The 67,143-nt window shown below is 35.1% G+C and overlaps 3 protein-coding genes across 3 annotated transcripts; 1 reads left to right on the top strand and 2 right to left on the bottom strand.

The window, feature by feature from the left end:
* Positions 1-29,918: 29,918 nt before the first annotated feature.
* LOC123537813 (uncharacterized) lies at positions 29,919-37,517 on the bottom strand. Its single transcript, XM_045321650.2, has 2 exons — positions 37,372-37,517; positions 29,919-32,948 (listed from the first exon to the last, which is right to left on the bottom strand). Exon 2 carries the CDS (start codon positions 32,863-32,865, stop codon positions 31,879-31,881), a length of 987 nt encoding a protein of 328 aa, XP_045177585.2. The 5' UTR covers positions 32,866-32,948; positions 37,372-37,517; the 3' UTR covers positions 29,919-31,878.
* Positions 37,518-44,452: 6,935 nt separating this feature from the next.
* On the top strand, positions 44,453-51,950 carry LOC123538275 (transmembrane protein 45B-like). Its single transcript, XM_053529902.1, has 6 exons — positions 44,453-45,200; positions 46,107-46,215; positions 47,236-47,428; positions 50,057-50,128; positions 50,750-50,913; positions 51,760-51,950. Exons 1-6 carry the CDS (start codon positions 45,108-45,110, stop codon positions 51,948-51,950), a joined length of 822 nt encoding a protein of 273 aa, XP_053385877.1. The 5' UTR covers positions 44,453-45,107.
* Positions 51,951-53,784: 1,834 nt separating this feature from the next.
* LOC123539524 (cadherin EGF LAG seven-pass G-type receptor 1-like) lies at positions 53,785-59,500 on the bottom strand. The gene is made up of 9 exons (XM_053530450.1): positions 59,338-59,500; positions 58,625-58,898; positions 57,993-58,126; positions 57,464-57,541; positions 56,509-56,685; positions 55,679-55,946; positions 55,014-55,147; positions 54,725-54,802; positions 53,785-54,483 (listed from the first exon to the last, which is right to left on the bottom strand). Exons 1-9 carry the CDS (start codon positions 59,402-59,404, stop codon positions 54,176-54,178), a joined length of 1,518 nt encoding a protein of 505 aa, XP_053386425.1. The 5' UTR covers positions 59,405-59,500; the 3' UTR covers positions 53,785-54,175.
* Positions 59,501-67,143: the final 7,643 nt, after the last annotated feature.

Genomic DNA, 67,143 nt, shown 5'->3' with positions numbered 1-67,143 from the left:
TCGAAATTATGGACAAATGCACTTAATATCATTTTGCAAAAAATACAAATACACTGAAAATTTCAACACATATTTTAAATCTATTTATTTAAAAAAAATACCAAAAACAATACTATGAACATAATAAATATAACACAAAAGTCTAACATAAATAAAAAGAGTGCCAGAATGTCACAATATACGCCCGTCACAGCAAATTTCTTTACACTAGCACCTGTATTTGCAAATGGAATTTTAATTTTGGGGGTAGTGATTATTGTAATTCTTTTTTTTTTTCTAAATCAACATAAAAACATCTTACTAGGTAGAGATACCTTAAAATACACCTAAAATTTGAAAGTAGCATCTATGTGTACCACAGAAAAGTGGGTCTTGGTTTTTCCCTAGGGTCAATTAAAACAAGAGTGCCAGAATGTCACAATATACGCCGGTCACAGCAAATTTCTTTACTCTAGCACCTGAAATTGCAAAGGGAAATTAATTTTGTGGCTGTTTAGTAATCATTGTAAGTCATTTGTTTTTCTAAGTCCAAAAAAAACTCTTACCAGGTAGAGATACCTTAAAAAATACACCTAAAATTTGAAAGTAACATCTATGTTGTACCACAGAAAAGTGGTCTTGTTTTTTCCCTACAGTCAATTATAAAAAAGTTACAATATAAGTTATAGTAACAACTAAGGGAAGATAATCTTAAAAAAAAAAAAAAAAAAAAAAAAAAAAATCAAAAAAAAAAAATTGTCCACAAAAAATTCTTTTACCAGGTAGAGATTGGTTTAAATACCCCTCAAAATTTGGGATGTAGCATGCATGTTGTACTACAGAAAAGTGGTCTCGATTTTTCCTACGACTAGTAAGAAAAAGTCCAAATATAAGCAAATTTATAGTAACAACCAAGGGAAGTAATTCAAAAAGGGGGGAAACTGCGCATGACACTTCATCCATGATGGTGTAAAAATTGTGCAAAGTTACATCAAAATCCCTCCATGCATGAAGAAAAAAATGCTTTGGACAAAGTCATTCTTGTATCTGACCTTTGGCCTCTAAGTGGACCTTGACCTTTGACCTGGTTCTTGCGCATGACACTCCGCCTGTGGTTGTGAACATTTGTCCCAAGTTATAAACAAAATCCCCCATGCATGAAGAAGATATGCCCGGACAAAGTTTTCTTTCTTGAAACCTTGACCCTAAGGGGGACCATGACCTTAGACCTAGGGACCTGGTTCTTGCGCATGACACTCTGTCTTATGATGATGAACAATTGGGGCCAACTTTCATCAAAATCCCTCCATGCATGAAGAAGATATGCCCGGGAAACAAAGTCATTCCTGAATTTGACCTTTGACCTCTATGTGTGACCTTGACCTTAGACCTAGGGACCTGGTTTTTGCGCATGACACTCCGTCTCATAATGGTGAAGAACTATGCCAAGTTTCATAAAATCCTTCATGCATGTAGAAGATATGCTCCGGTAAAAAGTGGACTGGTACGAAAAACTTAACCAAGGTGACGCCGACGCCGTGGTGAGAAGGTAGCTCTACTTATTCTTCGAATATTTGAGCTAATAAAATCATAAATGAAGCTGCTATGTGCAGACAAGGTCAAAACAGCTAATTCTGGCCCTTTCGGGGGCCCAAAAACTCTGGAACCCATAATGGAAAATCTCACCAGTTCATGAAAGGAACCAAGATCTTATGGTGATACAAGTTGTGTGCCAGTTTGGTTAAAATCAAATCAAAAAATAAAGCTGCAATTGTTCAGACAAGGTCAAAAATAGCTAATTTGGCCCTTTCAGGGGCCATAACTCTGAAACCCATAACGGGATCTGGACAGTTCAAGAAAGGAACCAAGATCTTATGGTGAACAAGTTGTTGCAAGTTTGGGTTAAAATCATAAATGAACCACAATCGTGCAGACAAAAATTGTTGACGGACAGACGCACGGACTGATGACGGACGAAGGGTGATCACAAAAGCTCGACTTGTCACTATGGGACAGGTGAGCAAAACAAGAGCACCGCCTTGCGGGGCTAAACGCTCATCTGATTTTTTTTAGTGTAATAGAAAATATTGTCCTACCCATGATTTTCTAAGTCTAAAAAGGGCCATCATTCTTGCAAAAAGCAGGATAGATTTTATGTTTCTTGATGTACAGTGTCCACTTAATGAGAGAAAAACTGTTGCAAGTTTTAAAGCAATAGCTTTGATAGTTTATGAAAAAAAGTTGACTTAAACATAATACTCAACCAAGAAAATGATTTTCTAAGTCCAAAAGGGGCAATAATTATTGCAAAAGCAGGATGGAGTTATGTTGCTTGCTGAAACAAGGGTCAGCTTATGATGGTGAACAAGTGTTGCAAGTTTCAAAGCAATAGTTTTGATAGTTTAAGAGAAAAAGTGACCTAAACAAAAAACTTAACCAAGAAATCTGATATTTCTAAGTCCAAAAGGGGCCATAAATCTTGCAAAAAGCAGGACGGATTTTATGTTTCTTGCTGTACAGGTCAACTTATGATGGTGAACAAGTGTTGCAAGTTTTAAAAGCAATAGCTTTGATAGTTTAGGATAAAAGCTGACCTAAACAAAAAAACTTAACCAAGAAAACTGATTTTCTAAGTCCAAAGGCAATAAATCTTGCAAAAAGCAAGATGGAGTTATGTTTCTTGATGTACGGGTCAGCTTATGATGTGAACAAGTATTCCAAGTTTCAAAAGCAATAGCTTTGATAGTTTAGGAGAAAAGCTGATCTAAAACATAAAACTTAACCAGGCAACCCGCGCAGACCCGACGCCGACAACCGCTCAAGTGATGACAATAACTCATCATTTTTTTTCAAAAAATCAGATGAGCTAAAAAGGATCTGCCAAAGATAAACAAGAGCACCGCAATGCAGGGCAATATACACAAGAAACAAAGTCAATGCCCTTTTTGACCCCTAAGTGTGACCTTGACCAAAAAGCGAGCCATCTGAAGAAAAAGTCGTTTCAAGGTATTTCTATTTTCAGCCCCTAAAAGGGGCAAAGTGCCCCCATTTGAACAAACTTGAGGAAGGACCTTATAGTGATTCTACAGATCAGGTTTTATGAAAATCCATCGAACAGTTGATGAGAAATTGTTTTAAAAGGGACTTCTAGTTTAGCTCTCGCAGCCCCTAAAAGTTGGGCCCAAATGCCCCCATTTGAAAAAAAATTGGCAAGGACCCCTATAACGATTATGCTACAGATCAAGTTGATGAAAATCAATCAAGCAGTTTGTGATAAGAAGTCATTTAAACATATTTTTAATTTTAGCTCTAGCACCCCTAAAAGGGGCCAAGTGCTCCCACTCGAACAAACTTCATAGAGGACCATATAATGATGCTAAAGACTATGTTTGAATGAAGATCTATCCAGCGGTTCATGTTAAGAAGTCATTAAATTGTATTTTTTTTTTGATGAAGATCCCTTTGGCATTCATGAGTTGTTTTTAAAGGTTTTTCTATTTTTAGCTCTAAACGACCTCTAAAAGGTGCCAAAGCCCCCATTTGAAAAACTTGAAGAGGACCTCACCAGGATGCTACAGACCAAATTTGGTATTAGTTTTTACCGTAGTTCAGAGAAAGTTTCAGTAAAAATGTGGATGACGGACCCCCACATGGCCACCACCCTATACTAATAGCCACCCGAAAAAGCAACCAATGTCCTTACTTCCCATATTTAAAGAAGAAGCTAAAAAAAACAAACTAGCTCATAAAATTTAAAAAACAAAATATAAATTTATATTCAAAAATGATGTGGAGGGTGACAGAAATTTCTAAATACACAACATCAACACACTAGATGTAAAAAAATGTGGTTAGCATAATTATGATAAATTCTGTGAAATCCTTTAAATTTTTGTGCGAACTAATTTTTGGTGATTTGTGGTTGATTAAAAGCACAAAAAATTTAAATTTCCCATGAACAAAGAAAATTCCAGTTGTCAAACATGAAAATTTATTCATTAAATCCCCATGAAATAATCCTCTGGTTAAAACCACGAAAATCATGCCCACACAAAAGAGCTGATTTCGCAAATATTCCAATGTTTTTAGTTTTTTTCGGGTTTAACTTTCCCTTTTTTAACAATATTTCAGTTTTGACGTGGGCAATAAATTTAAAAAGTGCTTTTGGATTTTAAACTGTACCAGTACAAACCTTTCTTTGCAAGTAACCGCCAACTTCCCAACATGAATGGAGGAGGAATGATTACAGACACAATGTCTTTTATTAAATAGTCCCCCGGGGAACATTTGGCCACCTGGGGACGAACTCGCAACCCCGTCATCTGTAGTTCTGCCCTTTCCCCTACTGAGCTAAGCGAGTGGGTTCAAATATATAAAATATAATATATGAACATTTCTTTTAAATTACAAATAAATTTCAAAGATAAACATTTCATCAAACAAACATGCATTATATGCAAAAATCACATTAAAATAATATTGTTTAATATTTTTAAAAGTAAAAGCATAACTCTAAGAAACAACTAAAATGTCAAAGTTGCAAAACCACAAAAAATGAATGTCCAACTAAACAGATTTATCTATAAAGATCAAAGGACAGTCTGAATAAGGGAAAGGAATCCAGTCTCAATGTCCCTTTATTTATAAAGCAGGTTTGCAGCAGACTCCTGTTCTTGGTGTGTCTGTCTATATGTATATGTATGTTTTTGAGGCGAGATCCGCCATAACACATTCTTATCATACAGTACTGGTTGTACTAGAGTCAGTTTATAGGAAAGTTTAACACTAGATGCCCACGGGCAACATGTCAAGCCCGCCAGCTGTCAAAAGGACTAGGAGTTGCACAGACACCCTTCTCATTGAGGCAAACATTTATGCCAAATAAAAAAAAGATTGCAAAAAGTTACAAAATAAGTTATTCATAGTAACAACAAAGGGAAGTAAAAACTTTAAAAAAAAAACTAAGTCCACACAAAAATCCTTACCAGTAGAGATAGGTCTAAATAAACCTCAAAATATGGATGTAACATGCATAAATTGTACTACAGAATAGTGGTCTTGATTTTTCCCTACGACCGTAATAAAAAAGTTCAATATAAGCTATTTATAGTAACAACAAAGGGAAGTAATTCTAAGTTCTTGCACATGACACTCCATCTCATGATGGGAAGAACAATTGTGCCAAGTTACATCAAAATTCCTCTATGCATGAAAAAGAAATGCTCGGACCTTTGACCTCTAAGTTTGACCATGACCTTATAGTTAGACCTAGGGTCCTGGTTCTTGTGCATGACACTCTGTCAAATGTTGTGAACATTTGTGCCAAGTTACATCAAAATCCCTCCATGCATGAAGAAGAAAATTAATGCTCCGGACAGTCATTATTGAATTGACCTTTGAGATAGGAACCTGCAGTTTGCGCATGACACTCCGTCTCACTGAGGTTAACATTCATGCCAAATAAAACGAGATTGCTCCACGCAAAGTCAGTTATGGTCCGGACAAACAAATCCTGACAGACGGGCGCACGCACACACGCACATACACAGAACAGCCATTTGGACATCTATCTTTGCTTCCGCAAGCGGGCTCGACAAAATGAAGAATATAACAGTTTGCCAGTACATCTGACACAGGTACTGTTTATACATATTTGAGAACAGAAGTATCGCAGCTGAATTAACAACACTGGAGCCAGCATATGAAATGATGTTTTGGTGTCTTGTTGATGTGTTTAAGCCCGCATACATCTTTGCTTACAAAATTTTTAAAAACTGGAACAGTTGCAAATTTTGGACTTTCCTCAGATTCACCTAAACACCGAACCTGAAAGAAATAAAGCATAAAGTAAACATAAAAAGCTGAAAACACAAAGATTTTTAAATTGTGGGTTTTTGTTCTTAGCGATCTTCACGGCGATCCTCAAAAAAAGTGAGTGGGTGAGTGATTGAGTTGGGTTTTACGGCGAATTGACACAAAATGGCATATTCGTAGATTCTAATCTAAAATTTTCTCGTTTATTTTCAGAATGAAGATTCCCCATGTGGCCTAGGAATCATCAAGATAAACATTCTGACCAAGTTTCATGAAAATAGGGTCTTAAATGTGGCCTCCAGAGTGTTAACAAGCTTTTTTTTTGACTTGACCGGGTGACCTATTTTTTGATCCAACATTGACCCAGATTTGGGCTTGGCCTAGACTCATCCAGAAAAACATTCTGACCAAGTTTCAACAACGATAGGGTCTAATTGTGGCCTCTAGAGTTTTTAACAAGCTTCATTTGATTTGACTGGGTGACCTAGTTTTTGACCAAACATGACCCGATTCGAACTTGGCCCCAGAGGTCATCAAGATAAACATTCTGACCAAGTTTCACAAAGATAGGGGCATAAATTTTGGCCTCTAGAGACTATAGAGTGTTAACAATTTTTTCCTTCCATTGAAACCCGGTGACCTAGTTTTTGACCCAGATGACCCAATAATTGAACCGTCCAAGTTTTTTTAGGGTAACCCTTCTGACCAAGTTTTATTTAAAATTTGACCAAAACTGTGACCTCCAGAGTGTCACGGACGACGGATGACAGACACAGGGCGATCACAAAAGCTCACCTTGAGCACTTTGTGCTCTGGTGAGCTAAAAATCTGGAGGTGTTCAGCTACATTTGCCATTTTATAAGTCTCTGTGGTCAATTTATTTTCGAGAAGATTCTGCAAAAAGTGAATCAAACAATGCACAGTGCCTTGAACATTTATAGGCCTCTCCTCACCTCCTTGGCATAACTGAATTGAAACTACCTTGTCTGCCAAGTACTTTTTCCTGTACTTTGCTAAATTGAGCCCCATTACTGTTTAAGATAAATCTGCAATCTTAAGAGTAGCAGTCAACATTCAATTCTGTAGTTAAGGCAAAGTTAAAAATATGTTTGTTTGTTTTCTCCCTATCTACCCACTTAAAATTTTTTCTTTAAGTTTGCGATATGACAAGTGCCGCATATTTTTCAAGTACATGTAAGCAAAACAGTAAGTAAGAAAGTTAAATTGTTTCTATATTTGATTTCATCCTTTTAAACTACATATAAAGATTTGTCTTATTTTTTCAGAAGAAATATTCTGTAAGAAACGGTCATATATTATACTGGTAAATGTAAATCCCAACACCAAAAAAAAATATAAAAAAAATTGCCTACCTACCTACCCAACTTTAAAAAGTAGGGTTGGGAGACAGCAAACAATTTTAAATGTGGCCTAAGTATCTGAGTGACTTCAGGGCACTAATGCGGGTTACTGTCAGCTGAATGCTTGTCAGAAGTTTCAAAATGTCTAAATTAAAATAAAACTTTCACAAGACAGCATTTTTAATGTATTTTGAAGGTGTCAGAGACAAATTTTACCTTTATTCTAAGATTAGGACTCCATGGCTGGAAAACGGCAACTGCTAGGGAAGTATAATTTGCTAGTGTCTGCAGTATCTATTATCTGTTAATCAAACAGAAAAGCTTGTGATGTCATACCCGAAATAATAAAACAAAATCGTGGCAATTCTAGGAAAACCAGGTTTCAATTAAATCGTGCAAACAGGTTCTTTAAACAGAGGGCCAAGATGACCCTAGGTTGTCAAACCTGAGAAACACACCAAAACAGGTAAACATGTTGACCTAGTGAATTTCACAGAAACAAATATTCTGGCCAATTTTCATTAGGACTGGACCAAAAATGTGCTCTCCTGAGTATAAACAAGTATTTTCTTTGATATGACCTAGTGACCTACTTTTTGACCCAAGATAACCCATATTCAAACTTGACCTTGATGTGATCAAGGCAAACATTCTGACCAATTTCAAGGAGATCAATTTAAAAATACAGCCTCTAATGCATACACAAAGTTTTTCCTTGCTTTGACCTAGTGACCCACTTTCTGAACCCCCGATGACCCATTTTCGAAAATTCATCTAGATTTCAACAAGGCAAAACATTCTGACCAAATTTCCTGACGATAAAATAAAACTGAAAAATATTGCCTCCTTTGCAACATGAGGTTTTTCTTTGATTTGATCTAGTGACCTACTTTTTGACCCTAGATGACCCAAATTCAAACTGATCTAGGTTTCATCTAGGCCATCATTCTGACCATATTTCATGGAGATCAATTGAAAAATACAGCCTGTTTTCGCATTCTAATGTGTTCATTCATTTATTGCTGCCTTTGTTCAGTCAGGGGTGTATTCAAGTTATCGCAGTTTTTTAACCCATTTGAGTTATTGCTTATACTTTCATAACTTGTTTTTAGTTTTTTTTAGAACATTACAAAGCTCTCCTGTGCCAATTCCTCATTTTGAATGAGACAAATTAAAAATGCAATAATTTCCTGAATCATTGAACTTTTATCTTTCCAACTAAGCAGTAAATTTTTTTATGCAAGGCGAATAAGTTTTACGCAAAAGTTTTAAAGCTAAAAAAAATCTTAACCAACATCCCCTTATGCTTTTCAGGTCATGATCAGACTAAAAGAGAACTGGAATTAACCACAGTTTTGCTACTAATTTCACTTTAAAGGTCACTTTTTGAGACGCAAAAAGACTTTTTTTGAATAACTTACCTGAGTTAACTATATAAATACATTTTATAACTAATACCGGTTTTTAAATTGCTTGAATTAAGTTGAAAAAGTAAAATGAATAGGTTACATAACTTAAAACATTACTGACACCCCCAATTGTAGTTCTCAGATATTATGAGAACTACACGGAAAACATTATACCAAAAAAGGGTCTATAACTCAGTAAAATTCCTTTATAAAATACAACACCAGCTATTTACGTTGATCATGATCTCCTGACCCATACTACTTTAGCGGTTCTCGTATCGGGTGGGCCTCGTAAGCTCAAATTAATACTATAGAGCGTTGGCACGGTAAGCCGAAGGTCCGAGGGTTTGAACCCCCGTCGAGGCTGCACATTTTTTTCCCCAGACTGTTACATCTGGGGGCTCGTCCGGGAATTCTCACCCTTGGAGCCCATGCGGGCGAAACAGTTTGGCTGGGGTGTGCATCTGAATTCGGTTAACAGTCTGCGGCAGACAATAGCCAGGAGTGTCAATATCTTGAATAAAGGGAAAATGTGTAGCGGTTCTCGAAACGGGCGCCTCGAAGCTCATTAATAGAGCGTTGGCACGGTAAAGCCGAAGGGCCGTGGTTCGAATCCCGGTCGATGCTAACATTTTTCCTGAGACTGTTACACTAGAAACCTAAAATTTCCCCATACCCCAGTCTCAAACCCAGCACCATCTCAACTCTTTCTTCCCCACAAATTGCTATCCGCTAGTACTGGAATACTCTCCCCAAGTCACATCCAAGCTAAATCCCAGCTAAATATCTTTATCCTGTTTTTCTCATATTCTCGGGGCCTAAGGGGTTTTTTTATATTCCCAGTAACAATTTAACCCTTTCATAAACAGCATTGGGTGTTTTTTTTGTAGAAAATTTACTTGTCTTTCAGATGGAGTCATAAAATGTCACTGAAATTATCACATTTAATCATTTTACTCAGACTTTATCATAGACTCCCAGTGTAAAATCTCAGACTTTTAACTAAAATAAAGGTATTAAATCAATATAATATTTCATGAAACTTCAAAGTTTTGTTGTTTGTAGCATCATCTGGGGCATGTGCAGTGAAAAATCTTGATTTGATTTCAAAATTTGTGTGATATTTATTTATAAAGTCACTATATGTTCATTTGGAAAAAATACTTTGTTATACCCCCAAGTGGAAACGGCAGGTACTCTAAAATGCAGCTCCCCTGATTGGTCGGTTTTGAACCCCCAATAAACTGTTTATGTCATGATAAAGTTATGAATTCCTGTCCCAAGAACACAGGGAATTATTTGACAACTTGAAGGCAAAAACGAGAATATGAGAAACCCTGAGAATACAAGAAACAGGGATACACTGTGATTTAATATATTTTATGATAAATGCTTTCTTACCAAGCTGCCTCTAGGTAAACAAACCTTCCATCAACACCAGAGAAATCTGTATATTCTGCAGCCGTAGTTGGTTACACACTACACAAAAACCTCGCGTTTTGAATTGGATGTTTCATTAATTTTTACACGGTGGTGGGTGATCATCGCTACATTCTTAAATATTGTAGTATCTACCGACTATTAAAATGAAGGATAATAAAACTTTTTAAAAATTTGTATAAAGCTTACGGAATGTTTGTTATTATAAACGCCTACAACCGCTGATTAAACTTAAATAAGAAATGATGCATTAACCAAGCTGACACCCCTAATCTTAGCGTATTATGAAATGGACGCGTCGATTCAATTACACAAAGACTGGTCCACGACTACTGAGACTTGCGTTTATGATTCGAAGAGTGAAAACGGATACCAGTCGACTACATACCCCACGCGTTTGTTTATTCCTTTGTGTGTTGGAAATTATTGATGGTCCTTCTGTCACTGTCCTAAATTTAGCGGGGGGTAAGTTTATTTTTTATATTATTACAATAGTGCATAACAAATGCGTTCTTTATATATAAATAATAAATTCTAATGCTAATAATCATTGTTATTGACTTTAAAGACCTTCGACAAAGAGAAAATGTGACAATCGGTTTTTTGAAAATCTTCTATCGATCTATGATTGTGGATAATTTGTCACAACTCCTTGACCATGGCAGTTTTCAGTTCAGTTTGTGGATTTCGCTAAAGGCCTGCTTTATTGCGCAAGATTCATAGTGACTAAATGAGGCATCATTCTAATATTTCTCCACCTCTGGCAGGCACGTGTCCAGGTGGGGGGCCCGGGCCCCCCAGCTGGCTGGCTAGTTACGATTTTTATTACTATGGGCCCCTCAATTAACAAATTTATACACCAGCACAACTGGCTTGATTTGACAGCAATACACAGGCTAAAGAGCCATAAAATGGTGTCCAGTAGTGGAAATTAGCCCCAGGCATGTCACAGGTAAAAGTTTATCTGTGCATGCTTCATTGATCGCTTGATCGGTACTTGATTGGGTAGTGGAGAAACTATTATGTTTTTAGCTCATCTGATTTTTTGAAAAAAAATGATGAGTTATTGTCATCACTTGAGCGGTTGTCGGCGTCGGCGTCTGCGTCGGCGTTGCCTGGTTAAGTTTTATGTTTAGGTCAGCTTTTCTCCTAAACTATCAAAGCTATTGCTTTGAAACTTGGAATACTTGTTCACCATCATAAGCTGACCCTGTATAGCAAGAAACAGAACTCCATCTTGCTTTTTGCAAGATTTATGGCCCCTTTTGTACTTAGAAAATACCAGATTTCTTGGTTAAGTTTTATGTTTAGGTCAACTTTTCTCCTAAACTAGCAAAGCTATTGCTTTGAAACTTGGAATACTTGTTCACCATCATAAGCAGACCCTGTACATCAAGAAACATAACTCCATCTTGCTTTTTGCAAGATTTATGGCCCCTTTTGTACTTAGAAAATATCAGATTTCTTGGTTAAGTTTTATGTTTAGGTCAACTTTTCTCCTAAACTATCAAAGCTATTGCTTTGAAACTTGGAATACTTGTTCACCATCATAAGCAGACCCTGTACATCAAGAAACATAACTCCATCTTGCTTTTTGCAAGATTTATTGCCCCTTTTGGACTTAGAAACTTTTTTTTTTATGGTTAAGTTTTATGTTTAGGTCAGCTTTTATCCTAAACTATCAAAGCTATTGCTTTAAAACTTGCAACACTTGTTGACCATCATAAGTTGACCCTGTACAGCAAGAAACATAACTCCATCCTGCTTTTTGCAATAATTATTGCCCCTTTTGGACTTAGAAAATCATTTTCTTGGTTGAGTATTATGTTTAAGTCAACTTTTCTCATAAACTATCAAAGCTATTGCTTTAAAACTTGCAACAGTTTTTCACCATCATAAGTGGACACTGAACATTAAGAAACATAATTCTATCCTGCTTTTTGCAAGAATGATGGCCCTTTTTAGACTTAGAAAATCATGGGTAGGACAATATTTCTATTACACAAAAAAAATCAGATGAGCGTCAGCACCCGCAAGGCGGTGCTCTTGTTTACTCTTTGGAAGTGTTATAAAATGATCATTACATTGTTGGTTTTGTTAAGTAAATCATAAAATGAATCTGAAAATTGAAACATTATGATGGTTGTATTTTGTTTTTACATTAAGGCACATTCCCCAAATTTATTAAATTGATAGATATTTATCCTATCTTTTTATTTTACAACAATTATATGAATTTGAAACTACTGTATCAATTTTACTCTTTTGGGTCCAATAACCTTACTTAAAAACTCTCATAGTTTTAAAAGTAGTTTCTCAGTAAATCTTACAAAACGCATCTAAAACTCGTTACTTATGAGGGGTTTTATACATAAAAATATCATTTAATATGTGCTGTGATGTTATAGTTTGTACAGTCAAAGAAGTAAAAAATACACATGTATTTATTTTTATAGATCTTTGGTACAATTAAGAGTTCATTGTCATTTGAAATCTGTGATGCAAATAGTAATTGTCATAATACTTCGTTTGTTTTGTTGGAAATCTAAAAACATTTGGCCATTTTGCAAATAGGATACCCTTAATAATTAGACTAGCCACTAGACTGATAATTACGATATTTCTATGATTTTTTTTCTTTTTTATGCTTATAGAGACAAAAGCCAGTCTATTCTAGAGATTTTCTAAGAGGACTGATGTTAAAATTGTAATATTGGACATAGTATATAGACTGGCTCAGTTCACTACATGAAATCATAAAAATGTGGAAAAAAATCATCAGTCTAGGAGCTAGTCTACTTAATAATCATCTTAAAACTTCAACATTTTTTTAAAGGGGGTATCATACAGAAAAATAACCCAAAACCTGTGATGTACAATCTACATACTTTAAAAAGGCTTGATGAAATTATTAAAAAGTGGGGACTTTCCAAAAATATTAAAAATTATGCACCCAAAAAGGTTTTTTCGGGTAGCGGGAAAAATGCATTTTCATGTGCCATATTAAAAAATTTCACAATCGGGAGGGATACCCCCCCCGAACCCCCCCCAGGTTGGGCCCCCCCAGCAAAGAACCCTGCACCGGGCCTTTTGGGGGACATACAATATCTGCGGGACCCGGGGTGGGGTCCGGGGGTCGAGCCCCCCCTAGGATTTTGGAATTTAAGAAAATACCAAAAATTTTTTAATGTTTTTTTGTATAAAAAGTGACTAGGCCCCCTGGCAAAAAGATAAAATTTTGGGCCCCCCTCTGACAGAAAAGCTGGATGCTTTTTGATTTTGACCCTTAAAATTTATGTATGTCTTCAGCTGTTCGGGGGTCTATAAATTTTTTTTTTTTAAATTTTTTTGGTTGGTTGGGTTTTGTTAACTCTGAATGGTCCTGTTTGACTTGCATGCTACTGGTACTGATATGATAAACCCGGAAAAAATTGGGTTTTTTACCTGTCACTTTTTTTTTCTGAAATTGTAATCAGTGGTGGGTATAAAAATAAAGCCAAAACATTTTTGAAATTTTCTTTTATTCAAATTTATACTTAGTAAGCAAATTTCCACAGAGTGAGGCCGTGAAAAGGGGTTTTGTAAAACGGGGATGTCAACGTTGATGTGAACATTCGCCACTTTTCTTTACAAACTTTTCATCTTTAAAATTTATTTTGAAATTTACCCCAAAAGCGCAACGTCCCCTGATCAAATAAAAAAAGTGACCCAATGTGGGCCCTTCATGTGTCGAAAGTGAGCATCGTAAAAAAACACCCTCTTCCCTTATGCAGAAATTTAAATTTTTCGATAAATATTTTTAAATAGCAAATGTAAGCATTTTTTTAAACGAAATTTACAATTTTGTTTTTGTTTACACCAGTTGGTGTTGAAGTGGAACTATTGGGGGGGGGGGGGGCGGTGGTTAATTTTATAAAAAAATGATTGCAATAAAATTTTTAAGTGGTCAACTTTATATCAGTCCGGGTTTATTTTAGTACGTAAAAAATTTTGACAGAAAATCCCAGTTTGAGGGCATTTTTGGTCTTGTTTCTAGAAATTCCCGTGAAATTTTCACTGCTGGATGTTTAATTATAGTTTAAATACGATTGTGTTTTTTAAAAAATTGGAAATATAGCAAAAAAAATTATGTCACTTCGAATTTGGGTCCTAATTAGAATATGGTTGGCAGACGGTAGTCGCGGAGGCACTCCCCCAGTAAGCGTGGGGTGGGTTCGAGCCCGGGCTGATGAACCTTTTTTTACCCTGTGGATTTTGCACTATGTGGGACTGTTTGTTTTGTAGTTTACCCTTGCATATTATGTCCCCATGTTCCCCCGGTTTTCGAGGCAAACTTCAATTGTGGGGGGTGTATTCAAAAAAGGGGAAAAATTTTGTGTCGGGAGGTTTACCCAATTTGGGTTTAGAGAAAGTCCTGAAAGCATGGGGTTGGTTTGGCAGGACTGATGCAATTTTTCCACCCAGTGAAATAAGATAAAAAAGTAAATTTTTTTTGGTCGGAAAGACAGGTAACAGTTTTCTTTAAAAGACTCCCCGTACATTGGGGGTTTTAAATGACAATCAGGATCAGAGTTTCATTTTCGAGTACCTCCCATTTTCCCATTTTGGGTAAAAAAAGTATATTTACAATAAAACATTTTTATAGTGAATTTAGAAATAAATATACACTTTTTAAAAAATCAAATTAGATCAAAAGATTTTTACTGCTTATCCCCCAGATGATGCTAAAAAAAACAAAACACTAAAGTTCATTGAAATATTAATGGATTTAATTATCCTTTATTTTGTTTAATTTTGGTTTTAAAAGGGGAGTCTAAGTTAAAGTCCGAGTAAAATGAAAACTTTACCCAAGTGAATTACGGCTTGGCAAAACCGGGTTTTAAGATTGCCCAGCCAGTGGGAAATTACGGGAAAACCGGGTTTTAGGGGCAATATATATTTCAGTTGACTTTTACTTAAATTACTATTTCACACTTTATTGCATACAAACCCAATTAGTGAAGCGGGAAACCCCTGTGCTAATGCAAAAAAAATCTTTTGTAGCATTATTATGATGATAATTGAGCATTTTTTAAAACAAGTAAGGGGATTAAAGTGTGAACAATTTAAATTCCCCCATTTTTCTCTTAAAAAAAAATTTTCCCAAAAGATACATTGTCATTTCTTCTTTTCCCACAAAAAGAGAATGTTTAAAAAAGATTGCAAAATTTAAAGGGCTGTGGAGTGTGGGTTAGTCCCAAAATTGAGACTGAAAGCTCAAAGTTTTTGCGTGTGGGGTTTAAGATCAGCCTTTGACCTCTTACTGGGGTTCTGTGGCCAAAACCCTTCTAGTATATGTGGCATGGCTGTGTCAGAAAAAAGGGTTTTAAAAAATTTGGTATTATTCAGAAAAACTCAAAAACTGACTTGGGATTAAAAAAGATAAAAATTGTTTTCTTTACAGAATGTTTTGTGTAAAGAAATGATCCCATATTTTAAAAAATTTAAATCTATAGTTGTGACCTAGAGGATTTTTTCAATATGTGATGGGTGGGGGGCGTGTGTAGATTATTTACGTCAATTTCAAAGTAATACCGAATGTGCCCTTTATAAATTTTATTTTAAAAATAAAAATTTTGAAGGGTGTTTACTTCCCATGGAAAAATTTTTTTTTTGGGGGTAAAATTACTAAATAAATGATAATTTTGTTAATGAAATGTTGTTGTTTACCTATATTCACTTACAAGGGTTTTAAAAGAAAGTAAAACTTAATGTAAGGGAATTAGTCACTTTTTTTAAAAACATAAAAAACCTAATTTTGGAAAAAAAAAAATTTGAAAAATTTTTATTCCCCAGTTTTTCCCCAACTTCATTTTTTTTAGGAGTAATTTCCCCCAACCGGTTTTTCGGGGGTTTAATGGGTGGTAGTCAAAAAAACCTGGAAATTGTATATTCGTCATGGAAATGTTTTGGAGGTGTTAAAATTATGAATAAACATAGCATTCCGGAATGAGGGAGGTACCTACAGTCTTTGAAATTAAATGAGAGAAAAAATTGCACCAGAGGCCGCCTTTTATGTATGAACAGAAAATTTATATCAAAAATTTTCGGGGGGACCCCCTTTTCCCCAAATAAAAAAAGAGGCCCCCTCCCATCCCAGGTATTCTCTTGTGCTATGCCCCTCGTGGTGACAATAAAATATTTCTGATCGGACCTACAGGTTAAATGTGACACTATTTACTGATTTTCAGGGGGTTTTAAGTATTGCACCTTTGGGTATTATATTTTATTAAAAAAGCACATCAAACATTTTTTTTATTCTAATTTCATTTATTTACAGATTTCCCAAAGAAAGAGGAGGGAGTAAAACAGCCCTTTTTTCTGATGCAGGGGTTGGCATTGGTTCCCCTAATAAAAAGATTGACTTGTTTTTAAATGCGTTTCCCGTGTATCACAAATTACAAGACATTTTTTTCATTATATATTATGGTCTATTTGGGATACATTTTAAGCCCTTTTGTAAGTTGTGTGAAACATACAAGATTTGGGGCCTTGCATAAAGGAAGTTAGTAAAAATTGTGATACGTCTACCAATAGCTATAAACCTAAAAAAGGGAGTTGTGGGTATTTCCATGGTGCAGCTATCACAGATTAAAAATGGAAACGGTGAGAAAATTTTATTTTTCTTATTTTTTTCAAAAAAACCCCAAGGCCCAGATTTGTGACAATATCTCTATGAAATTTGGTTAGAATGTTGATTTGATTTTTCTTAGATTAGTTTAAATTGGGTCTGGGGGGTAAAAAAATTAGGGTATTGGGTAAAACCCTAAGGAAAAACTTTTTAACATTCAGAGACGTTTTATGCCTTTCTTATAAAACTTTGTAGGAATGTTTTTGTGTTTTTGGTTAATTTAAAATTGTGTCAGTGGGGGTAAAAAACTAGGTCCCCGGAATTAGGGAAAGGTTACTAGTTAAATCTAGAGGCAATTTATGCCCATATTTAAAGAAACTTTTCAGAATGTTAATCTTGAGATTTTAGGCCAAGTTAAAATTGGGTAAATGGGTTCAAAAAAGTCCCGGGTCAAAAAATCAAAGGAAACCCTTTTTTAAAACATTTAGAGGCCAATTTTGCTGTATCTTATGAAAAAACTGGTCAGAATATTAACCTTGATGATCTTTAGGTCAAATTAAATCTGGTCAGGGGAAAAAAAAAACTAGGTCAGCGGTAAAATCAAAAGTAAATTTTAAAAGTTTGAAATCATGAGAATATCGAATTTTTGTCTTGATGCCCTTTTGGGTCAATTTAAATTTGGGTCGCATGGGTCATAAATAGGTCACCAGGCAAATCAATGGAAAGTTGTTGCATCTAGGGGTGCATTTTTGACTGATCTTTTGAAACTGGTCGAATTTTATTATTGTGATTTTTTAAATCAAGTTGGAATCTGGGTCATGGGTTTAAATTTGGGTCCCCGATCGATAAAGGAGAAAAATTAACATTTAGGCCACTTTAATCCCATATTTTTAATAAAACTTGTCCAGAATGTGTATCTTTAAGCCTGTTTGCGGTGTTCAAGCTCGTTAACCCCGATTACAATAGGTAACAGTTAACGGCCCCCCAAATTAAATTTAGCATGCAAATCCAAGGGTTTTAAAAAGAATTTTATAAAATGACCTATTTTGACGGGAATGTTATAGTCAGGACTTTCTGATTTTCAGTGAAATTTAAAGGGTTTAAAAAGGTTGGAGGAGAGGTTTTAATGATTTAAGGTAAAGTTTCGGGTCGGGTGGGGTAAAAAAACAAGGTCGCCAGGTCAAATCAGAGAAAAAGTTTGTTAACAATCTAGGGGCCCACTTTTGACCAAATCTTGAATTTTTCATGAAATTGGCAGAATTTTAATCTTTAGATCTTTAGTTGGAATCTGGGTCACTGAAAAAAATTTAAAAGGAAAAAGTAGTTAACACTTAGAGGCCATTTATGACATAAAATATCTAAAAAAAATTGGTCAGTTTTTAATCTTGAAAATTTTTAGACCGTTTTTTTCAGTTTGGTCAGGGTGGTCAGAAAATGGGTCATCAGGTCAAATCAAAGAAATTTGTTAAATTCTAGGGCCACTTTAATGCTGTATCTTCGAAACTTGGCAAAATGTAAATTTTAAAAGTTTGATATTAGGTCAGTTTTAAAAATCTGGGTATGTGGGGTCACAAACAGGTCCCCCGTTCAAACAAATAAAATGCTTGTTAAATCTGAGGAAAAATTTTGTATACTTAGAAAGGGTCAGAATGTTTATTTGGGTGTTTTGGGGCTTAGGTAAAAGGTCAAGGTACATGGATTGACATTGAAAAGGGTTTTCCCGTAGTCAAAAAAAATGGAAAAGGGTTTAAGGGTATTGGTTTGAGGTAGATAGCCCTATTGATTTTGGAGTCATGGTAAAAGGTCAGGTCGGGGAAGAACTTTTTTAAAAAAAAAATTTTTTCATTAAAAAGAGAAGGTTCCTTTTGACCTTTAAAATTTACTTTATTTTTGTTTAGTATCTATTTTTGTTGATTCCAAATAAGCCACGGGACCTGAAATTAAAAAAGGGTTTTGCCCCTAAAAGGTTTTGGGTTTTACTGGACCTTGAAACTTTAAAAGGTTTATTGGTTTAATGTGTCAGACCCCCATTTTTTTTAGGAATTCAAGGCATTACAGGGACCCGAAACTAAAAAAAGGTTGTTGCTTCATTATACTTTATGAAATTTAAGAAAATGAGATGTTTATTATTTCGATGGGGAGTTAAGAAAAAAAAAGTGGCCTTTAACAACTTAAAAGGAGAAAAATTTCTTGATAGCATTTTTTCCCAAGGGGCCATTGTGACAAGTATCCCCTGAGGAAGTTCTACAACAAAGGAAAAGGACTCCCCAAAATATCGCGTTTAAAAGGGGTTAAATTTGTTTGATCAAAACTATGCCAAAGACATGAAAACACCCCCAATTTAAAACAAAAACATAGGGGAAGCGTCACTTTTAAAATCAAGTAAAAATTTAAGATATGGCGATTCTAATGAGGGGCAATGAATTCCAGGAGAAGTATAATGTACTTGAAAATGTTTAAAGGAAATAGAGGAAGTGAAAATTTTTTGATTTATTTGGGGCTCTGAAGGCTTTGTCATTAAAGGAGATAAGTTGATTTAAAATTTCTTTTGTTTTCAACAAAGAAAAATTTAAAAGAAAAACTTTTGGAGTACTAAAAAATGTTAAGAAATATTTTAGATAGAATGTAAAAACTCGCCCTTTTTAGGTTTGCTAATTTGGGCTAAATAAAATAAAAAAATATAATCGATTTTTTTGTGATTTTATTGAGGGTTTTTGTTGTAGCTTATTTTTAAGGTCCGATTAAACCGGTTGGGGTTATAGGAATGGTTCCTTCGCATATTTGAGCCCATAATCAAACCTAGACTAAAGTTTTTAGTAAAAGTTAGCAGAAGTGCTAAAATTGGTTTTTTGATGCCCCCGTGTCTGTGTCGTCAACAATTTGATGTTAACACTTAGAAGTCACAATTTTTTTGGGTTTAAACTTAATGAAACTTGGTCAGTGTTTCCCTCATAAAAACTTTGGGTGTTCGTAATGGGTCATCTGGGGTCAAAAACTAGGTCACCGGTCAAATCAAAGGAAAAGTTTTTCCCTAGAGGTACAAATTTTGTCATCATAATGAAACTTTGGGGAAAAGTTTCCCCCAAAAAATCTTGGACAAAATTTTTATAATTGGTTTTTAAAAACTGGTCACAAGGCAAATAAAAAGCAAAAAGTGGGGGCTGAGGGGGGGAAAAGGCAAAATATTGGGGGTCCGTGATAAAAATTAGCGCCCAAATTCGTTTTGGAAAATAAAGCATATAGGGATGTTCTATTTTTAAGATATAAAATGTAAAGAATTCAGAAACTCCCGCAAAGATTTTTATGCGTAAACAAAATCTGAATTTAAAGGGGTTTAAAACAAAGCCGGTCGCATTAATTTCCACACAAAAAGTAAACGATTGAATGGTCTTTGTAAATTAAAATATTTAATACCAATGCTTGTAATAAATAGTTGGGAAACAAAATTGATGGTACGATAGTGTATTCTAAAGCGGTGTCGATTGATGTGAAAAATGAACAAACATAGATTTTTAAAAAAAAAAGAAAGTCATTAAAAATTTAAAGCTATATTGACTATTTTTGGATTCAGTAGCGGTTTGTAAGCAAAAGTAAAAAAAGGGAGAACAAAAAGCAAAAATTGCTGTGAATTTAATTCCAGCAGAACCCCAAAGGAAAAACTTTAAAAAATTTTTTTCAAAAAAGAAGCCTAGAGTTAGATTTTTGGTGTGAAAATTGCCAGTGGATTACCAAATTTGTTCAAATATGACCATGGGTCAAAATTGACCCCCAGGGGTCACTTGATTTTAATAGGAAAATTTAAAACTTTTTCAAAACCAGAAGCCCCAGGCTTAGATATTTGCTATGTGCATTGCCCAGTGGATGTACTAAGTTTTTAATCATGCCTGGGATCAAATTGACCCCCCCCGAGGTATTTGATTTTACATAGTTTTAAAAATTTTCAAACTAAAAATAAAACCCGAAAGGCTAGTCTTAGAAGTTTACGTAGCATTGTAGTAGACTTCTACAAAATTGTTCAAAAATGACCCCCGAGGTCAATTAGCCCGCCCCATTGGGGTTACTTGATTGTTTAAAAGAAAAATCTTCAAAAAATTTCAAAAAAAAACAGGGGCCCCAGATTAGATATTTATATTAAATTTCCTAGTAGCTTTAAAATTTGTTCAAATATGCCCCCGGGGGAAATTGGGGCCCCCCCCCGGGGTTTTGATTTACATCGGAAATTTCCCAAAAAATTTTTGAAAATAATTGTTTACATTTGAAACATGTAGCTATATATGGTGAGCGATAGGGTATTGACCCCTTGTTTAGAGAAATCCCAAAAAGTGTGATTTTCTGAATTTTGAAAATTTTTAAAAAATTTTTGTAAACTTTATGGTGGCTTTTGTAACTGTTATTTCCTTATGGGTTATCACGGTAAAAATTTGTAAAAAATTTACTCAAAATCACGGGGTATTTCACCCAAAATTAAAGGAATTTTCCTTAGGTGCCCCCACCAAAATGTTTAAAGAATTTTTTCATTTTTGGAAATTTTAATGTCAGTGTTTGATTTTCTGTCTACAAAACGAATATGTTTTACTGTAACATTTTTCATGATCGGCTTTTATTATTAATTTTTTTCTCAATTTTCGAAGAAAAAGGGGGATTACTCGCCCGGCATTGGGTTTTCCCCGGGCCCCCCGTTGAAGTTTTTTTACACTTTTTTTTTTAGCTCCCTGTCAATAGGACAAGGTGAGCTTTTTGATCCCCCCCGTCCCTCGTCAGTCGTGGTTTGGGAACAATTTTTTGTTGCAGATAGGGTTTCATTTGCTTTTATTTTAACCCAAATTGAACAAATTGTTACATGAGATCTCGGTTCCCTTTTTGAGCTGGCCCGATCCATTTGGGTTCCAGGTTAGGCCCCGAAAGGACCAAAATCAGTATTTGACTTGTCTGACAAAAGCGCTTTATTTTGATTTGATTTTTACTAAAAATGGCACAAACTTGTTTACATAAAATCTTTGGGTTCCCTTTTTGAAGGCGAGATTCCATTATGGGGTTCCCGAGGAGGCCCCAAAAAGGGGCCGAATTAGCTATTTTGACTTGTCTGACAAAAGAGCTTCATTTATGATTTGAATTTAATCAAAAAATTGGGAAAAATTGTGTCACATAAGATCTTGGTTCCCTTTTTGAAAAAGGCAGATCCCCAAAAGGGGTTCCGAGTTTTTGGCCCCGAAAGGACAAAATTGATATTTTGCCCTTTTTGACAATGGTTTTTTATGATTTTATTTTTTAAACCCAAAATTTACAAAAATTGTGTCACCAAAGATTTGCTTTTTCTTAGTGGCAGATTCCATTTTGGGTTCCCGAGTTATGGCCCCCTTAAAAGGGCCAAAATTGGTATTTTGGCTTTTTCGCCCTTAGGATTCATTTTGGTTTTTTTGATAAAATTCCAAAATATTTCAACAAAATAAATCTTTGGGTTCCATGACAAATCAGTCCCAAAGAGGGTTTCCGAGTTTTTTATATCTGATTACCCCCCTTTATTGTAATCAAAAAAGGATTTTAATTTTTAAGTACTTATAGGACTTATTGAAATTTCTTTGTTATTGTTGGGTGAGACAAAAGGGTAGATAAATATGAATGATTTTATGTCAAATTACCTCCCCATTTTCCCGCCCTGGGGAGGATTATAAGAATGGTCTGGGGCCCTCCTTTCCCTTTCCCTAAAAAAATCGGTCCCGGGCCATATTCCCAAACCCTTTAAGGATTTTTTATGAAACTTGGCTCAAATGTCACCCCTTTAAGACGATGTGCAGAACCCTGAGTCGCCTTGTCGGTTCAAGGTAAGGTCCAATAAAAGGGCAAAGGTTTTTGGCCCTTCCCTTTGTGGTCCGCTCTTATCTCTTAAACCCCTTGAAGGAATTTTAAAAATTGGGTCAAAAAGTAACTCATCAAAACGTGTGCGACCCCTGAGTCAGCCATGGGGGCAAGGTCAAGGGCACAACTCAAGGTCAAAGGTTTGAGCCTTCCCTTTTTTGTTGCTGTATATCTTTAAACCTTGAAGGTTTTATAAAATTAGGGCAAATGATTACCTCTCAAGACGATGTGCAGAAACCCTGAGTCGTCATGCTGGTCAAGGTCAGGTACAATTATGGTAAGGTTTGGGGTCTTCCTTTTTTTGTCGTCTATATTCTAAACCCCCCGAAGGATTTTTATCAAACTTGGGTCAAAGATCACTCTCAAGGCGATGTGCAGAATTAGGTCGCCCGTGGTCAAAGGGCAAAGGGCACAATGAAGGTAAAGGTTTGAACCCTTTCCTTTCGTGTCCCCTTATATTCTAAACCCTTGAAGGAAAAATTTTTTAAACTTGGGTCAATGATTAATTATCAGAACGATGGCAGAAATTTGGTCAACCCTGCCAGCTCAAGGTCAGGTCTAAATAAGGTCGAAAGGTTTTAGCCCTTTCCCTTTTTTGGGCCACCCAGATTCTAAAACCCCTTTAAGGTTTTTACAAATTGGGTAATGATCACTCATCAAGAATCATGAGTCGCATGTAATCAAGTTCAAGGGCCAGTCGGTCAAAAGGGTTAGTTGTATCTCCCAAAACCCTTTAAGGATTTTTATGAAAATTGAGTCAAATGTCCCTCTCAGACGTGTGCAGAATTATGAGTCAGCCCTGTCAGTTAAAGGGCAAGGCCAGCTAAAAACAAAGGTTTCCCCCTTTTACTATCCCTAGCAGTGGCGGGGGATTAGTGTTTTCGAGCTTGTTTCAAGTTAAATGGTATATCTCCTAATAAAGAAGATATGATCTGAAATTTATTTATGTCAAAAGATTTATTTGAGATCTTCTTTTGTTCCTTTCAATTTTATTTTTTAAATTTTTCCTTTTGTTTCTTAAATAGCTTATTTTTTGTAAATTTTTTGTCCCCGTCACAAAGTGACAAAGGGGAGTTTTTTTGATGCCGGTGTCCGTGTCGGCGTGCGTGCGTGCGTCAGTCGTAAACTTTTGTTGTGACCACTCTAGAGGTCACAATTTTTCATGGGATCTTTATGAAAGTGGTCAGAATGTTTTAACTTGATGATATCTAGGTCAAGTTCGAAACTGGGTCACGTGCCGTCAAAAACTAGGTCAGTAGGTCTAAAAATAGAAAAACCCTTGTGACCTCTCTAGAGGCCATATATTTCACAAGATCTTCATGAAATTAGTCAGAACGTTCACCTTGTATGATATCTAGGTCAGTTCGAACTGGATCACGTGCCGTCAATAAACTAGGTCAGTAGGTCAAATAATAGAAAACCTTGTGACCTCTTCTAAAGGCCATATTTTTCATGGGATCTGTATGAAAGTTGGTCTGAATGTTCATCTTGATGATATCTAGGTCAAGTCGAAACTGGTTACGTGCGGTCAAAAACTAGGTCAGTAGGTCTAAAATAGAAAAAACCTTGTGACCTCTCTAGAGGCCATATATTTCATGAGTTCTTCATGAAAATTGGTCAGAATGTTCACCTTGATGATATCTAGGTCAAGTTCGAAAGTGGGTCACGTGCCATCAAAAACTAGGTCAGTAGGTCAAATAATAGAAAAAACCTTGTGACCTCTCTAGAGGCCATATTTTTCATGGGATCTGTATGAAAGTTGGTCTGAATGTTCATCTTGATGATATCTAGGTCAAGTTCGAAAGTGGGTCACATGCCGTCAAAAACTAGGTCAGTAGGTCAAATAATAGAAAAACCTTGTGACCTCTCTAAAGGCCATATTTTTCATGGGATCTGTATGAAAGTTGGTCTGAATGTTCATCTTGATGATATCTAGTTCAAGTTTGAACTGGGTCACGTGCGGTCAAAAACTAGGTCAGTAGGTCTAAAATAGAAAAAACCTTGTGACCTCTCTAGCGGCCATATATATCATGAGATCTTCATGAAAATTGGTCAGAATGTTCACCTTGATGATATCTAGGTCAAGTTGAAAGTGGGTCACGTGCATCAAAAACTAGGTCAGTAGGTCAAATAATAGAAAAATCCTTGTGGACTCTCTAAAGCCCATATTTTTCATGGGATCTGTATGAAAGTTGGTCTGAATGTTCATCTTGATGACATCTAGGTCAAGTTCGAAAGTGGGTCACATGCCGTCAAAAACTAGGTCAGTAGGTAAAATAATAGAAAAACCTTGTGACCTCTCTAAAGGCCCAATTTTTCATGGGATCTATATAAAAGTTGGTCGAATGTTCACCCTTGATGATATTAGGTCAAGTTCAAAAACGGGGTTCATGTGCGGTCAAAAACTAGGTCAGTAGGTCAAAAAATTTAGAAAAACCTTGTGACCTCTTTTGGGGCCCAAACTTGTGAAGGGGATTCCAAAAAAATTGGCAAAATTTTTTCACCTTTGATAAATATCAAAGCCCAAGTTCAAAAGTGGGTCCGTGCCATCAAAAAGTAGATCATAGGTCAAATAATAAAAAAACGTTGTGACCCTCTAGAGGCCCAAATTTTTTTCCCCAAGGGATCTGAAATAAAAGTTTTTCGGGGAATTTTTTAATTTTGATGATATATAGGTTCAATTTTAAAAACGGGTAATTTTGCGATAAAAAACTGGGCCCGTGGGTCTTAAAATAGAAAAAAACCTTGTGACCTTTTCTAGGGGCCAAATCCCTTTTGAATGGATTTTCCCAAAAAAATTTTGGTCAGAATGTTCCCTTGATGTATCTAGGTAAAGGGTTTGAAACGGGTCACGTGCCAAAAAAAAATAGGTCATGGGTCAAAAAAAAAAAACCTTTGGGCCCCTTTTAAAGGAGGCCAAAACCTTCAGGGGGATCGTATGAAATTTGGTCTGAATGTTCATCTTGATATATCTGGGTGGGTTTGAACTGGGTCAACTGCGGTCAAAAGTAGGTCAGTAGGTCTAAAATTAGAAAAATCTTTTGACCTCTCTAGAGGCCATTATTTTTCAATGGATCTTCATGAAAATTGATCTGAATGTTCACCTTGATGATATCTAGGTCATTTCGAAACTGGGTCACGTGCGGTCAAAACTAGGCCAGTAGGTATAAAAATAGAAAAACCTTGTGACCTCTCTAGAGGCCATATTTTTCATGAGATCTTCATGAAAATTAGTGATAATGTTCACCTTGATATCTAGGTAAAGTTCAAAACAGGGTCACGTACCTTTGAAAACTAGGTCAATAGGTCAAATAATAGAAAAACCTTGTGACCTCTCTAGAGACCATATTTTTCAATGGATCTTCATGAAAATTGGTCAGAATTTTTATCTTGATAATATCTAGGTCAGGTTCAAAACTGGGTCACATGAGCTCAAAAACTAGGTCACTATGTCAAATAATAGAAAAAACGACGTCATACTCAAAACTGGGTCATGTGGGAAGAGGTGAGCGATTCAGGACCATCATGGTCCTCTTGTTTATTATTGGCCGTAGGGAAAAACCGAGACCACTTTTCTGTGGTACAACATGGATGGTACTTCCAATTTTTAGGTGTATTTTGACATATCTATCCCTTGTAAGAATTTTTTTTTCTTTTTGGCTGAATTTCTTCGCTTTGTTGTTCCTGTCCTTTGGACTTAGATATTTTTTCTGAGGACCTTCTTGTCCTCAAGTGCAATGATAACAGGTGAGCGATATAGGGCCATCATGGCCCTCTTGTATATCTGATTACCTCCCCTGATTGTAATCAAAATGATTTATATCAGTGAGTACTTATAGAACTTATTTGAAATTTCATTATTGTTATTAGTTGGACTGAGCCAATCAGGGTAGATAACTATGGACTTATTTTATGTCAAATTACCTCCCTTTATTTCAAATTAAAATGGGTGTATCTCCGTAACTAATGAAGATACTGATTTCATTTATGTCAACAGATTTATTTGGCAGATCCTTCTTTTGTTCACTTACAATATTTTTTTTCGTAATTACTTCCCTTTAACGTTACTATAAATAGCTTATTTTTAGTAACTTTTTTATTACTGGCCGTAGGAAAAAACCAAGACCACTTTTCTGTGGTACAACATGGATGGTACCTCCAATTTTTAGATATATTTTGACATATCTGTACCTTGTAAGATTTTTTTTTTCTTTTTGGTTAAATTTCTTCATTTTGTTGTTTCTGTCATTTGGACTTAGATATTTTTTCTAAGGACCTTCTTGTCCTCAAGTGCAATGATAACAGGTGAGCGATATAGGGCCATCATGGCCCTCTTGTTTTCTTTTTTGTGCATACGACTATAGCATACTTGTGGGGGGAGGGTGTGCATTTGTCACCAACAGCTCTTGTCAATGACAGCTCTTGTTTTACTTATGTTAGACTTTTGTGTTATATTTATTATGTTCATAAGTATTTGTTTTGGTATTTTTTTTAAATAAATAGATTAAAATCTGTGTTGAAATTTTCAGTGATTGTTGTATTGTTTTCAAAATGGTATTAAGTGGCATTTGTACGAACAAATGATTATGAGAAATGAAAAAGAATTTTTAAATGCAATTTGGAAATTTGTTCGTACGTACGAACAAATCTGGACTGTTCAGACAAAATGTCAGAACTGAAAGTATCTTTTGCATACAGACCCTGGATTTGTTCGTATGTACGAACAAATTCCAAATTGCTTTTTTTTTTTTAAAAGTTAATTCTTTTTCAGTTCTCTCATTTGTTCGTACATATGAACGAATGCAGGCTGCTCATTACGAACAAATGATTGTGAATGAAAAAATTTAAAGCAGTTCGGAATTTGTTCGTACATACAAACAAATCTGGGCTGTTCGAACAGAATATCGAATTGAAAAATAATATGGACAGGATTTGTTCGTACGTACGAACAAAATCAAAATTGCATTTTTTTAAGAACAAATTCTTTTTCAGTTTTCTCATTTGTTCGTACGTATGAACAAATGACAGTGAGAAATGAAAAAGAATTTTTAAAGCAGTTTGGAGTTTTGTTCGTACGTCCGAACAAATCTGGGCTGTTTGAACAGAATATCAGAATTGAAAAAAAATATGGACAGGATTTGTTGGAACAGAATATCAGAATTGAAAAATAATATGGACAGAAATTGTTCGTACGTACGAACAAAATTCCAAATTGCATTTTTTTAAGAATAAATTCTTTTTCAGTTCTCTCATTTGTTCGTACGTACAAACAAATGATAGTGAGAAATGAAATGAAAAAGAATTTTTAAAGCAGTTTGGAATTTTGTTCGTACGTCCGAACAAACCGGGGCTATTTGAACAGACTAGCAGAATTGAAAAAAAATATGGACAGGATTTGTTCGTACATGCGAACAAAATTCCAAATTGCATTTTTTTAAGAATAAATTCTTTTTCAGGTCTCTCATTTGTCCGTACGTACGAACAAATCCAGACTGTTTGTACGTACGAACAAATGATAGTGAGAAATGAAAAAGAATTTTTAAAGCAGTTTGGAATTTTGTTCGTACGTCCGAACAAATCGGGGCTGTTTGAACAGAATATCAGAATTGAAAAAAAATATGGACAGGATTTGTTCGTACGTACAAACAAAATTCCAAATTGCATTTTTTAAAGAATAAATTCTTTTTCAGTTCTCTCATTTGTTCGTACGTACGAACAAATCCAGACTGTTCTTACGTATGAACAAATGATAGTGAGAAATAAAAAAGAATTTTTAAAGCAATTTGGAATTTTGTTCGTACGTCCGAACAAATCTGGGCTGTTTGAACAGAATATCAGAATTGAAAAAAAATACGGACAGGATTTGTTCGTACGTACGAACAAAATTCCAAATTGCATTTTTTTAAGAATAAATTCTTTTTCGATTTTCTTATTTGTTCGTACGTACGAACAAATCCAGGCTGTTCATACGTATGAACAAATGATAGTGAGAAATGAAAAAGAAATTTTAAAGCTATTTTGGAATTTTGTTCGGACGTCCGGACAAATCTGGGCTGTTTTGAACAGAATATCAGAATTGAAAAATAATATGAACAGGATTTGTTCGTACGTACGAACAAAATTCCAAATTGCATTTTTTAAAGAATAAATTCTTTTTCAGTTCTCTCATTTGTTCGTACGTACGAACAAATCCAGACTGTTCGTACGTACGAACAAATCCAGACTGTTCGTACGTACGAACAAATGATAGTGCGAAATGAAAAAGAATTTTTAAAGCAGTTTGGAATTTTGTTCGTACGTCCGAACAAATCTGGGCTGTTTGAACAGAATATCAGAATTGAAAAATAATATGGACAGGATTTGTTCGTACGTACGAACAAAATTCCAAATTGCATTTTTTTAAGAATAAATTCTTTTTTGGTTCTCTCATTTGTTCGTACGTACAAACAAATGATAGTGAGAAATGAAATGAAAAAGAATTTTTAAAGCAATTTGGAATTTTGTTCGTACGTCCGAACAAGTCGTGGCTGTTTGAACAGAATATCAGAATTGAAAAAAAATATGGACAGGATTTGTTCGTACGTACGAACAAAATTCCAAATTGCATTTTTTTAAGAATAAATTCTTTTTCAGTTCTCTCATTTGTTCGTACGTACGAACAAATCCAGACTGTTCTTACGTACGAACAAATGATAGTGAGAAATGAAAAAGAATTTTTAAAGCAGTTTGGAATTTTGTTCGTACGTCCGAACAAATCTGGGCTGTTTGAACAGAATATCAGAATTGAAAAAAATATGGACAGGATTTGTTCGTACGTACGAACAAAATTCCAAATTGCATTTTTTTAAGAATAAATTCTTTTTTGGTTCTCTCATTTGTTCGTACGTACGAACAAATCCAGGCTGTTCATAACGTATGAACAAATGATAGTGAGAAATGAAAAGAAATTTTAAAGCTATTTGGAATTTTGTTCGGACGTACGAACAAATCTGAGCTGTTTGAACAGCATGTCAGAACTGAAAAATAATACGGAATATGGATTATTGTTCATACATATGAACAGCCAGGATTTGTTCGTACGTACGAACAAAATTCCAAATTGCATTTAAAAATGTGAGAAATGAACAAGAATTTGTAAATTTTATTTGGAATTTTGTTCGTACGTACGAACAAATTTTGATTTTCTGTTGCTGTGGTCTGCGATTTCTTCAATTTTTGCTGTGATTTTCACCGGTAAAAACTCCGTATAGCGGCAAAAAAGAGGGACAGACCGGAAGATCCTCTTTTATTCCGGAAGCAGATACAGGACAAAATATATTAAAAACTTAGATCGGGATGACAAGTTATTAAACTTTGCTATAAAATTGATTATGCATGTAATATCATTATGTACAACAATTTGATCTTAACGACTCATAGAAGACAGAAATATAAAAAAGAATCTACAAACTTCTTTCCAATTTTATATCACAGATAAATATAACATAAAACAAACTATTGTGTGAGAGCTAGCCTTGTTACATTTATTTTTTCTTCTTCTCTGTATGTGGATAGAACAGGCTTGCTTTTAAACAGGATGGAAAGTACACATACATTTATCTACATGACAGAACTGTTAGGATTTCATATCATATATGCATAAATAGTACTTTGTAGTTAAAATGCAATTTACCTCTACACTAAAATTTCAACGGTTAGGGTAATATTGTTTTATTTAAATGAATGAAATAATAAATTAGCTCTGAATAATACATTTTACATGAATATAAATACTCAAGGGGTTCACACTGACATCATTAATAATGAAATATATGACGAAAGTTGTGACGTCATGCTCTTTGTATAGATGTTAGGCAAATGGGGAAAATAATAATATATAGCTGCCTTTCTCCTTAAATTTAAACAAAAAATAAATAAAAATATTTTCAGATAATTAATTATTCCAAAGCTAACGTTTTTACTTGTGGCATGATAGTATAAATAATAAAACATATTAAGCACTGAAATCGTACAGAATCTACATTGTTTAAGGAAAATATAAAATATGTAATAGATTTAGGACATTTGTATTAGACTGAAATACCATTATGTGCAGGCCTACATGTGAAAATTTTGTGTTAAAATTCAAAATAAAATTCTGATTGAATCATTTTGTTTTTGTTGTACCATTAATAAAAAAATAAAGTACCAAATGAAATTGTACATGTACCCTGTCCAATTACCGTATCGAAACACTTTTTTATAGAACAAAGAAAAGATGTGAATGTCTACAAAAGCAATTAAATGATTTGTCACTGTAATAAATATTTGATAATATACATATATCACAACAATATGCTAATATTACACAATTTTATGACAATATACAAGCAACATAATTAGAAAAAAATATTTTCATTATAATAAGATGATCTACAAAAATTCAAATGGAATCTCTAGCACTGGCAGATCCGAGTTATCTTTGTTCATCGTTTAGCATATTTAGTATACCAGTGTTTTTTCCAGGGAGGTCAACCCACGTGAAATATTGATACCGTACACACGGAGAAAAGCCTAGAGTTCGGTAACATTTTGCCTGTACTTCTGTTACTTGACGAATTTTAATAAAATAAAGTACGTCGAAGACAGCAAAATGAGTGTTTTCTTCCACACTGTCTGTCATCTGTTCTTAGAACTGTTCTCAAACATTTTAGCCACCTGCTTTTCCTGAACTGTGTAGATAACATACACACTTATGCAGTTGCCGTTTAGAACTCACTGCAGACGTTTTATGCGGATAAAACACTCATTTTACTGTATTCGACGCTCCTGAATCGGGACATTTTCTCCCATGTACGGTATCCAAAACTCGCGTGGGTTGGCCGCTCCGTTTTATTTTCTTTGTAAAATATAGGAACAAATGATTATTCTTAATCAATCCACTGCAGTATTATTATCAATTCATGACACTGAAGCTGATCTTTATAAATCTGTGCCGTAAAAACAATCTTTTTGGCATTTTTGAGTCAAAAGTAAGGCCTATATCTGGATCTAACATGCCAGTACAGCTATATTTAATGTTCTTCATAGAAAAAATCCAAAACATACAAATGAAAAGCTGCATACTGATTGCAACAGTTATCATAAACTCTTGAAAATGTCTGTTCTTTATAGTTATGCCTAACAAACTGTACGATTGAATTGTATCTTCATGACAGACTTACTGTACTTGTAAACAAAACTTTTTGTTTCAAACGTTTTTGGGTGTAACTGCAGTGTCTTAAATACTCTCAACAACGTAGAACACTTGGCATGACCAAGATGTCATGACCTGCAATCCAGAAAGGTTGTCCTTTTAACGCATTTTCACTGAGACTCCTTCAACTGGCATTTTAAATAACGCACAATAAATCAAGTTTTAGCAGTTGCATCATCTTGACTGATCACTTTGACTGCTTTTTGTTTCTTGTTTTGAAAAACTCAACGCGTTTGATGCATCTGAACTTAAAGTGTTTGACGTAGTATGAGAACTCAACGTGTCTGACGCATCTGAACTCAAAGTGTTTGACGTATGCGAACTCAAACTGTTTGACGTATGCGAACTCACAGTGTTTGATGTATGCGAATTCAACGCATTTGGCGTATTCGTTGATCCATTAATGAGATAATTGTTTAACAGCTGTGGTGCTGAACCATTTCTATTTAAGTCCGCTCTTTGGCTTTTGTTTGTATTTGACTCACACTCACGTGAATTTGAATCGCGTTTTAAACACGAACCAATGTCTTTACTCGATGTGCTGGCATGAATGGCTAAGTTTCTGCTGAAGTTTTTGCTATTATTTCTGCTAGTGTTTTGAGCCGCAAACTGGCCTAGTGGTTGTATAATGATCCGTTGCGTTCCTGGTTGTGCTACGCTTCCGTGCACTTCAGGGCGAGAAACGATACAGTTTGTGCTAGGAATTCTAAATCTCTGACTTCCTGTTTGAAGTACAGTCTGACTTCCGGTTTGAAGTGTCGTCTGACTTCTGGCTGGAATTGTCGTCTGTGGTAACATCATCACGTTCTGATGTAAACTTGCACCTGGTTGCCTAACAATGCTGAAGTTTGAACTTGCTAACAAGCTAGTGACTTGATTATAATCAGCAGAGCTTTCGGATACATTCCGACTTCTACCTTCCTCGCTTAGAATAAGGTTTCTAACTTCTTCATTTTGAGGACGACCTTGACGGATTTGTCGTCTGCTGCTGCGTCGGTTGGGGCGAGCGCGCTCTACAGCTAAGTAACTGCTTGGTAAAGGATTCGGCATCCGGCATATGTCTTTAATTTCGTCAGCAAAGCAACAAACGATAAATACTAAAACAAAACAAATTGCAAACGGGATTAACAGAGCGAAACTCAGAGAATCAAATTCTGCCATGTTTTCCTCCCTCTCTGTGTATGTATGGAACCGTTGGAGTCGTCTGCTTCGTCAATGATGCCGTTGACCTCGCTAAGTTTCGCCTGAAAAGATATGAAAACGCATCGTTTATGAATCAAACTTAATTCAGAGAATTTAATACGAATTCATCAAGAAAAAAGGTTGCAGTTCTTACATTTTTTTACCAGTCAGGACACTCGGCCATTTTTGGGGCCGAATATGGGCCCCATTCCCCTCATAAAATAAAGTTATTGCCTGTGAACACCGTTTTATATTCGCTGCAAGTGTACTATATTTATGTTTGTAGTATTAATCGATCTTCCCGTAGAAAATATAAACAAGTTATAAATATTAATGTGAAACATTAATGTATAAAAATTTGCCATTCGACACTGGTAATATTCCATTAAACCTTTCATGTCGTGCAGTAAGAATTCAATATCTTGTTTATACACTAAGTGCAAGCAATACAGCGTATAAATTTCGCATGCTAACAGAGAGGTGGAACGAAGCACGTTGCTCAAGCGAAGATCAAAGAGAAACGCGTTCGATTCCTCACTATACACCAATTGGAAAAGGGTCGCATGCACTGGAACATGCTTTAAACTTGCCTTAACTCTTATCATGCTGGGCACGACTGATTCTGCCTTTGCGATCAGTGCAGTCTGATCAAAATCTGCACTGTTCGCCATTCGGTCAGTATGGTTTTAGTAAGCATCCATTTTAACAATTAATTGTTCAGTTCAAACTGAAAGATGGACAAGTTCGTTGTAGAAATTTAGCAAGGTAAGGGTTAATTAAAGGAAGTTTCTGAAATTGGAGGGTCTATTTTCATTGCATTAGCATCTAGCTACAAGACACTTAATTTTCGTCAGAGTGAGTCGTCCATACGGGTAATTCAAGTTTTGCCATGCACTTCATTTTGCAGACCAAACTCAGTTACACAAAAAGTCGTCTTCAAAATGTTTATATTGAGCCTATAGGTTTATACAACTCTTTGGTAGTTGAATAACTGTCTCTGCTGTTTCTTCGGAAATTCAACAAATTATTAAAGCCAAAAATTTTTTCAAATGAATGTTTTATTTTATATCAATTTTCTGAAATGTTGATTATTTTTATAATTGAATATAAGTACAAAGACGCAGAAATGTTTGACAAACAGCAAAACAAAGTCATTATAACCTTGCAAATTCCTTAGACTTTCGCCGAACTTTAGTTATTACAGGTTTTGTATCCTATATCCGTGGTAAATAAATTAACCGACTTGCATAATTTATTGTAGATCATTCGCACAACAAGTTGTTTGCTGTAAGATATCTATATGGACTACTCTGTTGTATACATACACATATGTAAATAAACATGCTTCACTCATTGTTCCGTTTATAGGTTAGACACGCAATATTAACATAATAATATATGTAATATATGTTGGCGTAAACATAACTATGTTAGCACTTAGTCAATTAATTGGTACACTAGTTCGGCTCCCACCTATATAATATTATTATTCATTTATTTTCTTATCTTTGCTGTTCCAACAATGTTCCCTTCTGCCCATGTTGTATCAAAGACCTGACATAATTTTGAAAATATCCGAAATAGCTTCGGAATGCTACAATGCTCGTTTGGTTAGCCATATCACGTCCAAATCTAACTGCGCTGAAACCTAACCACGCCGAAATCGAAATGCGTTGAAACCTAACTGTGTTGCAAGCAACTGCACACTATTACTCGCCCTTACGGTATATTGTAGTCTGTGTTCACAGGAGATAACTCCTAACGCTATACCAATTTTGTATAATTATGTCCCTTTTCTTCTCAAAACGCCAAGAAAGACCGGTCAGATTATATGAGAAGGAAATGATTAACAAAATTTAAAAAAAATTATCTAGTCGGTAGCCAGACTAATTGCTCATTTGATTTGGCGCATCACGTCCTAATCTAACTACACAGTTCAAAACCTTACCACGCCGAAATCGAATTGCGTTCAACAATTCGGTAAAATTTGCCGCCTTATCGGTAAAATTATCCCCCTTGAAATCACCTGGCTGGGCGATATCGATTTTTATCTGGTTGATATTTTCCAATAGAAACAAAGAAGGAAAAAAAGTTTGAACTAACATTATTTTTATTAGAATGAACACACAATATTTATTATCCTATTGAAGTGTTCGTCATTCTTTTCTCTTTTCTCCAATTCCAATAGGCTTTAAAAGCGAACAGCATGGAGCCTGACCAGACTGCGCGGATGCGCAGGCTGGTCTGGATCCATGCTGGTCGCACACCCACTATGTTGGTTTTCCCGTGGCGCGGCTCATATGTTATTTCGTAATTCATCATAAGTTAATGAATGACTTTTCCAGCTTTTGTATAATTCTACAGAGACTAAAAATAAAAGGATTTTTGTAGTAATTATACACGTGAATACCAACTCGGTTTTAAAATATCTGAAATGCGGTTGAAAATGGTGCCAGACCAAACGCAACTTTAAGTTAAAATGTAAACAAAGGGCGAAAAGCTGACTTAACTTCCGTTTTGAATTATATATTAACTTACTGGTAAAATTCCATACATAAATGTTTACAAAAACCGATATCGTATGTATACATCGCTTCTTATGAAAAAAGAGAGCTGTACGTGTTTAATTAAGTTTAAATAATGGTGTTTTTTGAAGAGCAGTGATATCGGCTGGCCGACATTCTGTGTTACATGGATGCGCCATAGTGTTTACTTTTAGAAAATAAGGTCACAGTCACAAGACGCCACCAGTTCAATAACATGCACAACTTGTCGGGTATTTCCGTAACTCTTTGAAAATACCGTGAACAAATCATACAATTTAGTGGGCTGATCTTAAAAACTTGTCTGAACAGAAAAAGTTGGGGTTTTTTTTGCGTATTTAAAAGTACAGACATAACTTGAAAACTTCGTACAGTTTTTTTACTTTTTGGAATATGTGGCAAGAGTGTATTCTTTAAAGACTTTATCATTTAAAAAACTAAACTATCTATTAGATACTTCAAAACAAACGAAACAAATAATCCGGGACAGTTTTATCTCCCCCGCCCCCGCAAATTTTCTAAATATTGGCAGTATGGTCAAGGTCACCGAAATAGGTGCCAGCTAGAGTCAAAGTATTCGGGTGTTTTTTCTCACATGGTATGATTCTTTGGAACCAAGTTCCTTGTAAAACTGCAACTTTAACGGATCTTGGCCAGTCCAAGCTGATTTAATATTAGGTTAGGGGTTCGATGTTTTTACGTTTTAGTTTTCGCACCCACTACTAAACATTTTAACAACTGTCAGACTAGATAATGCTTTCATTGATGTCTCACATTGCAAATTTGTTTTCATTACCATTACTCAGGGGGTGCTCTTTACTTGCATGTAACACTCGTGAAAAGAGCTGACATTGCTCAGGCACCTACCCTGGACCAGTTTAGGCAAGGGGTAACCAAACTGGGCCAGGACTTCTGAGTGACCAGGCTGTTTTTAATCCTTTTACTGTACATTTCGCCTTTTTATTAGCACTATCAGCTTTGTTTCAAATTCTCACAAATACTTTATGTATTACTTTATTTCTCCTGTACATTCCTGCTTTTAAACTCTTATGCACTGACGCGCACCTGCATAAAATACTCGCAAGGGTGTCATGCAGTATTTATAGATAGATAGAAGAGTTGACAGAAGGACACAGTTTAGAAGAATATTCGGTGAAACATGCGGGCGAAAAAAAACATGTTTCATTCATCTCTCAGCAGGTAAACACGCGTAGTTACACACTCGAGACAATTAGCATAAGTATTTTGGCAAAAGTTCATTAATAAATACGCCTGTAGTACAATAGTTAAATAATCATCGTTGCGCTTTTAAGCACAATGACCTGCATGTTGCATGTTAAGACGAACCTTTAATTTTCCCCCAGAATAATATTGAGTACACACTCTCATTACATCCATAATTAATTTTTAAATGTTTTCAGAAGTATTTATATTTATATATAAATGAATTGCATTTATGAGAATACAATGTACTTTAATGACAATAATCTACAAAAATAAATAAATTTCTGCTCTGTTCTAATGAAAATAACATGTAATAATGCGGTTCTGTACATCAGTAATTTATCAATCTTTAGTCAAGATGTGCAGGGTATGCTTGTCTTAATGCAGTTATCATTTTCCTTACAAGTTACATAGCTATCTAAAAAAAAGAGCTTTTGGTGACCTTTATAAACCAAAGATTAACTGTAGGCCTACTGACAACAGAAAGAATTTAACCTCTTTTTGCGCTGTCTGAGGTGACGAAATTAAGCATTGTTTGTAAAAGTACATTGACCTTACTAGATAATAAATACCTGTAGTTTGAAATACATACATATGACATACCGTGGAAAAAAAAGATAAATAAATAAATCTGAGATATCGCGTTGTTAAACGTAGTAAACCAAGGCTGATTGCAAGCTCATTACAAATATCTACAAGAAAAACATAAATAACTTACAATTTTTCCAAAATATCCTTTAAAAATATGAAATATTTGCTATAACATGCAACTGTGTCCGTCAAAATCAAATTCCTCGTTGTGGGAATTTTCTGTTCATTGACTACACTACTTTACTATTGATTCTAAAAATAGATCCATGTTTGTAACACAGGCTGGGGATTTTCCATTGAATTCTTCCACTGTCCTAATTACTGTGTCCCGTTTCACTGTGCGTTTAAACCAATACTACGCACACAAGCGGAGGTACTAGTCAATGGCGGGTAGAGGCGAATAATTTGGCGCGTAATTTAAACTATTGCCTGAAATAAAAAATAACAATTACAGCCCGCATAAATATGAATTACAGAAGTTTTCGTATGCGAAGCATGTGAATACTTTGTAATTAAATCAGTAAGGAAACAATTTTATACTTCTCAGGTGGATCTATTGCATTTTTATCTTATACAAAACTCTGCATCAGCCACTTATTTAAATTTATACTAATCAGGGCCATATTTTCCCCTTTATAGATCTAGGACCTTGACAAAAGTGGTTATAGTTTATAATTTTATAGCTTTAGTTTCAAGAAAACGCTGTAGTAAATTATCAAATTAACAAACGTGTTACTTTTACTCTCGTGCAAATCCATTTAAGCATCTTATTCCAGATTAAAACCAGCAATATAAACATACAGCATCTTATGCTTTAGGCCCTGTTCGAGTCTGTTAGTCTGGTCTAGCCCGTTGAGCATTTTTTTAACGAGATCAGGTTATATATATATATATTCTATTCAGGAAAAATTAACATAAGCAGTACCAATATTTGTATAATGATCATATCATATCATATCATATTGTACTATATTTACTTTATTCATTGTAATATATAATAACTGTATCACTGTGACCTGGTTTATTTTTTTAAATTAGAATTGAATGAATATTGATTTTATCAGACTTTACTTCTAAAAACGACGGACATTTTCAGATTTATTTACTGAATGGTCACAGTGATACACTCCCACACTAACTATGTGTTTACTTTTGTTATTATTTGATCAACTACAGTCATTGAAAATGACCAGGTCATAGATAAGAACATGTCACATAAAATTACTATAAACGCAGTCGAGTACCTGTGGTTCATAGTACAGCAGGGTCATTGTCCTGTATATATATACTTCGTCATTGGTCGTCTCAATAATGTGATGTAGAGGTAGTTTAAACTTTCATCTAATGAAAAACAATTAAAAACTAACACCGGTTGCTTATATATAACATTGAGGACCGAGTATATTATTTAAGTCTTGATCGAATCATTTTGAGGCATGTTGAAACTCCATGTAGCCGCTCTTGCAGAAAGTCCTACATATCAAGTCATTGATAAATGAGCCGAACCACAAGAAAACCAACATAGTGCTTTTGCGTCCGCGCAGTCTGGTCAGGACCCATGCTGAGTGCTAACGGTTTCTCTAATAGCAACAGTCTTTGAAAGCGAACAGTTTGGATCCTGACCAGACTGCGCGGATGCGCAGGCTGGTCTGGATCCATGCTGGTCGCAAACGCATTATGTGGGTTTTCTCACGGCGCGGCTCATATATATATATATTTTAATTTTAATTTTTAAAATTGTGAATGTAGCCAGTCTCTTTACCCTATGTCCAATGGTAATATTACAATATATCATTTCTCAGCGAAAATCTATAAAATAGACAATAGGCATTTGTTACCATTACATAAAATACAAGAATTAATACAAAATTAAAAATTTTATTAAGAGAAATTCTTTATTATCAGTCTAGTGGCTATATTAGATTATCATTTGTGTCGTTGATTGATCTCTAGTACTATATCTATGTCAAGGTGCATCCGATCTTTGTCAATACGTTAAAGTACTTCGTAATACCCTTTATCTTACTTTTCTCCCTAATTTAAAATCAAATTTTACTTTTTCTACCAAAACAAAAACCAGTTAACAACTGTTTATTTATATATTGCGATTTTAAATTTAAACATGGTGCTTTATAATATAATGAAACTTTAATAGGCCGGTTATTATGACAGTACCTTGATCTGAATTGTTGTATTTCATATCCGTTGGGGGTTAAACACCGAGACTTCTATTTTGTGAATTTAATACAGAATATTCGTTGATACATAATAAAGCACAATATTGTATATACATGCACATCATTGGTAGATTTCTTATGCAGTGAAAATAAGTAGTCCCAATCCTGTAGGGGACTTTGTATTGCATGGCAATAGTTCATTCCCTTGTATGATTGGTCTGTACGAATACATTCATAGCCTTAGAACAGAAAGTGACGCCAGACGACCTTCAGCTTTTTCCGGAAGTAAAGAAAATGAAAGTAAACAGGCTAAACTTGAAAAACGAAAGTCGCATTTGCATTGGTCTATAGTCAGAAGTCACGCGCAGGGGCCACCCCGTCTAAATGTCTGCACGTGGACTTTTTTTGCTAATGGGAATCAGTTTTTAGCTTTGAAAATATCTGGCCTTTTGCACGACATGTCAGCTTTTCATCTACGAAAAGATACTCGGAATAAACACAATTCCCACAGGGGTCCGTAACGGAGCAACGGTATAGGGAACTTCGTCAGATCGTTTAATGGTCCTTTTTGATGTTGTCTGAAAGTGTCAGTATATGCCTCGGATGTTAGCTATTTGAGAGCTGCAAACCTAGACATTTCAGAAATAGTTTCAAAATGAATTTCATATAATAAATGTTGATTCTACGGAAGCGTGATAGGGCCATCAGACGTTAATACGTTTTATTACGTTTCAGGCGCGGATGATATAGTTTTGTCTTGTGTAAGTTTACAAGTTTATGATAATCAAGATATATCGCGGACGTTGGTGCTATTATTATTAGTATTATCATCATTATCATCATCATTATCATCATCGTTATCATCATCATTATCATCATCATCATCATAATCATCATCGTCATCATTTTAGTCATGATGATTTTATCAGTTTGATAGAGTATAAAAGATAAATCCATGTACCTAAAATGTCTTACGTTGTCTACAAATGTATTGCCAAATCCAATCTATACCAGTTCGAGAACAATTATCATAAAATGATCTAATTAACAGAATGAGACCAGCAAAATTTTGTTATTAGCACTCCGTCACATTTAGATTTTAGTTTCCCCAGATAAATATCGATATTTATCTGGGGAAACTAAAATCTGACGAAACTGTCCTCGGGGCTTTCACTTAAGATTTTCTAACCATTCTCGGGAAATATTGCTACAATAAGTAAAATTTACTCTAAATTTCATATTAGAGGGAGTTGAAAGTAAATAAAATCGCTGTCATTTAAAACTAGTATTATAATACACATTTGTCCGCGTCTACCACAATAAGGGTTAAATCAAGTGTCAGTTACCGCCGTAGAAACATTGACCCTCTAGCAAAAATTCTAATAATGATGTTCTATTAATCATTTAAAAAAAAAAGAACGTTTAAACAGGTCGACATATATCGCTGTATAAGACATTGACCTTTAGCAAAATTCTCATTTTTCACGGCACCGGAAATGACACTCGCCAATTTCCGTTTGTTTACGTATCTCTCTTTGAGCAACTTCGGCATTCTCCGGTTTTTATGAAAAATTATTTGAGCCGCGCCATGAGAAAACCAACATAGTGGCTTTGCGACCGGCATGGATCAAGACCAGCCTGCGCATCCGAGCAGTCTGGTCAGGATACATGCTGTTCGCTTTCAAAGCCTATTGCAATTAGGAAAACTATTAGCGAACAGCATGGATCCTGACCAGGCTGGTCTCGATCCATGCTGGTCGCAAACGCACTATGTTGGTTTTCTCATTTTCTCATGGCGCGGTTCATTTTTTTTGCCGAAATTACATACGGTGGTTGGGAGGGGGGTGATCGCGCGGAAATTGTCATAACAGGTTAATCAACATAAACAAGTGTTGAAGTGACATATAACACCATAGAGGATATTGACCCGCACAATGATATTTTTTCTTTTTTGCGATTCGTCAAAAAAAAAAAATCTGCATCATTTGAACGCCTAACAGACGTAAAATGTAAAAATACTCTTCAGAATGATACAGCATACAGAAACCTAGGCTTTTGTTAGTGTAATATTAGCATGGAATGTGAGAGAATTTTACTGTGCTTATGAAATAAAAATAAAAATAAAAAAGAGCGAGGAACTCTGCATCTAACAGGACTATGAATTTCTTTTAAACGTGGTGGAAAAGGGTATACATTTGTTGAATAGCTTACCGAGTTTTTATTTAAAAACATAGAACGTCATAGCGATGAACTGTGATAAATCAGACAATAAATCACGTGAAGGCCTGGTTTATTTTTATTCTAACATGCTCATGAAACAATATGATAAAAACTACGCTGAACTTCATTTATCCGTATTGTAATGAATCGGACGTCTGTCGGCTATTTGACGTAATAATTGACGTCATAATGTGGTCTCGCCGGTCCAAGCGTGTGTTTGCGTAATTTATGAATGTCCATAAGGGGAACATTAAAACATAAATGCAGTTCCACATAGCAGGTTTAACGACATTTTATTTTCTACTCATATCCACAGCCGAAGAAGAGGGGGCACATTGCTTTACTCATGTCGGTTGTTCGGTTCGTCGACTGTGTTTAATCTCAAGCGTACTAATTACGAGCGGAGCAAGTGCCAAAACAGAGATAAACATGGATATAGTAGATATTGAACAACACACCAGTGCTTCTTATTTCGCTATATCTTAAACATGACGTAACTGCATTAGAAATTATCACAATTGAAATAATGTAAGGGTTTCTTGTAAAAAAAAAGTAATAAAACGCTTATTTAACCATTGTCCAATTAGTATTTAAAAAAATGGGAACAAATTGCATTGTTATATTAAGGATCAAAGCTCTCTATCATAGCATAGACCAGAACTGAACATTAGTAATTCAAGTTACATCTGCGACATATGAATATACAAACTATACATATGAAACTATTGCAGATTTACACATGACACGGTATTTCTTAAAGTTTAAGACCCAGTCGTGAGTGAGGGAAAAGAATATACTTTCTTATCTTTTTCACTGTAAACAATTCAGCTAATAATAATAGTAACAATAATAATAATAATAAACGAAGGTCATGTTTTAGGTGTATAACAGGATAGAGGTTGTTTATACGCAAAAAATATCTGTACCCTTCTAAACTTCTGAATCTTTTCTCCACTTGAAAATCAATTTCTTCAGCCGCTGATAAATCAAACTTAGTGCATAAATTCAATATAATTATAATTTAATATAATTTTCAATTTAATTGTCTTTTGTTGTTACCTTTCGGAACTACTTGTGTTTGAAAAGAATCTGAACTGTCTTACCATTGCTAGATCGTAAGAGGCAACAAATAGAGACTGAACAATTGGCTTTGTTGTATGACTGTGATTCCAGCAGGTATAAAAGTTTTGATTCCACACTTCTCGTTTTGTATTTCGATGTAAATGGGATGTGAAACCAACTTTTTAGTCTTCTTTTTTTTGGCGTCTGATAATCTGTACAGTGTTGGTGCGCTGTTAAATATATATTTTAACCCACAATCGATTTAAGTGACATGAAATTCATTTGTTTTGTAACGTTTACAAAAATAATCAATTGAAAGCATTTTAAAGTCAAAATGATTGTCAGATCTACTTCGCCTTGGACATTATATGTCACAACATTATCTCATTACATTTAACACAAATTAAATATTGACCTTTCTCTTTTCAAGTGGGTAACTAAGCGCTCAATATAGTTTTGAAAAAATCTTAAGTCATCCTGCTGGTCACTCGTTAAGGGGACAAGATTTGTGTTTGTTTGATGGGTACTTAACATTAATGTCAATATTAATTTTGGATAGTCTTAGATCTTCCAAATAATTGTATTTAACAACAAACTGGGTTAACATGACAACAAAAACATAAAATGTCACACAAATTCACCTTTAAGACTGACGTCCACCAGCGCCATAACCGTCTTATTATCGATATCGTAGTTCAATATAGTGTATTCGAATGTTTATTTGTTTCTGAATTTCAATCATTTGATGTAGACAAATACTTTGTATTCTCTGTATCTCGAACGCCGTATAAGTCGAACTTCTTTAAAGTCTAGGCAAATCTTCGTGACATCGATACCGCGGAGGAATATTTCAAGGAACTCGGCCAGCAGAATTTCAAAACCACTTCATCGATGGCATATTGGGATATCCAAAGAGCTATAAAAATAAATAGATTGGCAACTTGAAAGGCAAATAGAGCAAATCTCGCCAACATCCCGTGACAAAAAAACGAGATCTCGTTTATCAGAAGTGGCACTTTCTCCACGCGCCATTTTGTATGCGAAAGCAATTATTCATCGGTAAAATAATTATCACGGTATGAACATGCTTCTTTCGATGGCAAAAAAACCCCGTGTACTTCGTGTCTTAAGACCATTTCAAATTAAACTAATTTTGTTTTAGAAGCTAACATGTATTTTAAATGTAGTTTTAAAGGTACAAATTGTAACTCCATGCTCTCCGATGTTTGTTTTTAGTAAGATAACGCCGAATCACGCTCTGACACGAGCTCACGCGAGATTACAGCCAGTTGCCATTCTGTGTATTTTATACTTCTTTGGGATATCTTACTTTTAAAAGAAATTCGAACGGCCCAAAATTGTCAGATTGTTTGAATTGGTAATTTTAACATTTGAAACCAGAAATCATCATTGACTTATCAAGTAATAAGAACTTCAAGTTCTTACTGGGAGGAAACAACGAACCTACATGTATACTGGCTACAGAAGCAAATGCCCCTGGTACTGAAAACTAAAAATTTCTGGGCCGCAGCCACAAACAGGGACTTGCAAACAAATAAACGACACTTTTTTATCTTTATATTTCACTGTCTGATACTTTATTTTTGTTCCGAAGTTTGTAATTTTTACGGGCGTCTGAGATAAAGTCCGGTAACCGGAAGTAGCATATTTCTGCAATGTGTTTGAACATGTTATAGGCATAAACAAACTAAATTGCTAGTCTTTTTTTATTCTTCATAAAACTGAGAAACTTCCAATGGCTGCACTTCATACAAGTACCCATTTTAAATGTCTGTAACTTACATATTCCTGTAACTTACATACTCCTGAGGAGTATTGTTGATGAAAAAATAAATCCGTCAGCAAAAACTTTTGACCCAAACTTTTGGTGGGTATGCTCTTAATTTCCAAGACAAATTCTGTATTAATATCATAACATAGATCTGTCCTGTGATTTCAGCAAAAAGAAAATGAAATGAAAAAGGTAAAAGCTCAACAGAGCAAAAAAAAATCCCGAGAATTATTTGATTTGGTCACTCAGTAAACATAAACCTTAAAATTAAAGCAATAACTATCTTACACCGTGTACAGTTTGTTTTCTGTGGTCTCTAGATACAGCTTAAGATTGCGTAAACAATTTCGATTTGATCATTTCACTAAAATATCTTTAAATTAACAATTAGGTAACTAGTCCGAACAGTGTGAAGGTGGTGTAAAATATTTATTTACGCGAATTAACAAGTATATACATGTAGACTCAGATATATCTTAAATCAAGATGGTCATTTGAGAAGTTGGTCAGCATTTATGTTGAGTTATAACAATAACGTCATAGTCGCCGATGTACATTTTATAGAGCATATAATTATACAGACTCTTCAAAATATTTCTTTTCCACTTTAATATGGGTTCGTTTGCTGGACATATAGATGAGGGACTTGCCTTTATCATTGTAGCTGTGTGGTGGATGTTTAATATTTTTAGAGACTGTATCAAGGTTTGTCATATTTTATGTTCAATATTTTCTCTCTGCTAAATTTTTTTCTCTATCTCGGTCACATTATTTTTTTATTTCTTGTCTCTTGATTTCTCATTAGATATGGTCCCAAATGGATCTGGGACGATCTGTTAATGGCAGGAAGTAGAACCTCAATCATCCAGTTGCCAGATCGTAAGAGTTTGCTGATACTTTGTAATTCCAGCAGCCTGCGGAATACAAGTTTTGATTCCATATCTCATAATTTAGTTTTGTGTAACCAAAATTTTCAGTCCTGTTTGGGCGTAAAAACCAAACCTTGAAATACGTTAACTCTCCTTATCTCACCCTTTCATTAACAAGTTTTTTCTTCACTTCTCTTTAAATGTGATAAAAGTTTTTAACGTATCTTAAGGCTCTCAGTGGCTTCTCTTCATTTTTGATTTCTCTTTAAGTCTTAAAAAACGTTTTTCACCCCCTAAGTAACAAAGTTTACTTCCCGCTTTCTCTTTAAACCTGCGGACAATCTCAATCAACCTAATGTTTTTTCTTCTGAATTTTCTCTGTAAATCTGATTAAAACACTTTTATTCACCCTTTCTGTTCATGCTGCCGCCATATGTACATGCTATTATATAGATATACATACTATTAACATATTCATAACATGTCATGTATGATTACATATCTATTGTATCAGTATTTTCTTTTTTCTGTTCATTAGCCAAAGGCAAGTTCTTGTCGATGTTTGCTAATAAAATGTTGTTGTTGTTGTTTGTTGTTAGTAAAAAGGTTTTTCTTAATTTGTTTTTATTTTACAATACTGTCAAAAGAAAATCCTTGAATTTTGAAAAAGACATTAATAACATAAAGATATGTTCTTTTAAAGTTTACTGAAAATATATTATACATCTAAAATTTTTTTCAGACTGAAAGTCGTCCAGGACAGTACGAGTCCCATTTATCATACCCAATCACATTTAGAGGTAGAAAAGTGCCGGTAGAGATATACCTTAAGATTCTTTTTCCTCTAGGCGGTAAGTAGTTTACACATATTGAATAATTATTACCCGACAAGCCATTCAATAACTGTATTATTACCTAACACCAGGGACACATTTTTACATTTTCCCCAAGCTTTGACCTCATACTGGCCGGCGATTTGTATAAAAAGTCCCTTAATAAACACTTCTTGAATGCCTTCCGTCCTCAGGCAAATAGTTTTAACTATTGACTGACAAACCATTCAGTAAGTAGAATAATGCACAATTGCCTTGACACGTATCAAGTACATCATGTAAACGTGTGAGAGAGTTAGGCCTTGACACTAACTTTTTTCAGTGGTGCACCAGAGGGCCTCCTACCTGTAGAATTTGGTGTCCCTCACCAATACATGGGATTTGGAAGTTGGAATTGATGAAAATGTACTTAACCAAAACTGCTCGGTCTTAAACCATATATATTTCTTTTCTTATTTCGGGTTTAATTCAGCACAATTCTGTATGCTTTATTTTGTAACAATTGATACAGATCAATAAAAGCAACATCAGTTTCACATTTATTTGGCCGAATATTCTGTTAGACTTAAGAAATCTTTAAGTGCAACTCTGTATTAAATGTGGCTATTACAATGTTGTTACTGACAATAGGTATCCTGGAGGAAAACCCAGCTTTGATGAATAGGTGTCCCTCGTTAGAGTTTGTGGTCCTAGGGATCCCGGGACATTGTTAGTGTCAAGCCCTGAAAGTACTAACTTAACATAATAGTAACGATGCTCGAAACAAGTTGAAATCATTGTAAAAAATATATGTCAGACATGTATTTTCAGCTAACTTCTTAGTTCGATTTAGCTCGAACCCCATCTCACGAGATTGATTTTACTGAACGGATAGTGAAATTGAGACGTTCCAAAACTTAGTGCACAATGATGTTACTTATTTCCTCATTTCGTTAATTTAGCCCCCCCCCCCACACACACACACACACACCCCGCAAAAAAATGACACCCGAAAATTAAATTTATTTGATAAATACGATATTTGTTTTTATTATACAGGTTTTGCGGCAGAGATAATAGACGCTAAAACTTTCGTGAACAAAGATGGTGATTTCTCCAACTTGTCTGATCTACAGCATACGACAATCTACTTCCTGTTTATGCTGCACGGAATTTCCGATCTTTTGGCACATTATCGTCTGCCACAGATCAAAAATATGACGTACTGTACAATGACACTGGCGTTTTTCTGGTAAGTTTTATCTAAGCATTTATTCTTTTACACATTGTAGTTGGCAAGTTGTCCCTAGGATCCAGCGGAATGATCTCCCAAAAGATTTCACCAGACTTACTTAAGTTTGGAAGAATGGAGTAAAACCTGCATGGGTCCGTTACACGGAAACGTAAAACGTGTTTCGAAGTAATCTGACTCCGACAAATGCGACATTACGACATTTCTGATGATTAGATATACGGCCAAATAGTTTACATGGGAATTAAATCAAATCATTTGGTATTCCCTTTAATTACTGGCAAGTACCTTAATATTGATCAGACAGACTTCCATGAAAGAAAATTCAACTATCTATATCTGCATTCTTCCAACATTTTTTAAAGCAGCCCCGAAAAAAAAATACACACGATCTACATTTTATGGACTGAACTTTCGTAACTAATTCGTACATATACGACTTGCTAAGTACTATGTAAGTGTTAGTAAATCGTACACAGAAGTAAGGAAGTCGTATTTAGGAGTAAGGAAGTTGTACGTAGGGGTTAAGAAGTCGTATGTAGGGGTTTGGAAGTTGTATGTAGGAGTAAGAAAGTCGTTTATAGGAGTAAGGGAGTCTAAAATAGGAGTAATGAAGTTGTACGAAGGAGTTAGGAAGTCGTACGTAGGAACAAGGAAGTCGTAAGAAGGAGTAAGGAAGCCGTACATAGGAGTAAGGAAGTCGTATGTAGAGGTGAGAAAGTTGTACGTAGAAGTAGGGAAGTCGTTCGTAGGAGGAAGAAAGTCGTACGTATGTGGTTAAGAAGTCGTATATAAGGGTTAGGATGGCGTGCGTAGGAGTAAGAAAATCGTACATAGGAGTTAGGGAGTCGCAAATAGGAGTAAGAAAGTTGTACGAAGGAGTTAGGAAGTCGTACGTAGGAGAAAGGAAGTCGTAAGAAGGAGTAAGGGAGTCGAACGTAGGAGGAAGGAAGCCGTATGTAGTAGAAATGACGTGGTAAGTAGTGGTGAGGAAGTTGTACGTAGAAGTAAGGAAGTCGTACGTAGGAGAAAGGAATTCGTAAGGAGGGGTGAGGAAGTTGTACGTAGAAGTAAGGAAGTCGTACGTAGGAGGAAGGAAGTCGTACGTAGGAGTAGGGAAATCGTTCGTAGGAGTTAAGAGGTCGTATGTAGGGGTTTGGATGTCGTACGTAATAGTTATTAGGAAGTCGAATGTAGGGGTAAGGAAGTCGTACATAGGAGTTAGGAAGTCGTATGGTGGAGTTAGAAAGTCGTAAGAAGAATCATTGCTCAAGGACACTTCCTTAAAGATATATTTACATTGAAGATGACATTTTGACTTAAACGTGCAGAACAAAAGTGAAAGAAAAAATGTTTGCGCTTCATCTTCAACGCCTTGTAAACGTCTATAAATATTGATAACGCCTTTAAATATAAATATTGTTTTAACTTTTAACACGGAGAAGTGTTTCAGTCCTTGTTTGGTTGTAGGCAAACACTGACACAATTAACTCGTCTCAAATATTTGTCCATTCAGGTATTACATAGTTTAAAACCTTTAAGATGAGAAATGGCAATTGACGTGTTTTCACTTGTCAACATAGAACCGACTAGTTAAAAAGAAATTACATGTACGTTGCATAAAACTTTTGAAGTCGCAGGCGACCGTTTGTTACTTGCCCCTCTAAATTATTTCGTTTATTTTCGTTTACCTGCAAGTGAACCTGAATAATGGTAAAGTGCCCGTAATGACACTCGCCAGTTTCTATGTGATTGCGTATTCTCGTTAACCAATTCGGAGTTCTTCGGCTATATTACAAAAGTTGTTTACCACGATAGGCACGCGTTAAAAATAATAAAAAAGGAAAGGGTTTATCATGCCACAGTTACAGCATTTTTTTTTTGTCGTACCAATATTCTGCATTTTGTGTGTTATATACGCTATTTGGCGGCGAGCGGCGGGTTGCACGCGGACGGCGTCCGCAAACGTTATCCGCTCTCTAACTTTAGTATGTTAAACATTATTGGACACTCTTTGTATGGGCATTATATCTCGGTTAAGTTCGATAACCATCTGGACCCTTTAAGTCTCTCACAAGTTAAACTCTTGAATTGCTCTAACGTGACAGCGAAAATTGGCAGTGCCTGCTTTATATATTGAGCAGTTATTATCCAGGTTTCACCTGACTTCGTCATAATGTTTATGGACATAATATGTCGACTATAAGATACAGATTGTTGTTGTTCTTCTTCTTCTTCCATTAATATGCAGGGCCCACTCTGGAGCATCATCGGATATGAAAACTATGTACAAGGTTGTTATGATGAGCGAACAGTGAAAGATAAAAGAGATAAAAGATGATAAAAACCCTGTACGTCTCTATTTGCGGTGGGCGACAAGCCCGACCTTGAAGGCGTCCAAGGTTTGGGCTGTGGCGACTTGCTCCGGCAGCTGGTTCCACAGACGAATGCCAGCTGGGAAGAAGGAGTGTTGGTATCCTGCTGTCCGGCAGACAAGTGACTCTGGAGTTGTGGCCCTTGAATCGCTAAAATTGCGAACATTGACAGTGTCCGGCACTTTTATTTTTTCATATAGACGTCGATATTTATTTTGATATTACTTAAGACATGTTCGTCTCAATATCATAGGTATGGTACAGCATTCTACTTCCACAGTGAGCCAGGAATGGGAAAGCCGCCACTTGAGAACCAGATTCATAGGTAAATTGTCATACCTTCATACTAAATTGCTAATTTTTAATTCGAAGAAAGTGGACGCATTTGTCAAGAGGGCTTCATCACTTTTCCTCGGAGCAGGGAAAAGCTCGGATTCAAATGCTGTTTAATCGACCCATTTCAGTATATTCATTGACTATGTCACGATTGCTTCAGTTAAATTAATTGCTGTGAAGTGTAGTTGGTTTAATTTATTCCTAAAAGTAATGTACATGTTAATCTATCTCAAAATCACTGTGCAATTAATGTTTTACACAATTATCAGTAGCAGGGTTAACATTTGAAATGATATTGTCATAACAAGCTTCTACCGGTTTCAGTTTTTCTAACTTTTCTGATACTGTTGTTTGTTTTGTGTTCTCTATACAGCTTTTTTTGTATATACATTTACCTGCAATAACAGACATGAATGACATCCCCTAACCCTAGAACCCTAGAGCTGTTTAGTATTAAGTATTTAAACCAATTTAAAAGTTATGAAGAGAAAAAAAGCAATAAATCCATGCAAGTAGAATAAATAAATCTATGTACAGAGTAAATTTGTTCACCACAGTAGGTAACCCGTGATAAACTAAATACAGAGAGTGCGTGTATATATATTTTCAGGCTACCAATTCCTTTGACAGTGTTTGCAGGTATTGCTTCCATTATTGAAATGCATCAACGGAACGCAGTCTTACCACAGTTGTTGCGATGTTATTGTGTGCTAACACTGGGTACATGGTTCACATATACATCCTTTGTTTTGTTCCTACCATATCCATTTCCAGGTCAGTTTAAAAAGATGTATTTTCATATATTAAGTTATTTCTCTAAGAACAGTTGTAATATGGTGATGGTATAAGGTAAGGTACATCATGGGTTCTAACAAACCATAGTCGCCTGTTGCTTTTTTTCTTTTTGCTGTAGTCGCAATGATATTTCCTTTTCAAGAACGCAATGAATTCTGTTTTAAATTAGCAGACTTGCATGCTTTTTAATATTTACGCTGGTTATATATATTTTTTATCAGGTATCCTAGATGTCAAAGAAGAGTTATTGCTTATTAAATATACAAATGTGGCAAAAGCTCATAAGTAATTGTTTATACTAACTTTGTGCTACCCTCAAAACATAAATTTAAGTTCGTTTCTGATGAGTATGCAGTTAGGAAGAACTTAAATTTTGTTCTTTACAAACCATTTTCTACAGCTTTACAAACGCTTTTCGGAGAGTATTCCTATATTTTACAGAAAACATGAGTAATTTGTGTTAATCCTTATCATGCTGGACACGATTGATTCTGCCTTTGCGGCCAGTGTTGAACATGATCAGCCTGCATATCCGTGCAGACTGATCAAGATCTGCACTGTTCGCCATTCAATCAGTATCATTTTGGTAAGCACCCCTTTAACAGTTAATGGCACTTTCCAAATTGAAAGATGGACAAGTTCATTACAGAAATTTAGCAGGGTAAGGGTTAAGAACTCACTAAATCACCTCATCTCTAGAGCTACTACAGTTTTACAAGCGTACCAACTAATATTTTCTGGTATCAGATTATGAAAATAAATTCATAGTTCCCCGATCAGTTTGTATAATAGATTTTTTCTAATTGTTTTATATGTACTCTGCAGGAAGTCACCACAATCCGGCCTGGGATCAGGAGGACGAAAGGAATGTTCACTTTATTGTCGCAGCATTCGGAATTCATCTTATTATAAATCTGATGTTTATTATGACGTCATTACCATCATGGTATAAGTATACCGTAAAGTTAGACATAAAGAAATCTATGAATGTAACGATGAAAGCAGCATGTGTCTAATAATAAGTATGCTAAAACAATGTAGATGTACTTTAGAATATAATGCAAACGACTTAATATAAGGATGAAACGGTAAGATATTTATGTAGACATATGTGCAAATGATTGCAATTTGTAAGAAATCAGTGTAATTCAATATGCAGTAAAATGATGTACTACTGGTAAAATAGACATTTTTCAAAAGCAAAAGCCAAATGACATTTCATAATTTTAAAGTTTAAATTTCAAGTATGTAATGCAAATGATCGACTAAATAATTTCATGACTAAGAATTTTGAAAATCATCTGAGAAAAATCTTGATTCTACAAGAAGATTTACATTAAATAGCTAGATAGAAATGGTCTCATGCAAAATATTTTCATTCCTTTATTTCATTTTATTTAAGTTTTTTATTTATGTATGTTTTCTTACAACGCATTGTGATTGTACGCAATACAAATGTTCTTTCATATTTAATGTATAGTTGGTGCTCAGTCTCTTATTAAATAGGAACACATGTAACACTAGAATTCTCTTTTGCACTTTTTAAACAAATAGATGTATTAATTTTTAAAAGTTTTTTTTTTGCACTCAGTTTTCATATGACAATAAGTGAACATGCTAATTAGCTGTGTTGGACCATATGTTTACACAGTATCAAAACCTGTGAAGAATTCTATTTACATGGACCGATATATTCTTCACACTGACTATGAACTTTTTTAATTTATCTTACTTTTCGAAGTAACATCCAGTCATACACTGAACAAGAAATGTGGCCAGTTCTCAAAGTAACTCCTATCGCTTTTTACATACAGCTTACATACAAAGTCTTTTTAACCTAAACACAATTCTGAATATGAGTTTTAACATGAGACGAGATATTACTTTGATTGCAAAAGAATTGAGTTTATTGAAAAGTGTCTATCCTGGCATGTTGATTGGTGCGTGTGCGACACTATCGATCAGAGTTCATGGCAGACTACAGTCTTCGGTCTTGAGCTATGCAAAAAGCAATACATCATCTAATATTATTATAAATTAATACATTACTCGAGTCATAGGTTGAGTAGTTACACACAGAAGAATCATCGAACTCCTCCACAACAACCATGGTCGATAGTAGGACAATTGATTCAATCCTAAGATCACGGTGAAATAAATATAGACGTTCGGCTAGACAGATCGCATCTGACATCATTTTTGGTTGCGGGTTTATCCCGCTACCAAAGTTAAGTGTATTTCTGACAATCATGTAGCATCTTTATTTGATTCCAAATCAGATCCAAAGGAATTTGTTCATGTGCTACACAAAGTAGTTCCATTCATGAACAATGCGGATGAATTATCAATGATCAAGCAGTTCTTATTCATCCTGTATCCATTCACACTGGTCATTTAGATTATATCATTTAGATTATATAAGATCTGTCCCATGATTACATCACTGACTTCCAGCTGTTCATGTAAGGTCAGGCAGAGTTGATCTTAGATGGAGGCATATTAGTATTTGTTTCTTATACATGTATATTTATAGATTGGCATTTAAAATGAAACATTACTCTAGCAAAACCCGCAACCACCAGACATCTCAAGGCTTTGATTTAAGTCAGGTTTCAATTAGATCTTTTGTTCAAATGTTGATCCCGATCCAAAAATATAAAACATTTCAATGCCTGATGACCCCATGTTTTTGTGGTATCATTTCTCAACAAGAATTAGTAAATAAGATGACCATAGATAATATGCAAGAATTATTACAGTCATGTTTTTGACTGCGAAATGATAAATTTTACTCCGTAACAACTGGATTTCTGTTATCGTTGAAGACTATAAAGTAAATAAAATCCATAACATATTTTTGTCATATAATCTATATTTTCTTTTCCAGAAGACAATACACTTTTATATGATACGAAAATTATATGAGCCTACAAGGTACCAATATTTGATATATTTTAATGGCTCTGTTTTTAGAAGCTGCTTATCTGCGGATTGGATACCTCAACAGTTATTCTATAGTATGTCTATAAATTAAGAAATGATGGAAGAATATAACATTTTTATATATTTTCGTTATGTCAAAATTTCACAAAATTCAAAAGGTGTTTGGTCTTAATGTTTCCTCAGTTAGTAAAAGCGAGTATATTTTTACGTGGAAAAATTAAAACCACAAAATTACAGAAACTTAATTCCTCTCGAATTGTACTGATTTACAGTATGCTATTTGATATGTTTAAACAAGTTAGTTTAGCACTTTACAGGCTCTTAGGCAAACTAAACACAGTAACGTGGTAAACAGGCATGGTAGCAGTGAGTCCGCACCACTCGGTTTTGTGGTAGACACTGTAGTTACTGTCGTAGTTGTGTCGTCTGCTCTGTTTATAGTTACTGACACTTCTGTTGACCCGGACATTGGCCTTGGATCAGTCCCTCCGTCCACAGCACGGACCTCCAATTGGTACACTGATGTTCTTGTCTCCTTAAACGCACGTGCAACAGTTATAACGCCAGTCTTTGGTGAGATAGAAAAATCGCCGTTAGTATTTCCTCCTGAAAGAAAAACGAAAAAAAAAACAAAGGGTAATGATATTGAACAAAAATAAATGGCGTTTTCTTTCTTGCTATCCTGTGAGAAATGACTGGACTACCTTTCTTCGATTCGCGGTAGTAATTCGGCTGCTCTAGCTTACTTTAAACAATGTATGTGCTACTCTTCTTCCTGGATTCTATTTAGCCTATTCATTCTTCTAATGTTTAGTAACTTTAAGATACTGATATTGCAAATTCTTACCAGACAGAGAGTAAGTGACGTCATTGTTCGGCGAGGTACCGTCATTATCAATTGCATTGACGGTTAGAAGCTCGGTTCCTGAAAAGGAACAGAACAATGTCAGACAATTAAAACATAGAGCTAACGATGAAACCATTCAAAAGTGTTGTAACAGTTCAGTTTTTCGTTCTTCCTGATAATGGTTTTCCAAACCTGACGGCAATTAGTTTATCTAAACCTAACTGGTTCATCACCAAATAGTCACGTTAACTGACAGTATGTTGATTGTTTTTAACGATAGATAACTCACCCACATTTGTTTTCTCTGAAATGGATATCTGGTAACGTGTTTGTTGGAAAACAGGCGCGTTGTCATTGACGTCATCAATCAAGATGGTCATTGTAGCCCTTCCGGTTTTAGGCGTCAGACCACTGTCTTCCGCTCTGTGAAAGTATTATCAAGCATAATTATAGTACATTACATGTCACAAAATTAAATATCTGCTTAATAAATCTAGACTGGATAGTTTATAAATAAAGTTCGTCACGAATGACAATGAGCGCAATAATGACAGTTTTGTCGGCTTTGAAAACATTCAACAAATTTCCTTGTTTCTTCTTTAACGTGAACACTAATATTATTAATGAGCCGTGCCATGAGAAAACCAACAGAGTGGGTTTGCGACCAGCATGGATCCAGACCAGCCTGCGCATCCGCGCAGTCTGGTCAGGATCCATGATGTTCGCTAACAGTTTCTCCAATTCCAATAGGCTTTAAAAGCGAACAGCATGGATCCTGGCCAGACTGCGCGGATGCGCAGGCTGGTCTGGATCCATGCTGGTCGCAAACCCACTATGTTGGTTTTCTCATGGCACGGCTCATTTCATATGAATAGACAGCTGAAACAGAAGCATAGTTAACATAGCATTTGCTTTTGTATGAAACAAAACATTACGTAATCTATAGCAACTCACTGCACTACTAAAGTCACATTTCTTTGTGCTTCAAAGTCTACTGGAGTTACGACGATGACGTCATCTCTGTCTGGTCCCCCTATTGAGAAGTAATTGTGTTGACCTTGATCTATTATTGTGTAGAGAATTGTTCCATTTCCTCCAAGCGCCTGAAGTTTTATACCAGTACTGGTACCCGGTTTACCATTCTCTTTCACCTTGACAGTAGCGGTGCCATGTCCTATGCCACGGCTGATCGGGGGTTGCTTCCATGACGAAAATGTATTAACTATTTAAAACAAAATTACAAATTTGTAAAATAAGCTGACGCAGTTGTCCAGTGGTCATACAGATTGTCTACGAACGATGGAATCGTGAGTTCGAACCACCGTTCGTCCAAGTTAAAAATACTAACACTGGGGTAAGAGTCTAATTTAGGGTTGCTTTACACCTGGCATGCTGAATCACCAGGATGGAGCGTCTTTTGTATCCTTGTAGCATTTTTATAATTCTTTTAGAAGTCGTCCGCACTGGTTTCCGGTGACAACTATAAATAAGCATGTAATGTAAACAACAGCTTTGGAAAAGATATTATGCTTATTCGCTGAATGCTCCATTTAGAAAGTGTAATGATTTGACGATATTGCCCAGGTAAATAACAAACTCTCCTTATGCCATTTCGGTATTTTCCGGAAAAGTTAGGTACTTCTTGAGCTGCTTTATGTCCGAAGAATACCGAATTGTCTAACTCAAATACGTTATCACACGAAGGTTTCCGAGTGTCATTATGGGTCCCTTCCTTTAAGAAATGTTACGGTCTTTCCACGTTAAAGTAACGTAATTTTTCTTACCTTCCGTAACGTTTATCATTACGGTTGTAGTAGCCGTCAGCGCGTGTGGACCGATCCCTGCGTCAACAGCAATAACGGTTAATGTGTAATGTTGAACCTTAGAGTAAACCAGTTGTCGGATAAGTGATATATTACCGAATGTTGAATCTATTTCAAATGTGTTTTCTTTATTTCCGCCTGTTATGAAAGAGAAAATAGTTAAAATACAGGTGTTAGAAACTTCAAATATTTTATGCATTTCATGTATAACTGTTTTTTTTTTCTTTTTTGTATGATATTATGATGAAGTTTTATGAATAGCTCAGTTCACGTGAATTTGTTTTTGTAATCGTTATAGTGCAATTAATCGACCGGCATTTTGTATTTTACAGCACAGTTCTTACTTTATATAGCGCATTCTTTAAAGACAAAATTTGTTTAACTCATACGGTCAATTACAGTTGCTAGTTATACACTCAATATACCATTATTAGAGTAATGATGATGATAATAATAATAATAATAATAATAATAATAATGATAATGATAATGATAATGATAATGATAATGATAATGATAATGATAATGATAAAGATAAAAATAATAATGATAATAATAATTATCATCATCAACATCATCAACAACAACAACAAACTTAACAAATAATCAAGGCCTTTGAGCTAATTTACCACGGCTCAGAGTTCAGATGCGTAGGAACTGAACCACGAGGGCGTTAGCAATATTGGTTAAATACTGAAGCATCCAAACGAAAATGCTTGAAAACCTCTTAAGTATGTGTCTTCCCACATTGAATTTATTTAAGACTTTAAAAATGAAAAAAAAATAAATAAAAAAAATGCTGGAGACTGGAAAGAGTTTTTTTTTTGCTAAATCATCATCATCATCATCATCATCATCATCACCATTATTATTATTACTATTATTAATATTATTATTATAAACATGTCTGACCTACCTTTAATTGAATATGATAGCTTGTTGTTTTCAAGGGAACCATCCGCGTCCGTAGCACTAACAGTAGTAAATGGCCTACCTAAAATATGTTACAGCATTTTTAAATCTACTCGCCCGCAGTCTGGGCGAGAGTTTTCAACATGTTCATTTCCACCAAGTTTGGCATATAATGTACATAATGACACTGAAAAATGATAAAATGGGTGAAAATAAAAGTTATAGATACAGTGCTACCTCTGTTGAGCAACACCACTTTTTTGGAGATACAAATATTGACTGTTATGTAGAGGTTGTTGTTACGGGGAGGTAAATTCGATATGTCAGCTTAAGGAAAGTCCGAGATTTTTTTTTTTTTTTCTTGCTTATGAGAGGGTCGCTCTGGAGAGTTTGTACTATATTGGTAAAATTGCAAGAAGACTGTAAATTTTCTGCATAATAAAAAAATCAGGTTTACAAGAAGTATTACAAAATAAATTCCAGAAAGGTCCCTCTTTAATAAAAAGTTGCTCTGGTGCACAATGGATTTTTACCTAGATCAGCCAGCTCAGAAATTGTCACATCATATATCTTGCGTTCAAATACAGGGGCGTTATCGTTGACGTCACCAATGAAGATCGTCATTATAGCACTTCCTGTCTTCTGCGGGTTACCTTCGTCAAACGCTCTGGAAGTATTTGAATTGCAATGACTATAACAACGCATGCCACACAAGGTAAAATTGCAACAAAAGTAATTTGATAAACATTTTTTTAAGTTAAAAAAAATATGGTAAAATTTCAAATTCAAAGCTTTCGAAATAATATTGTAGATCAACATTCGGCAAATTGACATATAAATCTAATGTATACTAGTACATATGTATGTTAATTCAAAAGTGTAGCATGCAGACCTTGGGTCAAGCTCTTAACAATAAATGGTGTTATTCTTAGACAGTAGATGTAATACAGAATCGTTGAGTATACGTTTCGAAAAAAAAAACCATAACATTTGTCCCTGTATCTGTTCTTGTTTCTAAATATTTAAGTACACGTTTTATTAAAATCAGTTTAAAACACATGCAGTATCATTTAAAAAAAAAAAATACCCGTGGACCTAATTCAGATAGGAGACAACTGAGCACGTGGTTTATTGCGCATCAAGCATATTCAGTATTGTCGCTTACATCACCGTGACTGTCACTTCCTTCAGCTTTTCATAATCGACCGGCGATACAACTGTAACTTCGTCATTAGCTGGTCCACCGATTGCGAAATGCTGTGGGTTATCTTGTTGGAGTATGTAACTGATATTTCCGGTTCCGCCTAGCACTTTCAGTTTGATACCGGTGCTGGTTCCCGGCGTACCATTTTCTTTCACAACAACTGAAGCATTACCTCTGCCCATCCCGGAATCTATTGGCGGCTCTTCCCAGGAGGTAAAGAATACCGACTGGCCCTCTGATAAAGAAAATAACTACTACAGAATAACAACCCTGCATCGCACACCGCTGGGAAAAATAAAATGTGTTTTTGTACAGATGCTGTTGTTTCGCACAGGCCTCTTAATTTGAAAGAGGGTTTTTCTCAACCGACTTGATTAGTTTTTTTTTTTTTAATTTATTTAAGAGGACAAATATTAGCCATTTTTGACAAAGAGATTTGATGGATATCTTAGTTAGCATAAAACACCATTTCAATGATTTTCATCACCATTCTTAAGAACCTTTGATACCGTCAATTACTGTGTAAATTGGTGCATATATTAAATTGTTTACAATAATACGTCATCTCCCTTTCATAAAGAATTTGACACACGATAGAAAAAAAACAATAACAAATATTGATAATAAATAATTAATTATAATAAAGACATTTAAAAAGAAAAAATCATTCTTACTCGTTCCATGAATACCTATTGCTGCGAATTCAAAGAAAAGCATAAAAAGTATCCGTAAATATTCCATGATTATTTAGTAGTAATGTTTAAAAATGTTGATTAATATGACCAGTAAATGCCAATTTCAATGGGCGGAAGTACGAGTATCCTGGTAAAATGAGAAACAGCTTTATCAACAGGATATTGACCTTAAGCCAGATAAATAACAATTATCTTTATTATTCATCTGTTAATGATACACTTAGTAATTAAATCCATAATTGTTTTAAACCACTGTTTTATCATATATTCAGAATTCGTTTTTGTCCTTTTGCATGTCGTGCACAAAGTTCAGATGAGCTAAATATAGTTTCTTACAAATACTCACTAATACAACATCTGCTAAATACGATCGGAAACTATCTATGTGGCGTTTGTCTGGTTCTCCCGACTCATATTTGCGCCAGAACGCAAACATACCGCAAAAATATGGACGTTTTATTTTTGGCAGAGCATTTCCTTAAGAGGGTAAATATCAGCAGAAAGAATAAGCTTGTACGTATCTTTCCTGCAAATATATAGTACCAATATAACATCTAGAGCATTTTTGCGTTGTGTGTAATTGCTGAAAATATAGAAACGGTTTAATATTTTAATATTTTCGTAAATATCGATACTGTGCCCTGATGCTTGATATTTTTCCATTTTTAAATTAAATGTCAGAAATAATGTGTTTTAAATTAGTATTTTTTGCAGCCACTCAGAATATTACATTTACATCAGGAATCTTTTTGATGACTGTGTACTTTTCGAATATAAACTTAGCAAATAAATAAATAAATAAATAAATAAAAATGCGATAAGCTATTATGCCTTTAATATTGAAATTTCTACCAGCAACTAGCCATTATTCCGTCAATACTAGATAACCGCTACCAGTAATTAGCCATTCTTCCGTCGATATTGGAAAATCTCTACCGGCAACTAGCCATTATTCCGTCAGTACTGGAAAACCGCTACCGGTAATTAGCCATTATTCCGTCAGTATTGGAAAACCGCTACCGGTAATTAGCCATTATTCCGTCAGTATTGGAAAACCGCTACCGGTAATAAGATGTAGCCATTATTCCGTCACTACTGGTGTCACCCCGGTATTGAAATACTTTCGGGTCGTTGTATCCTAGGAAGTAATTCTTTGAAATTTTGATGTTCTCAATTTGAATCCATCCCTACTTTGACTTGTAAAATTCCAAATGTATAAATGGACACAGTGTACATTTTGCGTGACGGTTTAATTTCTGATGTCTTAAACAGTTGTTTTGTCTGTGTTTTTTCATGACTACATTTCTATGCAAAGTATTAAAGAAAACATCAAGAGTGGACATGACAGATGTATGTGGGGAATTCGACGCAATACTTTGATGTGTAGCAAAAAAGTTCATTGTTGATGATAGTCTTTTTCTATGCTATTTTGACTAGGACAGTGTTAACCTTAAAAAAATGTGTTGTGAAATTCACAATCCATGTCCAAAAGTGTTTGTTTATTTTCTATACGACAAAGGAGAAATTGTAACGGGCCGACACCTATTGGCAGCTAGCCATTATTTCATCTATATTGGAAACCTTTACCGGTAATTAGCCATTATTTCGTAAAACGTGGAAAACCTTTACCGAAATACTCTTTAGTTTTCACCATCAGAGAAGACAAGCTAAACTCCAATATCCTATGTTAAATGAAAAATCAAAGCAGTTGATTTGTATTGTACGGAAGCGGATTTGTTAGAGACTCAATTATGCTTAGGTTCAAACTAAAATCCATTTGATTTTATTGGTAGCATCATCGCTTTACTTTGTTTTCCATTTACACATTCTTGTTGTACATCAGTATAAATAGCTATTTTTATAGCCCTAATGACGACGTGTCAAATTCATGAAATGTGTAAACTAGATTAGAATGCATTGTAAACAAATGATTGTGATAAAGATAAAACGAATGATGTGACAAAGATTTTGTGTTTTTTTCCGGCCACAGGCCGGTATTTGTTTCATCTTTACTTCCTGTTTATATCTGGGGTGAAGGTCATTTAACAGCTTATTAAGGTAGATCTGCACGTAGAGATTTTTTTTCTGCAATGTAGAATTTGACAAAAATCTGTTGTTGTTTTTTTTTCAAAACTTCAGAATATACTTAGAATATTCAGCAAATAAAAAAGATATGGTCGTGTGCTTGATTTTTTGCTAGACTGAAGAATTGGACCTCACGTTTTTCAGTTTTAATATGTGATCTTGTCCGTCTGTCGTCCGTCCGTTCACAATTTCTTGTGAACACGATAGGGACCACAGTTTGCAATCAATTTATTCAAACTTGCACACAACTTGTATCGGCATAATATCTCAAATTATTTCAAAAACTGGCCAGATCCCATCATAGGTTCTAGAGTTATGGCCTCTTAAAGAGCCAAAATGTGTTGTTGTTTTTTTTTTTGGCTTGTGGACACGATAGAGACCACAGTTTGCAATCAACTTTAATCAACTTGCTCACAACTTGTATTGGCATTATATCTCGGTTCCTTCCGAAAACTGACCAGGTCTCTTCATGGGTTCCAGAGTAAAAATTGGCTAGTTTTGGCTTGTGAACACGATAGAAACCACATTTTGCAATCAATTTTTAATCAAACTTGCACACAACATGTATAGGCATAATATCTCAGCTTGCCAGATCCCATCATAGGTTCCAGAGTTATTGCTCTTAAAGGGCCAAAGTTTGCGATTTGGGGGCTTGTCAACATGAAAGAGACTACATTTTGTAATCAATTTTAATCAAACTTGCACCCAACTTGTATTGGCATAATAAATCGGTTCCTTTTGAATTATGGGTTCCAGATTTATGGTCCTTTAAAGAGCCAAATTTGCTATTTTGGCTTTCGCTGTCATATAGAGATTTCATTTATGGTTTGATTTGATACAAACTTGCAAAATGTCTTTTACAACAATAGTTTTTTGATTCCATGATGAATCCATCAGATCCAATCATTGGTTCCGGGGTTACGGCCCCTGACTGACCCCTGAAGGAGACAAAATGTGTTAATTTTTATCTTGTGAACACGATAGAAGTGACATTTTACATTCGATTTTAACCACATACACACAACTTAAGTCACTATAAGATCTCGGTTCCATTCGAAACCGGGTAGATTTCATCATGGGTTCTAGAGTTACTGCTCCTGAAAGCGGCAAAACTTTCTACTTTGACACTTATAGCCATATAGAGGTTTGATGCATTGATTTGATGCAGACTTGCACAGAATGTTTATTTTAATGATCTCTATGTCAAGTTCGAGACTGGGTTATGTGGGATCAAAAACTAGGTCACCAGGTCAATTCAAAGGAAAAGCTTGTTAACACCCTAGAGGTCACATTTATGATCCTATCTTCATGAAACTTTGTCAGAATGTTTATCTTGATGATTCCTAGGCCAAGTTCGAAACTGGGTCATGTGGGGTTAAAAACTAGGTCACCACGCAAATCAAAGGAAAAGCTTGTTAACACAGTAGAGGGTACATGTATCACCCCATCTTCAAGAAACTTGGTCAGAATGTTTATCTTAATGATTTCTAGGCCAAGTTTAACAGATGAGCCATATAGGGTCATCATGACCCTCATGTTTCGTAGTGGAAGCCTATGGGAAATCATAACTTTCATATTTTCGCGAATACAATTTTTTCTACAATGTGATTTTAATCAGAGTTGTAGACAAACGTATGGCCTATAATGCGGTGAAATAAAATGTATAGGTTCGTGATTAATGACCATGATTAAAGTGAACCACACATTTCACGCTGATTTTAAGTCAACAATTTGAATTATTTAACGTGTCAGATGCTATAATATCATATTTTGACTTAAGATGCCATTGTAATAAATTTACTAACAGTTTGCAATTAAATTCATAAAATGATTTTCATTTCCGTACGCCGAATCCAGGTTTTATTCTACGTTTTCCGGATAAATATCGTTACGACCTTATTTCCTGTTTATCAAACGTACAGAACTACCCTAATTAAAACTGTAATTTTGATTGGTGCATGAAAAATTCCACAGGTTTCAAAATGGAATAGATAATATTTTTAAGGGATGTGCAGATACTTTGAGCTGCATTGTTAGACAGTATAATCCGTTGCAAGGCTCCTGTGGAAATAGCTTGTTAAACGTCATAAAACTGAATCCCTTGCGGCAGAGTTCGACACGGAATGATCTCCCGTAAACGATTTACAGTAAACTCATCCCATAACCAACTCGTCCCCCAGTCAACTCGTCCCCATCTTGGCCATTTCGTATCCTTCGACGATTTAAAAAATGGTCGTTTCAGTGGATTCAGTGTTGTTATATTTTAAGCATAAAAATAAATGTACTCCATGAAAAAAAAATATAACACTGTGTACGGGGAGACTTTTTACAGCCACTTCACAGCACTGTAAGACTGTAGTGGGTGTGCGACCAGCATGGATCCAGACCAGCCTGCGCATCCGCGCAGTCTGGTCAGGATCCATGCTGTTCGCTTTTAAAGCCTATTGGGATTGGAGAAACCGTTAGCGAACAGCATGGATCTTGACCAGACTGCGCGAATGCGCAGGCTGGTCTGGATCCATGCTGGTCGCACACCCACTATGTTGGTTTTCCCATGGCACGGCTCAAATGTATTAAAAGATCCATAAAATGCAACCAAGCTGCAAAAACCGGTATATCGGAAAGTAGTTTGTACTACTTCACGTACGATCAGGATTCCTTGATAAAAGAGTCGTCTGCAAGACATATTGAACAACGGCCAGTTTCGGACAATTTTTCAAACCAACAAGATAAGATGTTACATTGAAATGGAAGGGACGTTTACGGTTTTGAAAATATGGCCAAGTACTTTGTGAATCACATGAATTGTTAAATGCAAGGTCGTACAATTTCACCTTCATCTGACGATGAATTCTGTAAAATTTCAGAATGTGAAGCTTTAATTTGCTTAGAAGTGAAATACCACAGTACTTAATGATAAATGGTATTGCCCAAAATAAATGATGGATTGGTCCATTTAGAAATTTTGCGGGGTAAAGGTTAAATCATTACTTTCTGAATCTATGATATTGTAAAACGGATATCACTGTTCCAGTCATTTTTTTTTAACTTAAAGTCTCTATTTGCCACAACATAACTTAGGGCGCTTTTGTTTGTAACAAACTCAGTTCGGTTTCAAACCGGTTTGCCAAACTTTCGATTTGTTTTGTAAAACTGGTTTTGATCTTGAAATGGTTTGTGTCATTTGTTTTCAAAAACCGCTAACCGGTTTGTCAAACCGACCAAACTGCCCCCGGAGGCGGTTTGTTCGGTTTGTTGTATCCGAATTATTGCAGTTCGGGGAAAAGACGGACCGTGTGGACCAAAATGGAAAGGGTAAAAAAAAAATAAGAATTGGTTCATTTCTGGTGAAAACCCGTGGGAATCTTTATGCTCAGCCCAATTCATTTGTCAATATTTCTAAAAACACTCTCTTTGATTGGCATACATCGTTTTCATCAGTTTCTCTAACCCTCGAAATTTCCATTCATTTCGTTCCAAGATTATTCGACCTCCAACAGTCCAAAGTCCAATTGCTGTTTAAAAATAAAGTTTTAATTTATAGTAAATGTGTCTGTTTCTGAAGGATAATACATATGCAATATTTTTTATTTTTAAAAATAAATGTCTCTGTTGCTAAGCAAGGGATCACTTTGTAGTGTAAAGAAACACACTTACTTTTGTAAGAATTCTAGGTTCAGGTCCTAGCAAGAAGCTCTATGCACATTGACATAACTTTATATGCACATAAACATCATTAGTTTTAAATACTATGCAAAGCAGTTTTCTAGCCTGATTAAAAGATGCAGTTTTAAATTTTAAAAGCAAAATGAGTTTTCTTTTTTTATTTTCATGCATACAACTATCATATCAATGAACCCTTTCATTTTTCCAACTAAATTTCATTTTTTTTTTTATCCTGACAAGATATTAATTGAAAATAAAATTGACTGACAGCTCTAGGACCTTTTAACTTATGCAAAAAAATGGCCGAAAAAAAAAAAAACACTTTTCAAAGTCTAAATACTTTTGGGGGGCTAATTTTCATGGATTTCATAGTTGTTTAATTAATTTCTAACAAGCTCATAAATACCATCGTTTTTATCTTCAAAAGTTGAATCCATAAATTTGTGTCCCATGAATAGCCATTTCAATATAGACCCAAAACAGTCTACAACAAAAATAAAATGATATTAAGTCCTGTAAAAAGAGCTGATCCTTGTTGTCAAATGTTGTACAATTTAATTACAATGCTAACTTCGGAAACAAGTTTGCACATGTTTGTTTTCAATTGATAGCATTGTCTCATTAGTTTCCTTGATGATGGTTTTCTTTCCCCTTGTAACTCACAGGTTCTGTTGGTTTGTTCTGACTGAGCTCTAGCTTAGCCAGTTTGTCTGCCCCTTCATTTAATGCAAATCCACATGGGAAAGGAATCCACTGAAGTGCTACTTTGCAGGTTACACTCATGTCTGCATTCTCCTGGCTAGCTGCGGAGCTTTCTTGCTGATCAGAGCTTCCCCTGACAGACAGTGCATCTGTAAGAAAGACGGGCTGAGAAGCTTTCTTCTGCCGAGTCTTCAATCATTGAGACGGTCTTATGGGTGCTTCAGTCTCTGCCTTGTAATTGCTGCAGTTTTTCCCGTGGCTGCGTGTAGTGTAGAGAAATTTCAATTCACCCAAATACATATAATTATATCATAAGTATCAATTATTTTTTAATAATGTATATCCATTTGGGTTTTTGGTCACCCTTAATCGAGTATTAAGTATTATCTGATCAAGTCAGGGGTTTTTTCATTGGATGCCATCCAAATCATTGTTGCCAGATTTTGGATGTACAGTGTGTCATCAGAAAAAAAATGTCAGAGATTAAATATGTCAACCATTTTTTGAAGAGTCTTAATTAATATTTATTTAAACAAGTTTTGTGAGGTAAAAATACACTCGTGGCCTAAAATACAATGGTTACTTAAATCAGTCCAGCCCAGAGTCAGAGTATATGTGCTTGCTTGAACCTGAGTAGTTAACATCATCTATTTTTGCACATTAACTACATCCCAAAAATCAAACTTTGCTGAGTGTGTTTAAAAACAAGGAAACAGCAATGATTTCAATTTAGGAGTTATCCCTGTTACAAACACTTAATCTCAATTTCATCAAATTGAAAAAAAAAGTCTGCTGGATAGTGGATACAAATTTAATGAAAACATCTCAGTCTTTGTCTTTGTTGCCAGATGATTTGGGTAGTTGATTTTAAATTATTTGTCCCTTTACTGCTGGTGTTCGAAACCTTGCTCAGGGTGTTGAATTCTTTCATGTGTGGATTTTTTAAGTAATCCAGTGACTTAAAGGTCAGTGGCTTAACCTAGCTGCCCGCCCATGCGTTAAACAATGCATTGAAAGTTTATATATGACCTATAATTCTGTTTAGTTGACATTAAACTTAACAAAAACAAACATTTGTATTCACTCAGTTGGTCTAATGGCTTATGTTGTTTAGTGGGAAAAGGCAGTGACTCAACTGTCTATGCCATAATTAGCCTTGCATATACACATGTTAAATAGTGTCGGCACATGAGGGGTAGTAATAGTAGTACATTTATTTTAAAATGTTTGGCTCTTAGATACAAAAAACTGTCATTTATCTCCATTTAGAATAGATTTAAACACAGTTTTCTAGATTCGTATTTGTTCATACAAACCGCCTGTTTGTTCAAG

Source organism: Mercenaria mercenaria, chromosome 18 (assembly GCF_021730395.1).
Source record: "Mercenaria mercenaria strain notata chromosome 18, MADL_Memer_1, whole genome shotgun sequence".
Classification (NCBI taxonomy): domain Eukaryota; kingdom Metazoa; phylum Mollusca; class Bivalvia; order Venerida; family Veneridae; genus Mercenaria; species Mercenaria mercenaria.
The sequence above is the reverse complement of the archived record's forward strand: the minus strand, read 5'-3'. Positions and strand labels throughout refer to the sequence as shown.

Excerpts from the sequence above, each read along its gene's own strand:
- LOC123537813 (XM_045321650.2), bottom strand. The coding sequence starts at position 32,865 with ATGGCAGAATTTGATTCTCTGAGTTTCGCTCTGTTAATCCCGTTTGCA.
- LOC123538275 (XM_053529902.1), top strand. The coding sequence starts at position 45,108 with ATGGGTTCGTTTGCTGGACATATAGATGAGGGACTTGCCTTTATCATT. Across the intron at positions 47,429-50,056 it reads ATGACACTGGCGTTTTTCTG|GTATGGTACAGCATTCTACT; the intron begins GTAAGTTTTATC and ends TCAATATCATAG. Across the intron at positions 50,129-50,749 it reads CTTGAGAACCAGATTCATAG|GCTACCAATTCCTTTGACAG; the intron begins GTAAATTGTCAT and ends ATATATTTTCAG.
- LOC123539524 (XM_053530450.1), bottom strand. The coding sequence starts at position 59,404 with ATGGAATATTTACGGATACTTTTTATGCTTTTCTTTGAATTCGCAGCA. Across the intron at positions 57,542-57,992 it reads TTCTGAGCTGGCTGATCTAG|GTAGGCCATTTACTACTGTT; the intron begins GTAAAAATCCAT and ends AACATATTTTAG. Across the intron at positions 55,947-56,508 it reads AATGATAAACGTTACGGAAG|TTAATACATTTTCGTCATGG; the intron begins GTAAGAAAAATT and ends TGTTTTAAATAG.